Source organism: Pinus tabuliformis, chromosome 4_1 (assembly GCF_031772625.1).
Source record: "Pinus tabuliformis cultivar Carrire ecotype Pingquan chromosome 4_1, CPIR1, whole genome shotgun sequence".
NCBI lineage: Eukaryota > Viridiplantae > Streptophyta > Pinopsida > Pinales > Pinaceae > Pinus > Pinus tabuliformis.
The window spans coordinates 519,797,565-519,869,653 of NC_142303.1; the positions used below are offsets into that span (position 1 = coordinate 519,797,565).

At 36.1% G+C, this 72,089-nt stretch overlaps 2 protein-coding genes and 1 non-coding gene across 3 annotated transcripts; all 3 read left to right on the plus strand.

The window, feature by feature from the left end:
* Positions 1 to 16,865: 16,865 nt before the first annotated feature.
* On the plus strand, positions 16,866 to 17,762 carry LOC149176863 (uncharacterized). Its single transcript, XM_089421590.1, has one exon. The coding sequence runs from the start codon at positions 16,866 to 16,868 to the stop codon at positions 17,760 to 17,762; it is 897 nt and encodes a 298-aa protein (XP_089277716.1).
* A 704-nt stretch (positions 17,763 to 18,466) lies between these two features.
* On the plus strand, positions 18,467 to 37,967 carry LOC149176864 (uncharacterized). The gene is made up of 2 exons (XM_089421591.1): positions 18,467 to 19,295; positions 37,408 to 37,967. Exons 1-2 carry the CDS (start codon positions 18,467 to 18,469, stop codon positions 37,965 to 37,967), a joined length of 1,389 nt encoding a protein of 462 aa, XP_089277717.1.
* A 9,335-nt stretch (positions 37,968 to 47,302) lies between these two features.
* On the plus strand, positions 47,303 to 47,443 carry LOC149176865 (U4 spliceosomal RNA). Its single transcript, XR_016258956.1, has one exon. It is a non-coding gene; the product is annotated as a U4 spliceosomal RNA (small nuclear RNA).
* The last annotated feature ends 24,646 nt before the right edge of the window (positions 47,444 to 72,089 follow it).

Consider the following 72,089-nt stretch of genomic DNA (forward strand, 5'->3'; position numbering starts at 1 on the left):
TTGTTTTTCCAACAAAGAATATGGAGATGCAAATGTTATGTTTGAAAGGTCAAAAATATCACCCCTTGATTTTGCATTCCTTATAAAATTAATAGCTTCTTCTGCAACATCATCAGAAATAGTTATACTTTCTGAGTCAAAGGATATATCAAAGTCCCTTCGACCAAGGGTGTGAAGATCAGAAACATTCACATCATTTGGTGGAACCAAGCGAGAGAAAATCTGCCATTCTTGAAAATCATCTTCAAGATTCATTTCCTGGTTAGAAAAATCACCATCTTCTTCATCTTCAATATTGTCTATAATTGATGGATTTCGATCAACATGCCATGCTCGATATTGAAAATTCCTCCAATTTTCAATAATAATTTCAACTGAAAGGCCAATTTCTGTAGGAATGTCACGAAATGGCTTGTACAAGAGCAATTATGTCTAGCAAAAGGTTTCAAATTCCTCTGAAGCCTCACCAGGAATAGAATAAAATTGTGGCCAAACCCGAAAAATAGCATGAACATCTATAGGCTTCCATGGATCTTGTTTACGCTTGCTATCAAATGTCCAAGATCTTGTTGTTTCTATCAAAGATAGATGTTCAAGGAAAAAAGGTCTCTTCTGATAATGTTGAACAAAAGTATTCTCAAATGAACATTGCAAGCCATCCCTTGAGATTTTCCTAAAAATCTTTCTTCCAACATTTAAGGAAACAAATTTCTAACTACAAACAACAAGAGGTAGCTTAAGCAACATATGGCATGTTTCTTGTGCTCCAATGTCATGGTCAACAATCGTTTCTGCAAGAAACTTTCTATATGAACATAAAGCATGATCCTCGGAGCCAATAGAATTTGAAATTCTAGTTAACATATGATGATAACTTTCAAACCTTTGTTCCTCGGATGCGGGTGGCGGGACGGAAGAGATGGGCACGCCACATGCCACGCATGGGCTGCCCCGTGTAAACAATACGGCCACCAGGGGAAGGCCATCAACCTTAACATGAACCCCCCAGCTGCGTTAATGCAGTTAATGGCAAGGGTGGTAGGTTTATGGATCTGCAGAGAGCACTTAATGCGCGCCTGGATCGAGGGCATAAGGCAGAGTTTATCAGGCGCGATGGAGTGCGCAAGGAATTATTGTCTGAAGAATTTTGGAAGAGGGGAAATTACAGAGAGCCGAGGCGGTGGCAGCTTCGTTCACCTCGACGCCTGGTTTCTCGTGGTCACTGTCACTGCCATTGCCACTTTGGTTGCTGGTCATGTAGACGGCGGCAATTGGCTCAATTGCAGGGTAAGAACTGGAATTGGTCCACCTTGCTACCAAGGGACGGGTCTCAGAAAGGAAATTGGGCACCAGAGAGAGATCTGGGAAACAATTGGCTCTGTCTTCGACTCCAAGCTCACTTGCAAACACACAAGAAAAGATTCAGAATCACCATGGTTAAACTCCGACAACGACAGCCATGTAGGAGAGGTCCAGCAAGAGGTTCCTCCTCGCGAGCCCCAGCAGTGGATGAGCATCACCACTGCTGCTGCTGCTATTGCCATAGGAGAGCCAGAGCTACCCCACTCCCCATCAGTCAGTTCTTGGAGGTTGGGAGCGCTAATGAAGAAAAATCCGAGCTTCCCTCCTTTGGCTCAGTGGTTTTCACATTGCAAAGTTCTGAGAGCAACCCAGGGCTCAATGCCCACATCTCAGTCATGTTCACAAAACTTCGGGAAGGAAATGGGGAGAACACCCCTCAGAACTTGCAGGAGAAGCAAGCGGAAGGCAAAGGCAAAGAAATTGACAAAGGAGAACATGAAGCAGGGAAACAGAGCTCAGCTATGGAGCCACCAGCGTCTGAGGCTGGACCGCACGATACCTCTCCTCCGGTGGGGCCAGCTCCTTCAGATATTGATGAAGAGACATGGAGAAAGATGTGGGAGGGACGACCAGAGGGGGATGGCTGGGCGTATGTTGTGGAGGACAAAAGCCTCGTTGAAGAAGCTGATGCCTATTTCGCGACCCTTCCTTCATCTTCAACTCATCACAAGGATTAACGCAGACGCAGACGCGGGTACTTCTCTCTTGCATTTTCGTTTTGCTTGCTGGCAGCTGATGCTTGCATCGTCGCCATATGTAATTAAGCCTTGTCTCTGGTCTGATCTTAATTTCAATTGGTCCACGTCGAGCGATTCTGTCTTGCTCACTTCTATCTGGTTGTTGAGTCAGTCCCTTTTGGCAGTTAGCCCCTGCATGGGCAGTAATGTGTTGGGTCCTCTTTCTGTGGCTCCACTGGGAGTCCGTTGATTTCTAGAACTGTTTTTGCAAATTTGATCCGGTGCTGCCCCTGCGTGGGAGCTTTTAGTGTCGAGTATGGTCTGAATGGTTTTGATAAGGCTTTCCCTGCGTGGGAGCCTTCAGAATTTTGGTCAAGGTTCCCAGGGTGCTACCAGAGGCCCTGGAAAACTCGTCTTACAGTCTGTAATTTTTACTTGTACAGTTAATATATGACTTAGCTAGTTTTTACGGAGAAAAAAAAAAAAAAACTTTCAAACCTTTGTTCTGCTTTTGATGTATACTTAGCAATATATTTCAAGATAGCATAGCGAGAAAGCATTGGCTGACAATCAACCTTTGCATGCCACATTGTTAGAAGGTCAATGTTATGTGTAGGAATTTACAGGGTAAGTTCCTCAGACAGAACACCAAAGGACACCGCTCACAACCAGATCGCAGATCAATACACCAATATTTTTGACGTGGTTAAAACCCTCAAAGAGGGAAACAGTCCACGGCCTGAGCCAACATGGCCACTTCAGGCAATTTATTAATAAAAGAATGAAAATTTACATATGTTTCTCTCATGCACGGATTACCCTACAAATGACCCTCCATGCGCTTTAAATAGAAATCATGGACCAATCGGGTGTCAAGCCACGGATCAAGTGTCGGTAATACCGAGGAGAGAATGAACCGTCGGATCACTACATATCGTGACCGTCGGATTGTAAGTTACAAAATGTACAACGGTAAAGAAACAAACTTTACCTAACTCTATACCTAACTCTATACTAGACCAAGTTGTACTTAACTATTTCCTATGTGTCGGAATATCCTAACATCCCCCCTTAAGAACAACTTGGGATAGGATTGAAGGATTTACAAATATGACACAATAGGAGAAGGAAGGAGGCACTAGAGCCTATCCCCCCTTAGTGAAAACTTCCTGAAATCCAACCATAAATCGAAGTTTAGTGAACTTCGCCTCTGTGAGAGCCTTTGTAAAGATGTCTGCAACTTGATCATCTGTTGAACAATATTTCACTTCAAGAACATGGTCATGAATGAGCTTTCTGATGAAGTGCATGTGTAGTTCAATGTGTTTTCTGCGCTGATGTTGGACTGGATCTTTGCATAGCTGAATGGCACTTTGATTATCACACCAAAGTGTAGTCGGATGCTGCTGTTGAAAGCAAAACTCTGACAGGATCTGACGAAGCCACAAGGCTTCCTTACTAGCTTCTACGGCACCACGATACTCTGCTTCTGCTGATGAAAGAGAAATGGCAGCTTGTTTCTTACAAGCCCATGTAATAGGTCCTGAACCAAGAGTGAACACATAACCGGCAGTAGACTTCTGATCATCAGGGTCACCAACCCAATCAGAATCAATGAAACCAACCAATAGAGGAGCTGCTTCGGCACTGTAATGAATCCCAAACTGAACTGTACCTCGAACATAACGCAATATTCTTTTAGCTGCTTTCCAATGACTTTCACGTGGGTTTTGCATAAACCGAGCAACAAGGCCAACAACAAAGGAAAGGTCAGGACGAGTATGGGTTAGATACAAAAGTTTTCCTACAAGTTGACGGTATAAGGTAGCATCAACTTCAGGAGAAGTACAAGTGACTAAAAGTTTTACTCCAGACTGAAAGGGAGAAGGGGCTGGCTTACAGTCTTCCATGTGAAAGTGGCGGAGAATATCACAGGCATACTTGGACTGAGAAAGGGAAATACCTTCCTTGGATTGCAAGACTTGAAGACCGAGAAAATAATGTAAGTGTCCTAAGTCTGTCATTTCAAACTTCCTTTTAAGGCTAGACTTCACATGGTTTATAAGGTTGGGATCACTACTGGTAAGGATAAGATCATCAACATAAAGAACAAGAATGATAAGAGACTTGCCCACTTGCTTGGTGTAGACAGTATTGTCAGAATGACACCTAGAAAAGCCAGATTCTAAAAGAAAGCTATCCATTTTGGCATACCAAGCTCGAGGAGCTTGCTTGAGACCATAAAGGGATTTCTTAAGCTGACATACAAGGCTGGAGTCTGTTTTTATGAAGCCAATGGGTTGTTCCATGTAGATTTCTTCATGCAAGTCCCCATGCAAGAAGGCAGATTTAACATCCATCCGATGAACTTCCCATTTGAACGAGGCAGCAAGGGAAAGAACAAGACGGATAGAGTTCATTTTGGCAACAGGGGAGAAGGTTTTAGTGTAGTCAATGCCTTCAACCTATGAAAAACCTTTAGCAACAAGACGAGCTTTATGTTTATCAACTTTCCCATCTGATCCATACTTGGTTCTGTAAACCCATTTGCATCTAACAAGTTTTCGTCCCTTTGGTAGAGGAACAAGATCCCATGTATCATTTGCCAATAATGAATGATATTCTTCATTCATAGCTGCTTCCCAATCTGGATGGCCTGAAGCTTCTGCAAAGGTGTCAGGATCATAATTTACTGGAGCTTGAGCCAGTAAAGAAGAGGCTCTCTCGAACTGAGAACGTGTACGTCGCTGATCTGTAGGATCACCGGCAAGATCACCTGCTGCATCTCGAGTAGCACGAACCCATTTTGGAAGCTGAGGAGCTGAAGGAGGATCCTGAGATGGTGGTGGAGGATTGTCATCCTCACTTTCATCATCTGAAGAAGAAATGTTTTCAAAAGTAGAAGAGATAGGAAGAGGTGGCACATCCGCCGGACTAGGCTCGCAGGCCGATATATTTTCATCAAATTTTACATCTCTTCTAATGATAACATTTTTGGACTTAAATGGAATAAGTCTATAGCCTTTGACATCTTCAGAATATCCAACAAAAGTACATTTTTCACTCTTAGGTTCTAAAGCTTTATGCTTTTCATCTGGAATATGGGCCCACGCTTCACTTCCAAAAACACGAAAGTGACTTACATCTGGTTTGATTGAGCTCCATGCTTCTTCTGGAGTGATATTCTTTAAAGCCTTAGTAGGAGTGCGATTTATTATGTAATTTGCACAGTTAATTGCTTCTGCCCAAAAACTAAGACCAAGTCCTTTAGATTGTAGCATACAATTAGCCATTTTCTTTAAGGTGCGATTCTTCCTTTCAGCTACACCATTTTGTTGTGGAGTATATGGAACAGTATGTTGCATTTGAATTCCATTCTCAGTGCAATAGTTGATGAATGTGTTTTTAACATATTCTCCGCCATTATCAGATCTTAGCTTAAGAATTTGATGTCCAGATTGTTTTTCAACAAAGGCCTTGAAGGCCAAAAATGTGTTAAATACTTCACCCTTGAGTTTTAAGAAGTATACCCAAGTGTGTCTGGAGAAATCATCAATGAAAGTTAAGAAATACTTGCAGCCAGAGAATGACAGAACTAGAAGTGGACCACATAAATCATTATGCACAAGCTGTAAAGGGTCTGAGGCATGCCAAGAGGCACGTTTTTCAAAACTGTCCTGATGATGTTTTCCGAGTACACATCCGGAACAAACACCATCTCTGCAAGATACCATAGGAAGACCTGTCACCATATTTTCTTTACATAGATGCTGAAGGGAGCGATAGTTTAAGTGACCAAATCGCTCATGCCAAAGTTTGCTCACTTCATCGTTATGAGCAACAAATACTGAGGGAAGATTTGATGACCCAAAGTTGTGAAACTTATACAACCTTGTAGAATCATTAGCAATGCCAGTAGCTAAAATCTTTTTAGGATCTCTTAGGTCCTTGATTACAACATCATGAGGTGAAAATTCAACGATTTTACCTTCACCTGAATGAGTTATCTGATATACAGATAGAAGGTTGCAGGATAAGGTTGGAACACATAATACATCATTAAACTGACCATTGTCTAGATGAACAGTTCCAGTCCCTACAACACTAAGAGATCTATCATCACCAACATATATATTTTTGGTGTTACAATCATTTAAAGAAGAAAACATGGCTTTGTTTTTGGCCATGTGATAAGAAGCTCCAGAATCAATGAGCCATTCATGAGAATGAGAAGAAGAAGATACATTTAATGCATAACCAGACCGAGATGATTGACAACCACATGCAGAAAGTGCCATTCCTGAAGATGAAGTTGAAGTTGAAGAATGCTCCACATGGATGTTATGTTTCTTCATCGATGCTTCCAAGGCTTCCATATTCTTAAAGCATTTGGATTCTAAGTGGCCATCTCGATTACAAAAGTTGCAATGTCTATCAGTCTTCTTCCATTTGTTTTTATTTGTCTTATCATTTTGTTGAAATGATTTTTCATTTTGAGGCTGAGATTGCTTAGGACCCTTGTTTGGTTTAGGACCATTCTCTTTAGGATATGACTTCTTAGGATTCTTTGAATTTGGTTGCTGCTGGGCGGCTAACGCTTTCTTGGAAGAGTTTCCAAGATTAAGAAGACCAAGGTGTAAGAGTTTTTCTTGTTCTCTTATTAAAGAATCACAAAAAGAGTCAAAGGAAGGGGACTTGTAGTCTGTTCCTTGAGAAATGAAGGCTTCTCTTGTAGAATGGAAGGTGGAAACAAACACAGAGTAGGCTGGTCCCAACTTTGTAAGAATGGAATAGATAAGGTTACTATCTTCTTTCTTAACTTTAACACCTTCCAAGAGATATCTAAGGGTCTTGAACTTGGACAAGAAATCTTCAATGCAAGAAAAATTATTAGGGTCCAAAGTAAGCAACTCATTTTCAAGTTGATGGGCTCTAAGTTCATTTTTAATACCAAAAACTTTATTGATTTGTTTCATTGCTTCATCAGGAGTATCAAGTTCTGCAATATGGAATCTAAGATCTGGAGAAATAGACATCCCTATCAATCCACGTGCTTGATCTTGCCTATTTTCCCATTTAGCAGCTTTATCTTCATCCTTCGGTTTCTTTTCTTGGCCTGAGGTTATTCTGTAGAGACCTTTACTTCTAAGTAAATCCTCAATGTAGGACAACCATTGGAAGTAGTTGGTGCTGTCAAGGGTAACTTGGTATTGACTTTCCATTTCAACAGAAACTGAAGCTAAAGATGCTGAAAATAAGTGTTCCAATGGATAGATCTCGAAAAATTAGGCTGGTTTAAAAAAAACGGCTCTGAAAACGGCTTCCGGATGAAGAAGTTATGGCTTTTTGAAAAAAAGTTGATGAAGTTGCCGACGAAGTGCGAGAATGTGCGGAAATGAAAAAGTCTGCCCCCACAAAATGGAGACTTGAACCCAAGACCTCTACTCTCTTAAAATAGCTTTGAACCAATTGAGCTATACAAAAAATTTGAGAGAGAGAGAGAGAGAGAGAGGGGGGGGGGGGGTGCTTTGGGTTGCGTGCTTGCTTTGAGAAAGCTCTTTTTCCCTACAAAACAAAAAACAAAAAACTCAACACGGACATGCAAAGAAAACGAACCTTACGGCTCGAAGTTAGCTTTAGCCGAAAAACTAAATATTTTCAAAAATGAACCTTGCGGCTCAAAGTTAGCTTTAGCCGGAAACTAAATATTTTTCTCAATGTTTCTGATTTTCCGAGATCACACTAAGGCGCAGGGAAAAGAGCATACGCATGAGAAAAATCCTTCCTTTCTGTTTCTGATTTGCCCAGATCGCACAGAGTCGCAGGGCAAAGAGCATACGTAGAAATGAAAGGTATAGATCCGGTAATAAAAAAGGCTAAATAAACCAAAACTGAAATAAACAGAGAGAAAATAACTGTAAACTGCAAATAAACACTGTATACCTCCAGATCTTAAAAATGACGCAGCTAGGGCTACCGAAAACCTTTTCACGTGAAACGAAAGGGGTTCCTCACTGGAACAAATGCTCCCAACACAACAGAGCAGTCCTCTCGGCCCGAAAGCAGTCAGAAACAGTAGATCTAGGAAACGGCAGTCGGATGCAGTTCTACCGGCTTCATATTTGGATCACCAACGGACGCGGCCCTCAAATAGCTCTGATACCATGTAGGAATTTATAGGGTAAGTTCCTCAGACAGAACACCAAAGGACACCACTCACAACCAGATCGCAGATCAATACACTAGTATTTTTGACGTGGTTAAAACCCTCAAAGAGGGAAACAGTCCACGGCCTGAGCCAACGCGGCCACTTCAGGTTATTTATTAATAAAAGAATGAAAATTTACATATGTTTCTCTCATGCACGGATTACCCTATAAATGACCCTCCATGCGCTTTAAATAGAAATCATGGACCAATCGGGTGTCAAGCCACGGATCAAGTGTCGGTAATACCAAGGAGAGAATGAACCGTCGGATCACTACATATCGTGACCGTTGGATTGTAAGTTACAAAATGTACAACGGTAAAGAAACACACTTTACCTAACTCTATACCTAACTCTATACTAGACCAAGTTGTACTTAACTATTTCCTATGTGTCGGAATATCCTAAAATTATGTACATTAAGCCTGTCATCATTTCTTGTTGGCTCATATTTTTTTCTTCCTTGATCATCTATGAACAATCTTGACTCATCACAAAGATCCCATGGAGCATTGTAGCGACATGTTAGAATAGTGCCCTTTTTGTGCAAACAAGAATCTACAGTACACTTTGTGTGCCTTTGGACACGGTTTAACCATTATTCATAATCATTAAGAGGAATAGAAGAGAAAATCTTACTAGTATTCAACAGGCAAGGGTCATCATTGAGGCTTCGTGGAACCATTATGTTGAGACGATGTATGTCACACGGATTCCATGCAGTTACATATTTGTCGAAGAATATCTTTGCAAGTTATAGATCAGAACTATTTGACCAATCAAGTATTTCCATGTCAGGAGCACCTTCTAACCATAGGAAACCAAGGATATGTGCTGAACCTCTATGTTGCCAACCATATCTGAAAAAAATGAAGATATAGTTACTACAAACAATATAAATAGAATCATAATAAAGTTGAAAAAGTATAGAAAAAAATTCAACAACACAAACCTGTACAAAAATTCTTTAGCTTTAAGATATTTTTGGATAACTTCCTCTCGAAAAATATTGAATCTATGGTGCATAAATGTCGCAACAATATGAGGGTACTGGATAACATTCTCAATTTTCATACGATGCTCATTTAAAGAACGAGAATGTGAATGTATGGGCATGAGGTTATGCAACTTTGGCCACTTTGTGTCAGCTGCACTCAAAGTAAAAAATAAATATGGACATCCTAACTGAGTAATCATGTTAATCAATTCAGCTCGACACTTAGTCCAGTATGCCCTTGTACCTCTCAGAGAAGAACCAAACTGCATAAGATGCTCAGCCAACTTATTATCTGGTAAATCAGATAGTTGGTGACACAACTCTTCAATTGTTGTAGGTGAGTTATCATGTAAATGTTTCTTTGCAAAAACTGCAATAGTTGCTTGGCTCTGATGCTGCATTATCATGTTCAATAGGTAATATCGAAAGCGAGGATGGCTTCCAAATCTTTGATCATAGTACCTAAGAAGATGCAATGCATACTCATGAAGTTCAACACTACAAATACGTGGTTGCAACCAATCAGCATCACCAATGGGGAACAATGTTGGGAATTCCATATCTAATAACCCCTCTGTATTATATTCATTCACTGGAGAGGTTCCAATACTGGGCCAATCCATGTCTTGAACATGTGAAGAATCAACATTATCAAGAAATGCTCTAATTTCTTCCACTTCTCTTCGTTCGTTTGGTAGGCGAGCAACAAAAGAAGAAGGATGAGAGGGAAAATGCTTAGCAGGAAACCCTTCATTATTAGTTTCATTGATCTTAGATTCTTCAATATCACAATCAACAAATTTAAGCCTGGAGGAGACATTGTTGATCTTTCGGGCAGAGAATTCACTGAATCATAATCAATTACAACATCTCGATAATATTGATCATGTTGGATTTTGAAAAGAAATGCAGCCATCACTCGAGATCTTTTGACATAACATTCATAATATTTAGACTGAGCGGCATGTCTCCTCACAATTAGAAAGTCAATATCTTCAACATGTTGGGGAAGACTTTGTACAATTGTAGAAATATCTTGAGGAAAGCTAATTGTATGACCACTATACTTATATTGCCCACCTCGAGCATGTGTCACTTGCAAAATAGGATTCACACGTGCTATTAGAATTTCTTCAACTTGAGTAAGAACTCTTAAAATATGAGGTTTCTCACCAAGATCCATGTTATTATATCGACAAAAACGATGGGCTCCTCTTTCACTCTTACATCATCTACAAACAGGTCCTTCAGAATGTCTCACAACATGGATTTTGGGATATGATTCTTGGCAAATGTGGCACATTTGGACAACTGACAAGCTATCTATCTTTGCTCAAAATATTTTATGCACTGCAATCATGTTTTCATCAAAATGAATATGATCTCTATTCGCCGAACCATGTTGAAAACCATTTGGAAGAGTAAAATTTCTTCTAACATGTACTTCATCTTCAAGAACATGAGATTCCCTTCGCAAATTTGAAGCATGTGGAATGGATCTATGAGAATGTCTTTCCAAATTTATGGTGTGCATTTCGTGAACCTGAGAGGATGTAAAGGTCTCTTTGTCATAAAATACTTTAAAATTTAATTTCCAACTAATTATAAATGAAAAAAATGAAAAAGAATCAAATGCATTTAAAATTTACGTTTGTGTCTTGATATGTATGACGGTTATGAGATGGTTGCTCTTGGCTTCTAACAACAGTGGATGGAACATTTTTGGATGTAGTTTCTATGCTGCTATTCAAATGAGTTGTTTCCTATTTCAAAAAAATAAAATATGTTATAAAACTAAATGTCCAACAAAGAAAGATTCAAAAATAGAAAAGAAATCAAATACAGTGAACATCTACATTAGTTTTACAATTTGATGTTTTGGATTCCAATTCTCCAACCTAATGAGATGAGATCATGGTTTCTCCATAAAAGGTTACAAAATACAATTTCCAAGTAGTTGTAAATGAAAAAATGAGAAAAATATCAAATTCACTCAACATTTACATTTGTTTGGCGATGTGGATGAACACTATGAGATGGTTCCTCTTCACTTCTAACACTAGTGGATGGAACATATACGAATTTAATTTGTATGCCTCTATTGAAATGACTTGTGTCATGTTCAAAGAAAATAAAATATGCCATAAAATTCAATGTCCAAGCAACTAGAAATTTAAAAAATGAAAAGCAAATAAAAAACATTGAAAATTTACATTAGTTTGGAAATTTGATCATCAAGGAGAATGCACAGGAAGGTTATGACATGCTTCATCTTCACTTCTCAGATTAGTAGATGTAAAACTTTGGGAAGTAAATTCTAGACCTCTATTAAAACAAGTTGTATCCTATTCCAAGAGAATAAAATAACATAAGTTTAGTAAACAAAACTTTGTAAATATAGGAACGTAATAAAACAACCACTATTGCAGCGAAAATCAAAATATCATTGTGTTACCTCCATTGTTCCACGCAAAATGCTATCAGGGATGACTGATTCTCTTGGTGGGACCATATTACTTTGAGAAGCGGGATTTGAAGATCCGACGTTTCGAGCAACTAGCTCCAAATTATCAAACAAATAACCAAGTAAACTATTATCTAAATCATCACACAAAATGTCATCATTACCTCCACCATGGATGTTTAGCAACCTTTGGCCATCAAAACATGCAATTGGACACACAGAAGGGTTAGGGTCGACATTTGCATGCACATTATCGATATGGCGTTCTTCCTGATTTCAAGATGTTTCCCCAATGTTATGAACATTTTCAGGAGAGCATCAAACAACAAGATTATGCTGACGAGGAGCATATCTTGATAATGAACTATCAACAGGAAATGTTCTTTCCATTATATCATCCATAGTACGATACTTAAGAGGAATTATAAAATCATTTTCAAGAGTGGCTTCACTTGTTTTTCTATTATATGTAGCTCTCCTATGCTCATTTATGGCATCCTTATTTTGTTGATACCGTAAACGACAACTTTCATTAGACCTCTCACGTGATTCTGGTGACAAATTTCATTTTCTTGTACGCTTGCTTGTGCATTTAGATGACATGTCTACAATGAATAATAAAATATTCATTATGGAATCATAAACATGGAACATAACAAATATCTAATATAAACAAACAAAAAAGAATGAAAAAGGCACAATTTCTTTTGGAAATCGTAAAAAAACATAAAAAGTGTATATGTTATTTTTTTCCAACCATATAAACTTATCAAAATGTATAAGGCTTTTTCCAAATGGCTAAAAACAAAAACAAAATTTTCAAAATGGCAAAAAACAGAAATGAATTCTTCCAAATGGCTTAAACAAAAAAGTCTAAATTTCCATGTATCATATTAGAATCAAAACAAAACCCATACTATTGGGACACAATACTCTAAGAATTATATGAATTGGAAGTATATCTAAAAATTTGGAACTATATACTATCAAAATATAAATGCAAATATTAAAATGTACATAAACATATAACATTGTTTGAGAATCAATGACAAAAACCAATACAAATAACATGTATAACATAACTCATAGAAATTATAATTATACAAACAAACAAAAATGCATAACATCGAGACACATTTACATGTAAATAAAAAAAAATTAGGGGAAACAATATGAAATATTTTACATCATAAAGATCGATACAAACATAATTTTAAAGTATTACCATAAAGACCCATAGTATGTATAGAGACAAAAATGGAAATATTTTCCACAACCATAGAGAGTATATAAAATGGAAATATTTATAAGAACTCCTAAGAATACTAATATCCTAAGAATCCATATCCATATCCAATGGTGGAATCTCATCAACAGAATCCATACGGGGAACAATTGCAAAAACATTTCTATACTCAATCAAATCATTACAATCCTCCAATATTGGGTACCAAAACACAAACATCTGCTCATTAGTTCAATTATCAATATCTATTAGAAAACAAATGCAGGTCATCATGTCATATAATAGGAAAGGAACTTCACTACAGTTGCACATAAGAACCAGACCATGGATTGTTTGAAATGGAAGATAACCAGGATATTTTCTATTTATATCTATAGAAATTTCTTCCAACAACTTCCATATGAAACCCCAATCATCTTCAAAGTAGTCAATTCTTCGTTCAACACACAATTGACCAAATTGGAAATGATCTAATTCTTCAATTGACCATACAAAAATGGAGCCATCATTAATAACGAATATCAATTGATTCATGTACATTGCTAATGACATACATCGTATGTCACTGATTGGAACAATTGAAAAACCCCATTCGTTTTTTATTACATCAAACTAGTAGATTGTATACCCGTATTGAGGATAATCTTCATACTCCTTGTCCAGATACAGCCAAAACAATTTACCTTTATAAAACACTACATTCTTAGGGGGTGAAGTGCCACCAAATGGAACAGAAGCCCTTTGCCATACCCTATCAAGACTACTACAAACATAAAATTTGGACTGCATTCTATCATACATATGTTTTAGAACAACCTAGTCATATTTTCTGCTGCTTACATTTTCTAATAATGAAAAGAATCCCCAGTCTCCAATTCGTATTGGCCCTATGTTTTTAAATTCCTTTGTAAATGGATTCATTACAAAATAGTTGTGTGTATGGGAGCATTCTGTTGGTAAGGATAAAACCACCATTGGTCCAACAATACACTCTACTTTGTATCTTGAATCTATGAATCGCAAATGAAACTGAGATATGTGCCCATTCTGATTAAGGTATTGAGCAACAAAACAATTGTCTTCACTATTGAAGAAAGGAACGAGAAATCCAAATTCGTTCGTAGAGACATTCTTGCAACGTAACAAGAAAGAAGGGTTTTGCAAAACATTCTTCCATTTCTTACAAACGGTGCTAAACTTTATCACAACCGATAAAGGGAGCCACAGGAAGACAATTTCAAGAACTTCGAATGGAAGACAACTCCAAATAGTTGGATCCATGATCAAACAATGAAATCACCTAACAGTAAAAAAAAAACACATTTGATATCAACAAAACAATTTAATGTTGAATAAAATTAAAAGTAACATACATACATAATTTACCATTTACACATACAAAAAAACTTCACATATACACATTGTATAAAATCAAATGAGCGATGATAACATTATTACGACACCGAACACAATTCCACAATTTTTTAAACCTAATCTCTATAATCCAAGATTATTAATGTTAGTAAACCTATAATTATGTTTATATTAAGGTCTATGTTTAATATTGATGCTATAATGTTTCTACAAATATATTTATAATATCAAATAAGAACAACTCATTAGGTAGGTTGCCATGAAGGAAAACACCTAATTCATAATGCCAACAAAAAATTGCCTAGAAAACACCATGTTATCTTTTTGTTGGACTACACAATTTTCCATTGTGTTAAGGATAAAAAATGTTAATGGTTGTGTAAGAGTGAAATTTTAACTAATAAAAAATAGTTGGGGAACAACTTGTTTTTTTTTCTAGATTCAAGATCACATGGCTACTTGTTTTGTATAGTAGTGAATTTATTTTAGTTATATGTTTTAATTATGTATGTAATGTGAATCATAATTAACTATTGTCAATTGTGATTAGGTGTAATAACCACCTAAATAAGGAGTAGTCTTTAAGGTGTAATAACCACCTAAATAATGTTTGGTTGGAATTTGAAAATTTTTTGTTGACTCAATCATAATGAATCTATACATATCAAATTAAATTATATTACTAAATTTCTAAAACAACACATTCTTATATATTATTTTTTTTCATATTTAGAAATAATCTAAAATCATTTTACTTATTTATTAATAAAACAATAGATTGTTAATATCATAAGATAATCTTTGTAATGGACTCCATTAATATCACAACTTAATCATTCTAATGGACTACATTAATATCTACATGATTATGATTATGTGGTATATGAAAGTTAAATTAATAAATATTAGGAAATTTAAATAATAAAAAATGTAGTATGTTTTAAGTTGGTCAACATAATTTTATATATTTATAATTTTTTTTAATTATTTGAATTTCTTAATATTTATTAAGATAGTATTTCTTATTTAATAATGTAATTTTTAATCATACAGTAATCATAATAATTATAATTTAAATGTTCTTAACCATTAAGAAAATGTGTTTCCAAAACAATTAATTCTATATGTCTCCTTTGTTTTAAAAAAATAATGATATATAAGTTGATCTTAATCTTAAAACTGAATTATTATTTTTCTTTTATGTATTTATAAATATTTTTAATGGGTTGTCTAAAACCTAGATGTTTAGGAATTTTTGGTTGGAATTTGACAATTTTTGTTGACTCAATCTTAATTTTTATTGTTTACCCAACTTTAAGTGTAATTCCAAACAATCTTTGCCAAATTTACTTGTAATTCCAAGCAATCTTTACCCAAATTTACTTGTAATTCCAAACAATCTTTGTCAAATTATAAACAATAGAAAATCTAACAACACATGAATTTAATCCTATATTAAGGTATTTAAAGTTAAAAGAAAAAATGAAAAGATTCTTTTTATTTAATTAACCTATTCTTATACATATTTTTATTATACAATGTTTTTTTTGTAATTATAATTTAGGAAACAATTAAAAAAAAGGTTACACTAAGAGATTTAATATAACTTTTTATAATATAATTCTATAAAATCCATATCTTATTTTGCTAACATATTATAATATGTATGTAATATAATGAGAAGAGTTTTTCAATTATTATCTTATATAATTATATAATTATATTTCTTTGAAAAAAGTTAAAAAAAATGTTTAAACAATTCTCAATAACATATTAAATACATTTAATTATTTAAATTAATACATTCTAGCTAAACACATATACATTATCCAAATTCCTATAATATTAATAACAACCAATTACATTTAAAACCCATATGCTAAAGGTTGTCTAAGAGTGAAATTTTAACTAATAAAAAATAGTTGGGGAACAACTTGGTTTTTTCTCTAGATTCAAGATCACATGGCTACTTGTTTTGTATAGTAGTGAATTTATTTTAGTTATATGTTTTAATTATGCATGTAATGTGAATCATAATTAACTATTGCCAATTTTGATTAGGTGTAATAACCATCTAAATAAGGAGTAGTCTTTAAGGTGTAATAACCACCTAAATAAAGTTTGGTTGGAATTTGACAAATTTTTGTTGACTCAATCATAATGAATCTAGAAATATAAAATTAAAATTATATTACTAAATTTCTAAAACAACACATTCTTATATATTAATTGTTTTCATATTTAGAATTAATCTAGAATCATTTTACTTATTTATTAATAAAACAATAGATTGTTAATATCATAAGATAATCCTTGTAATGGTCTCCATTAATATCACAACTTAATCATTCTAATGGACTACATTAATATCTACATGATTAAATTAGTTCTGGTAGAGAATGGTAGAGAGGAGCACCAGCTCTATGCTCTAGGGTTTTAACATTTTCTGCAATGGCAGGCCACTACAGACAATCGAAGCCCTGCAAATTCTGACAGAATCTAGAATTTTGGCCTCCTGCCAGAGGGTTCAGCACTCCATGGACCCCCCTCAGGGGGAGGGCACTGCGCCTCCCCCACAAGACGAAGTTGTGCGGCAAAGGAATCAAGAAAGCGATAAACTAGCACATCAGAGTGAAGACAGTGGGGATTTGGACCCACAACAGGCAAAACAAGACGACAAAACACAACCCAAGGTCAGCTCGGCAACATGCAAACCCGTAGCCTCTGTGCGTCCGAGGGTAGAACTCCCAGGACACAGGATCAATGCACAGATTCAATACATGAGAGACCGTGCCTTAATAAGTAAGTTCATTGGGCTTTGGCCGACTGAGAAGGCGCTGAGGGGCTGGATTGCCGCGAAATGGAACCCAAAGGGACATATAACCCTGCAGCTAGGACCAAAAGGTTTCTTCACTGCCATTTTCAACTGCCTGGAGGACAGGAACAGAGTGCTGGATGGAGGGCCTTACTTCTTTAACACCGCCGGTCTGTATCTTAGAGGATGGGTAGAGCGTTTCAACCCTGATAAGGAGGATCTCAATTGGGCTCCAGTCTGGATCCGACTATACTCACTTCCCGTGGAGTATTGGGAGGAAGAATCCCTACAAGCGATTGGAAATGTTCTGGGCGAATTTATCAAGGTTGCAAAGGAAACAAAAATCTGTAAATACACCTCCTTCGCTCGAATATGCATCTACGTGAACCTCAACCAGGCACTCCCAGATGCGGTAAGTGTTTCTCATGATGATATTAAATGGGTTCAGTTGATTGATTACGAACACGTACCATTTAGATGTCGAAGATGCCATGCCTTGGGACATTTGTTCAGGGATTGTCCTTTAGTTCAAAAACCTTCCCCTACATCCAGATCGGATTCATCAGGAGCAGACGGATTTACCAAGGTAACCAATCGCAGGAAAAACCACAAGAAATAGGCCTCAAATGCTAAAACGCTTCCAGCCAGTTCCTCCAAGCCTTCAACAAGGAACAGTTTTGAAGCTTTAGCTCGCCAAAATGATCCACGCTCGAAAACTCCTACCCCCACAGCGACGGAGATGATGAAGGACAAAGCTTCGAAGCAGGCAGATCCCAAAATGCCTCAAGCCGAACCTATGTTCAAAGGGGCTTCTACCTCAGAGAAGCAAAAAGCCCCAATATGGAATACACAAGGAATGGACGTGGACAACTTAAACTCAAATTCCAGGTTAACAGAAGAGCCATATGAGGAATTCAATGATGCTCAGATTATGGAAGAGGAAACAGAGGCTATAAATATTGGGGAACTAGACATCCCAGGCCTAGAACAGGCTTGCAATACAAACAATTTTGAAAATATTCCTGATAGACAACTTGAGAATTTGGAGGAGGTCCTATATCGAGCGCAGCGGCAAAAATCTTTAGGCATTCAGACTGGCAGCCCCTGGGATGGAAAATTCATTACTAAAGACATCAAAAAGCGTGGAAGGAAAACAGACCTCCAGCGAACAATCAGGATAGGTGAAATGCTAGTGGAGTCAGGCAGGTACTCCAAGCTAACTAAGTACTACAACTCTGATCACAATCCTTCCCAATGAAGTTAATATCTTGGAACATAAGAGGGCTTAATGGCCCAGGGAAAAGAAGAAGTCTTAAAAACATGATGGGGCAAGAAAAACCTCAAATCCTTTTCTTGCAAGAAACTAAATGCAATTCATCTGCTGTGGAAAGAATTGCAGCAAAAATCTGGCCAGGGAGTCTCAACGTGGCAGTGGATGCTGAGGGGGCTTCTGGAGGCCTGGCAATCCTTTGGGACTCTCAAGCTATCAGACTAGACAATATCCATGCAAACAAGAACTTCATCCAAGCAATATTTCACATCATTGGGACAAATATACACGGGCTCTTAACCAATGTATATTTTCCCCAAGAGGCACTACGTAAAGCAGAAATCCTCAACACACTCTCTACAATCAACCATGACAGGGCGCACCCTTTATGGATTTCTGGAGGAGACTTCAACATGATTACTAGACTGGAAGAGAAGAGGGGTGGAAGGTGCAGAGGGAGTCAGGAAGGGAAACCTCTAAAAGACTTCATTCAGAATAACTGGCTCATGGACCTACCTTTCAATAATGGTTTATACACTTGGAGCAATAGGAGAATAGGGTCACAGCAGGTCGCTTCTCATCTGGACAGATTCTTGCTTTCAGACAATGCTATTCATATCGGCGGAGACTTTGCAGCTTCCATCCTGCCTCTGTCGGGATCTGATCACTGGCCCATCTCCCTTCAATGGTCGCGTCCTGGCAACCTGACCCGGAGACCGTTCCGCTTTGAGGAGTTCTGGATGTCTCATCCGGATTTCCATGATCTAATCATTTCAGAATGGAACAATTTCTCACCCCCAACAGGATCAAAGATGTTTCAATTTCAGCAGAAGCTAAAGCATCTTAAAAGCAAGATCAAACGATGGAATCACAATTCTTTTGGTAATATTTTTCAAGCTCGGAGCGCCCTTGAGCTAGAAATGAAGCAATTGCAATAGAGGATTATAGATGAAGGCCGATCAGATGATATGTTAGAACGGGAAAAAGTTCTTGAGACGCAAATCACAGAAAGGGCTAAGCAGGAAGAAACGTTATGGAGACAAAAATCTAGAATCAGATGGCTCAAAGACGGAGAGAAAAACACAAAAAAATTTCATAGTACCACAATCCAATGCAGAATGAATAATAACATAACTCACCCATAACTCACCTTCAGAATGAGCAGGGAGTCAAGGTGGAAGCGCATGAGGAGATTGAAAGAGAACTCCTCAACTATTTCAAGCAAATGCATAGCGAGCCAAATGTAGACAGATCGAGAGCCTGTTGTGCTCTACAACAACCCCCCCATTTCATATCATCTTTACGTATAAATATTAACGTATGAAATGGGTCCCTTTAGAATTTAATTTGGTATCAATGCTATTATAATCCAAAAAAGTCCAATAAATGAATAAATGCACTTTATAAAACTTTTTGGACAAACCCTTAAAAAGAAATTGCATATCGCAATGACACATGAATTATAATTAAGCACCCCAAAGCTTTCCGCCGATGCGCATTCGGCGATCGGCGATATTCCATGTACATGTTATAATGCCCCATGCCAATAGTCCCGACGCGATACGCATTCGGCGAATTCGGCGATCGGCGACACGCTACAACAGTTGTGATGTTCCCAAAGACTTGTCCCGATGCGATGCGCAATCGGGAATCGGGTATCGGCGACAATCTCACCCAAGTCTTATTGCGCTCAAAGCTTTTCGCCGATGCGATATCGCATTCGGCGATCGGTGATATCCAATACACACCATTAAAGCGCACTAATCATACCCCCGATTGCGATCCGATAAAGCGCAGTTTTCAACGAAGAGCCGTTAAGTGATGGGATGGCACAATTCATTTGTAATAAAAGCTTGATCGCTCACGCAATCCTTCATCTATGCTCAACCGCCAAAATGTCCATTGCATGCTTAAGTGAATCGTTCACCCAAATAACGATATAATGGGCATTTAAGGAATGACAGATTGAAAACGGCTAATTAATAAGATCATGTCCTAAAATCTTTTTACGGATTGTATCCGCGCCCATTTTAAAAGCTAAATCCTTCAGTTACGCATCTATTCATATGTGCTGTATCACTTAAGAGTTTTTCATCGCTATCTCTGTGTATTACGCCCAATTGCCTCTTTGTGCAGAATTCATTCATAGAAGCTAGGCCTGAGAAGATGGGAAAGAAGTCCAAGAAGACTGCAAGTGCTTCCGCAACACCAATTGCAGGACAAGCGGCCGCAAACAAGAAGAAGGGCCTAATATCCGATACTACATGCACGGGGCTCACCAGAGTTACTTGGCAAGGCACTTATAACCTAATTGAAGCTGAGCAACCAGAAAAAACAGTGACAGAAGCTAGTGTGGACTTACTCAAGAAGTCTGATGCAACTCTCAAAGATTTGGCCGACTCTTTCCTTCACAGGATAGCGGCCAGAGAACAGATTCTTCCCTATACAGACGTTGTGCGATGGGCGATTGAAGAAATCCCCATCTTGGACAGAACTTTTAATACCAGAGATGGGAGGATTTTCGGATCATTCAAGCCAGATGACCTAAGGCAAATGTATCATTTGCCCGAGCCAGAGAAAATATATAACAAGGCCTTCCTGGAGAAGTTTGCAAGCGAGAATGAGATCGAATCTGAACCTATCAAGGATTGGAGGCAAAATCCCAACAAGCACAAGCACGAATCCTCCGGTAAGTACTCGGTCGATTCTTTGGCTTCTCCTTATTGTTATGTGGGGATTATGATGTGTAGGCTGTGGGGATTGCATGATTCTGCCAATTTTACCATTGAAATGGTTCCTTTAATGGAGGCAGCAGTAAATAGTTGGATTATGGATTGGGATACTATTCTTTCGGATAAATTAGCAGTAGCTGTTCGTGATTTTAGATCTCAGACTGTTCTTTCAGAAAGGAAAATGCCCCCGTTCTACTATAGTGCATATATCTTAGACACCCTTTGTTTCAATTCCGAATTTCCGATTCTCGGTTGGAGGTGGACTGCACAAGACCCTTCACCCATTCATATATATCATCAAAAATTGTGGAAGTCTTCTTATAAACACCACCTGTATCAAATCTGTAATGGTTTTATGGTGCCCATTTACTATTCCATTTTTGATAAACCCATTTCAAAAATTTCCTATCAAGCTTCCTTTGATTTACCAGCAGTAGCAAGTTGGTTTGGAGAAGAAAATATCACCTATATCAGAGTTTTCGGCAGTGAAGCCGACCCACATGTTCTTCCTCTATATGTTCCAGATAAGCTACTAGCAAGGGAAATTGCATATCAAATCATGGCTGAGAGTACTACACAGACTCTCAAAAGAGAAAAGAAGAAGGGATGGCCATCTTTTCCCTTCAGATGTGGTGTTTATACTCTGCATGATCTTAAACATGCAGAAAAGGAAGCCACGAAGCTTCAGTCTTTAACTCTGGCCACGATCCCAAACAGACCATACGACCCAAAAAAGACTGCTTACACTGCATTAGAACAGGCCAAATTAACAAGGTTTGAGCATCAGGAAGATATGTTTGATGACCTGTTCGTTGCCTCCGAATCAATAGGTCATGCTAAAGAACTCGCTAGGATGCGATATAATGATGAGGGATTAACTGAGTTCAATAAACTCAGAGAACAGAGGTTGCAAACTCTGCCTCTGGATTTACTGGCAACAACCCCAGCGACATCATCAAGCGGACCTGTTCAGGAACAGTTCAAGGAACAGGAGGAGAGGCAGAAGAAGCAACAGGCAGAAAGACAGAGAAAAGAACAGGCGGAGAGGCTAAAGAAAGAACAAGCCGAGAAACAGCAGAGAACACAAATGGAACAAGAAGAGAGAAAGAAGAAAGAACTGGCAGATAGGCAGAAAAAGGAACAAGAAGAAAAACAGAGGAGAGAAAAAGAGGAGCAGCAGAGGAAAGAGCAGGAAAAAGAACGGAGCGAGTCCCATGCCGAAAAACAAAAGCAAACCACCGATGTCAATATAGACACTACCATAGACCCCAAATTATTTCAAGAATGGCAACAATTTCATTCCATCATCAGTGGATTGGAATGTTCAAAAGATGGGGACACTTCTAAGACAAATGATACGCAGGATGTTACCTCTCCTCAGGTTCTAAGTGGAACTAGTGGCCCACCAAGTTCTAAGGAAGTTGAAGTTATTCCAAAAGACCCCTCTGACCAGATTATTCTACAGATAGAAGATATTCCGCCATTGGATGTTTTCTACAGCCCAAGACACAGGGCAGTTGTAAAGCGATCAAGGAAGAGACGAAGGATTGATCAACCTTCTATCTTCCCAGAACAAACGGTCACGGGTAATGTAGTATGGAAGGAGGAATTGGATCCCTCCGATGACTTAACAAAGCTATCACAGTATGCGGGCGCTTATTCGGCGGCAACAATTGACAAAGCATCGGAGGTGAGCCTTCTATTGAAGAATAAGGACCAAGAAATCTTTGCGTTACAGGCAGAATTGGTTGAAACAAAGCAAAGGGCAGCACAAGCAGAAGAACAGTTGCTGGCGCAACAGCAAGAGAACAATCAGTTGACTCAGCAATTGCAAGCGGAAAGGCAGAGGATTGATCAGGGTGCGATCCAGAAACAAAAAGAATTGTCGGAGGCGTTGGAAAATTTGAGAGCGGCGAATGAGCAAATGATAAAGACCAAAGATGAGCAAATTGCTCAAATATCATCGCAGTTGGAAAAGATGAAGGGCGCGTCGCAGGTAAAAGAGTTTAAATCAGAGGCATTATTGATAAACAATGCGTTGATAGCTCAGGTCAGACTCTTATGTCAACAGATCGCTCAAGCTGAGCCACTATGTGAGCTAACTACAGCAATAAATCAACAGGTAGAAAAGGCCAGGACTGAACTAGATCAAGCGGACGAGGCCATTACTGCATATCTTGACTGGCAAGATACTGATTTGGGAAAAGCAGCAAATTTGCCCAGGATCATAGAAACACATAAAGATATACTTTTCACAGAATGGCACACTCAAGTGATGAAAGCAGAAAGGGCGGCTTCAAGATGTAAATCAACCGCCAGCAATCTAGTGGATCTAGTCAATAACACTCTTTACTTGGCCAATATGATTTCTCAATGTACACCGGGAAAGATGACAACTACAGATACATTAGAGCAAACATAATACCCTGAATGAGAGGAAAAAGGAAGATTAATCGCTGGAGTTAAAAGCTTAACCTCAGATGCATATTGGCTCTTTTTAATCAAGCCACATACACAGAGATCTGCCCTAAAGTGCCTTACAGACGCAATCGGGTGTATAATTCCCGATATCCAAGATGCCACCTACGCTGCACAGCTCAGTTCGTGCCTCAAAAAACCTCCGAAAGTTGAGCCAATGCTTGCAATAAATCAGCTCAGATTCAAAGGAAAGCAGCCGACTTAATGAGTCACCCTCCCGCTTGCCAGATCGCCAACCAAAACAGGATCAAGAGTTATTGATACCAGCTTAGTAGGATTTCTATTTAGTAGATATTTAAATTAGATTAGTATTTATAGACCCTTTCATTGTTTTGGAAAGGTCGTAAAATTTTGTAATAGACTTAATAGGCTGAAGTTTGCACTACTGTGCTTCAGTCGCTATTCTTTTATGAAATTGGACCAGTTGTTCTGAATTTGACATCAAATTTTTTAATGCAATTGTGCACTATTGCCTTTTTTGAGGACGATTTCTGTGTTGGAGGAAGAACTGCTAATAGCGATTGATATTTGGGAATGTTCCGCAGCTCATATGGTACTTTTATCTACGTCTGAAGTCATTCCTTTTATATGAATTGTTATGTTATATATTCTTGCTATTGTTGAATACATGTATGCGCTGTAACAACAAATCTCTATCTCAGTCCACTATTGGATGTTTTGCGATTTGCCTTTTCCTTTAATCATGCATGTAACAATGATATAAATGATAAAGTGTAGTAATTTCGCTGTTATCGCTTTGCGTAACTATTTATGCACAGCAATCTTGAATAATTTAATATCTATGTTTAGAGACAGAGTCATCTATATGCCTGTCTAAAAGCTCAGATCATCAAACGCTACACTTTAGAGATCGATAAAACCCCGGGGTAGATTATAGTTATTATATTCCTGCCGATAGTTTTAGTTATTTGCTTATCACTAGCATAATCTATAAGTCACTCATCCATCCCATTTTATCTGTTTCTGGGAAACTGGTCCCATTATCCCCAGTCGGAGCCACTATTCCAAACGGAAAAGGAGCTGTATCAAGGTCCGGACCGGGTGGTTTCCCCTATGTCGTTGCAGCGATTTTCGAGGCATCAACATAATTGGCGCTAGAAGGAGGGCCATCAACTGTGAATGGCACATAAGTCCAAACCTATAAGCCATTCTAAGAGTAATTCTCCCTCCGAATCCCCTCAACCTTCCCATTTGCACACTGGTTCGCCGGTATCCAAACAAGGAGAAGGGGAATCAACTACCACTGCTCAAACCCATCATACCCCAGAACAATTAAGTCTTGAATCACCTGAAGTCCAGTCCCTAATCCATAAACTTCAGAGCTTCTCGATTTCACCACAGAAATCTGAGGTATCACAAAGCAGTGCGACTTCGCAGTTCAATCTGACTCATCCTCTCACCAGACTTCAGAGCGAAAAACTCGGTATTGAACCCACTGAGTTCCCTTTACCCAAAAGGAAAAAGGCGAAGAAAATTACTGAAGGATCTGATAGTGAAGAGCTTTCATCCACGTCCTCCATTGCATCTTCCCCTCTGCGAGGTCAACCATCCACTCCCCCATTACAAATTGTCGTTCACCAGGGATTAGAAGCCTCAATATCCCAACCTGTTCACTCCTCATCATTAATCCCTTCCCATACATCTGGAATCCCAACAGTAGTGTCAACCACTGTCGCTATTATAATGGCAGACCCATGGACTAGGCCAGGTGCAGTCAACATGCCTGCACCATTGCATGATCTACCAGATGCTCCTGAAAAATGGCTGCCTAAATTTAACCCAGATGACGAGAACAGGCTGAAGAACACATTAATAATTTTATGTTAGCAGTTAACTTAAAAGGAGTGACAGAGCAAGATGTTGTTGTAAGACTCTTCCCCTACACCTTACAAGGATCAGCAGGATCCTGGTATTTTTCCTTACCCTCTAGTTCAATTACCAGTTGGAACACATGCCAAGAGCAGTTTCTTACCAAATATGGAGATGATAGGTCCTTAGCTACTTTAATAAACGACCTCTCCAATCTGAGAATAGAGCATAGGGAACCAATAAAGGAGTTTAATGCCAGATTTAATAAACTCCTGAATAAAATCCCTACAGCTTCTAAACCAAGTGAACAAATTCGAAGCGAATGGTATATTACCGCCCTACCTACCAACATAACTATTTTTGTGGACAGGGCTGGGAAACCTACCTTAGTTGAAAACATGAGAGAAGCACTTGCTGTTGAAAAGCACATCAATGCTCTAGAGAAGAAAGCTGCTTTGGAAGATAGAAAAGCTAAAAAAATCTCATTTAAAGAGGATTCCAAGAAGAAAACCCCAAAGGACCCGTATGACATGGAGGGCTTACAAAAAGTCCTTAAAACGTTGTCTAACGAAATGGTTGAAATAAAGAAGCAGGTGGCCGAAACCTCAAACAAAAGACCATTTAGGACTTTTAAGAAAACTGAAACAAAGCCACCCAATGTTATATCTAACGCAGATTTAGAGCAAGAAGAAGAGGAAGAGGAAACAACCTCACAAACCGATGATGAAGAAGAAGTAGCTGAATGCCACGGAATGTGGGATTTTATACTCCCAAACTCTGATACCGAGAATGAAGAAGAAGCCTTTCCGGTTACTACAAGAAGTAAAAGTACTTCTGAACCTGCCCAGGCAACTTCAAAGAAAAGGAGCGCAGGTGCTACCACAACAAAGGAAAAAGTTCCCCCAAAGAAGTCGCCTGTAGTAGTTCCCCAAAACCAGCCTTCAACTTCTAATTCTCCTTCAACATCCAAGACATTAGTGGTATCCGATTCAATGGAATATAACATTGTTGATGACATGAAGAAAACTAAGGAAAACATAACTATGTTTGAGCTTAGTAAATTAAAGCATCAGCAAAAATTACTTCTTAAAGAATTGAATGCTGTTCCCTCTACTCCCCTTCCCAGTGCAAGAGCTGCCAACGATTCAGGCCAACCTCCTTCAGGTATGGTTGAAGCTACCGATTCAGTTCTAATTGGAGATAGATCGAATTCTCATACTCCACCCTTCCTGCTGACCTATGAGATTTATAACAGAAACCTGCACAACTGTTTAATTGATTCAGGGGCATCATCTAATATAATGCCAGCTTCAGTTTGCTCTAAACTGAACATTGAACCCCAGAAGTCTGCTATTCATATTGTACAGTTGGACAGGACCAAAGTGCAGGTTGTGGGAGAAATTAATTCCGTAACCATCAGGTTTTCTGCCGATCCCAGGGTTGTACAGAGGATTGATATCTTAATTGCTGACATACCTGAATTCTACGGTTTAATTTTGAGCAGAGATTGGTCCGAAAAACTGCATGGGTATATTTCCACAGATTGGTCACATATGTGGCTTCCCTACAAGGGAAAGCCAAATCAAATAAGGATCGATCGAGAGAAGCATATGACCCACACAGTTACTGAATTTGAGCAAGAAAACCAACCTGTAGCGTTCAACAATAACATTTTGGGGAACTATTCATCAGAGTCATTCTTTGGCAACTTTGTTGCCCAACCATCTCCTTTTTCAGTCAATCATTTTACATCTCAGATTGAAAACTTTTCACAAACTGATAAGTCCAGATGTTTTAATGATGCTGAGGAAAATGTAAATATTTTTGTTAATACTCCTTTATTTTGGTCTTTATATTTTGATGGCTCTAAGTCCAGCGAGGGCTCAGGAGCAGGTTGCATTTTGGTTAGTCCACAAGGAGAAAAGACAATGTTGTCTTGTAGGTTAGAATTTGACTGCACTAACAACACAGCCGAATATGAAGCTTTAGTCCAGGGATTATATAAAGCAATCGACCTCGAAGTGCAATATCTAAAAGTATTCGGCGACTCGGAAATCATTGTCAAGCAGGTGAGGAATGCAATTCATTGTCTTTCAAGTCACCTCAAGCATTATCAATCGCTAGTACAGGATCTTACCTCACACTTTTCAGCATTTAACATTTCTTCCATTCCTAGGTCACAAAACTCGGCAGCCGACCTACTAGCCAATGTAGCTTCTAAGCTTTTACCTTCTGAAGACTATAGCCTTGATAGATTTTCCGTAGAATTACTTTTTAGGCCTTCAATTCCCGACAATGTCACTAATTGGAGAGTATTTAACCACGATGAAGATATCTTGCAATTTCTAACTTCCGAAAAGTCCTATGACAATCAAATTATTGAGGAAAATGACCATGATCTATAGATGAAAGAAACACCTCAAGAAAATTCAATTCCTAAACCAGTGGTAAAGCTCGAAGATCTTTATGATATCAAAGACAAATTTAAACCTGTAATTAATGCAAAGCTTCAAAGTTCTACCCTTAGGTTTGAATTGATAAATCTAGGTACTGATCATGCTCCTCAAAACATCAATTTAGGATTAGGACTTTCATTGGAAGAAAAGGAAGCATTAATTAAACTGTTAAGAAAAAACAAACAGGTCTTTGCTTGGAAGTATGATGATTTGAAGACATATGATACATCTATTATCCAGCATACCATTCCTATGCTTCCTGATCAGAAACCGATTCAGCAAAAGTTAAGAAAAATACATCCAAATTTGGAGAGCCAGATAAAATCGGAACTTAACAAGCTCTTGAAAGCCAAGATTATTTTTCCGGTCCGACACTCAAACTGGGTCTCTAATATGGTGCCAGTCAGAAAGAAAAATGGCGACATTCGAATTTGTATTGATTTCAGGAACCTGAACAAAGCAAGCTTGAAAGATAACTTCCCATTACCTACTATGGAGCAAATCCTCCAATCAGTAGCAGGCTCTGAATTGATGTCCTTTCTTGATGGATTCTCAGGATATAACCAAGTTCTGGTTCATCCTGATGACCAACTTAAAACCACATTCAGAACGAAATGGGGAACATATGCATATCAAAAAATGCCTTTTGGACTCATAAATGCAGGAGCGACATTCCAGAGAGCTATGGATATAGCCTTTAGAGGGTTGATTAATCGAACAGTAGTCGTCTATTTAGATGATATTACTGTATATTCTAAAAAGAGATATAATCATTTGCATGACTTAAATCAAATCTTTCAGCGATGCAAAAGATATGGTATTTCTCTGAACCCAAAGAAGTCTTTCTTTGCTCTTGATCAAGGAAAACTCTTAGGTTTTATTGTATCCAAAGATGGCATTTATATTGATCCTGATCGGATCAAGGAAATTTCTGAAATCCCTTTCCCACACAATAAAAAATCGATGCAGTCATTTTTAGGCCAGATTAATTTTGTTAAACGATTTGTTCCAGATTTTTCTCAAATTGTATTACCACTTCAGACAATGATTAAGAAGAATTCAATCTTCAAGTGGGGATCAGAAGAAAAGCAAGCTTTTGATGTTATCAAGCAATCAATAATCAATGCCCCAGCCTTGAATACTCCAAATTTTTCTAATCATTTTACATTGTATACCATTGCGTCCGATGTGTCTTATGCTGCAGTTCTCACGCAGCCAAATGCTCACAATTTAGAAGCACCCATATCATTCTTCAGTTCAAATCTTCAGGGTGCCGAATTAAATTACTCCGATGTAGAAAAACAAGCCTTTGCTGTATTTAAAGCGGTCAAACATTATAGACCCTTTCTTCTAAAAACCCATACAAAAATAACAGTTCCTTTCCCGGCAGTTAGGCAACTATTAATCCAAAAAGAGCTGGGTGAAAAAAGGGCAAATTGGGTCACAGCGCTTCAAGAGTATGACCTAGAAATTAAGCCAGCAAAGATTGTTAGGGGCCAAGGTTTTTGCAGGATATTGGCAGGAGCATCCAACATTCCAGAATCAAGCGATACAGATCAAACTCAAGAAATTAATCAGATAAGTGTTACTGATTCTGGATCTCAATATGCAGATTTAATCTTTTATCTAAAGAATGGTCATGCACCTCCGAATTTGTCTTACAAAAACAAAAGGGCTATTAGATTAAAAGCGAAGAATTTTACAATCATTGATGACGTGCTTTTTAGACAGAATTATGATTCTATCTTGTTAAGATGCCTTGAAAAACCTGAAGCTCAAAAGGTTTTGCAGGAGCTACATGACGGACCAGAAGGAGGACATTTCGGAGCTGACACAACAGCTCACAAAATTATTCATGCTGGTTACTATTGGCCTACTTTGTTTAAAGATGCTCACGAGTACGTAAGGAAATGTCTAAATTGTCAAACTGCTAGCGGAAGACAACGTAAATCATCTTTCCCCCTGCAACCAATCAACATTGAACAACCATTTGAGCAATGGGGATTGGATATCATTGGGGAGATTAATCCAGCATCTTCCAAACAGCATAAGTATATCCTTACTGCTACCGATTACTTTACAAAGTGGGTTGAGGCAATCCCTTTAAAGACAGCAAATTCTGAAGCAATCATTGAATTCATAGACCAATTCATTATTACCAGGTTTGGTGTCCCAAATGCTCTTGTTTTTGATAATGCATCTTACTTTTCAAGCAATGCTATGTTTTATTTCACTATTAAAAGAGGATTTAAGTTAAAATATTCTGCTAATTATTATCCCCAAGGAAATGGTTTAGCAAAATCTACTAATAAGAATCTGATTAAAATCATTAAGCGAACTATCGAACAAAATCAGAAGAATTGGCACAAATCCTTAGTGTTCGCATTATGGGCTGATAGGATAACACAGAAAGCTTCTATTGGAACTTCTCCATTTAATCTTGTCTATGGAAAAGAAGCAATCTTACCCACAAATCTTATTCTTCCTTCTTTAGCCCTAGTGCAATTTATTGAGGAAACTCCTTCCTCTTCTATTCAGTTTAGACATGACCAGATCCTAAAATTAGAAGAGGAAAGAGAAAAAGCCAAGATTATCCATGCCAAACATCAGCAAGTCATCAAAGCAGCTTTTGATTCAGTCTCATCCGGTTCAAAACAATTCCAAGTCGGTGATTTAGTTCTGAAATGGGACAAATCCCATGAAGACAAGGGTAAACACTCCAAGTTCCAGAAGTTGTGGCTTGGACCATTTCAGATCTGTGAGAAGATAGGCCATTCAACCTTTATATTGCAAGATTTATCAGGTTTGAGAGATTCTCTCCCTGTTAATGGCCTTGTCTTGAAGAAATTCTTTCACTAAGGAGGTAGCCCCTTCTCCTTTCATTTCAGTAGGATTTTAGGAAATAAGGTTGTGAGATGTCTCACATTGACCTTTTGCTGTGTTTGAAAATTTGTCCCCATAGAACGAGAATGAACATTTGCTTTTAAAATGATAGAACTTTTAACCAAAAAGGATAATTTCTAGGAAATTAGATATCTTTGTATTCTGAAATCACAATTCAAATTTTGTCAACTCCTCTCAAAGCATAGAAATATTGTAAACCATTTTCTGTTTTTTAAATTGGTCTCTAAAGGTTATCCATATTAAGATAGGAATCAATCCAATCTCAGCATCTTCAACTCTTACTCTGTCATCCATTACTCTTAAGAAGAAGATTGTTCACCCCATTCACTAAAGTTTATGATTATTCAGAGTGTAATTCTAAAATATAAGATATTTAAGATAAGAGGTCTTATTACAAGCCTACTTACCACGTTCATAGAGAAATAGTTTATCTGACATTACCAATACTGCAAACCAAAACAGGGTAATGGCTTGAAATTACAAGACAAGGGGTCTCATCACGAGCCAGCTTGTTCAGTTAAACTACTATCAGTGAGTGGCATTGTCAATAGCTGGCCACCAAACCAGGACAATGGCTTTTTATCTTATCAATGACAAAGAAGAAAAAAGGAAATGAAATACAAAATATGAAAAAATATTTTGAATTCATTCTGTTAATCACACTCTTAATTGGATGGGACAATGGAAAATCACATGGTTAAAAGGTATCCTTGTCGAAACTATAGATGTTTGCTGGCAGCAGAGGCTCTACCTATGACAGATGAGTTTACTATAAAAGGCTGATTTGGAAAGGTATTCTATTTTATCATTACAAACCAATAAAGACCTATTTCAAAGCTTAGAATGTTTTTTTTTATTTTCTTAGAAAAGAGGAAGTCAACAAAATAGTTTCATTTTTCTCAGAATATATTGAAATCTAGTTATATTAGAAATTTCCCCATTGATTGAAACTCTATTTTCTGAAAAAGCTTAAATGTTTCTATTTTTTGAAAGAGGTAACTGGTTCTTCCAGCGAATCACCAATTGTTGTGCTCTACAACAACCCCCCCATTTCATATCATCTTTACGTATAAATATTAACGTATGAAATGGGTCCCTTTAGAATTTAATTTGGTATCAATGCTATTATAATCCAAAAAAGTCCAATAAATGCACTTTATAAAACTTTTTGGACAAACCCTTAAAAAGAAATCATGTAATGATTTGTCATTGCGATAAAGCGATCGCAAGATCGCATATCGCAATGACACATGAATTATAATTAAGCACCCCAAAGCTTTCCGCCGATGCGCATTCGGCGCATTCGGCGATCGGTGATATTCCATGTACATGTTATAATGCCCCATGCCAATAGTCCCGACGCGATACGCATTCGGCGATCGGCGACACGCTACAACAGTTGTGATGTTCCCAAAGACTTGTCCCGATGCGATGCGCAATCGGGAATCGGGTATCGGCGACAATCTCACCCAAGTCTTATTGCGCTCAAAGCTTTTCGCCGATGCGATATCGCATTCGGCGATCGGTGATATCCAATACACACCATTAAAGCGCACTAATCATACCCCCGATTGCGATCCGATAAAGCGCGGTTTTCAACGAAGAGCCGTTAAGTGATGGGATGGCACAATTCATTTGTAATAAAAGCTTGATCGCTCACGCAATCCTTCATCTATGCTCAACCGCCAAAACGTCCATTGCATGCTTAAGTGAATCGTTCACCCAAATAACGATATAATGGGCATTTAAGGAATGATAGATTGAAAACGGCTAATTAATAAGATCATGTCCTAAAATCTTTTTACGGATTGTATCCGCGCCCATTTTAAAAGCTAAATCCTTCAGTTACGCATCTATTCATATGTGCTGTATCACTTAAGAGTTTTTCATCGCTATCTCTGTGTATTACGCCCAATTTCCTCTTTGTACAGAATTCATTCATAGAAGCTAGGCCTGAGAAGATGGGAACGAAGTCCAAGAAGACTGCAAGTGCTTCCGCAACACCAATTGCAGGACAAGCGGCCGCAAACGAGAAGAAGGGCCTAATATCCGATACTACATGCACGGGGCTCACCAGAGTTACTTGGCAAGGCACTTATAACCTAATTGAAGTTGAGCAACCAGAAAAAACAGTGATAGAAGCTAGTGTGGACTTACTCAAGAAGTCTGATGCAACTCTCAAAGATTTGGCCGACTCTTTCCTTCACAAGATAGCGGCCAGAGAACAGATTCTTCCCTATACAGACATTGTGCGATGGGCGATTGAAGAAATCCCCATCTTGGACAGAACTTTTAATACCAGAGATGGGAGGATTTTCGGATCATTCAAGCCAGATGACCTAAGGCAAATGTATCATTTGCCCGAGCCAGAGAAAATATATAACAAGGCCTTCCTAGAGAAGTTTGCAAGCGAGAATGAGATCGAATCTGAACCTATCAAGGATTGGAGGCAAAATCCCAACAAGCACAAGCAGGAATCCTCCGGTAAGTACTCGGTCGATTCTTTGGCTTCTCCTTATTGTTATGTGGGGATTATGATGTGTAGGCTGTGGGGATTGCATGATTCTGCCAATTTTACCATTGAAATGGTTCCTTTAATGGAGGCAGCAGTAAATAGTTGGATTATGGATTGGGCTACTATTCTTTCGGATAAATTAGCAGTAGCTGTTCGTGATTTTAGATCTCAGACTGTTGTTTCAGAAAGGAAAATGCCCCCGTTCTACTATAGTGCATATATCTTAGACACCCTTTGTTTCAATTCCGAATTTCCGATTCTCGGTTGGAGGTGGACTGCACAGGACCCTTCACCCATTCATATATATCATCAAAAATTGTGGAAGTCTTCTTATAAACACGACCTGTATCAAATTTGTAATGGTTTTATGGTGCCCATTTACTATTCCATTTTTGATAAACCCATTTCAAAAATTTCCTATCAAGCTTCCTTTGATTTACCAGCAGTAGCAAGTTGGTTTGGAGAAGAAAATTTCACCTATATCAGAGTTTTCGGCAGTGAAGCCGACCCACATGTTCTTCCTCTATATGTTCCAGATAAGCTACTAGCAAGGGAAATTGCATATCAAATCATGGCTGAGAGTACTACACAGACTCTCAAAAGAGAAAAGAAGAAGGGATGGCCATCTTTTCCCTTCAGATGTGGTGTTTATACTCTGCATGATCTTAAACATGCAGAAAAGGAAGCCACAAAGCTTCAGTCTTTAACTCTGGCCACGATCCCAAACAGACCATACGACCCAAAAAAGACTGCTTACACTGCATTAGAACAGGCCAAATTAACAAGGTTTGAGCATCATGAGGGTATGTTTGATGACCTGTTCGTTGCCTCCGAATCAATAGGTCATGCTAAAGAACTCGCTAGGATGTGATATAATGATGAGGGATTAACTGAGTTCAATAAACTCAGAGAACAGAGGTTGCAAACTCTGCCTCTGGATTTACTGGCAACAACCCCAGCGACATCATCAAGCGGACCTGTTCAGGAACAGTTCAAGGAACAGGAGGAGAGGCAGAAGAAGCAACAGGCAGAAAGACAGAGAAAAGAACAGGCGGAGAGGCTAAAGAAAGAACAAGCCGAGAAACAACAGAGAACACAAATGGAACAAGAAGAGAGAAAGAAGAAAGAACTGGCAGATAGGCAGAAAAAGGAACAAGAAGAAAAACAGAGGAGAGAAAAAGAGGAGCAGCAGAGGAAAGAGCAGGAAAAAGAACGGAGCGAGTCCCATGCCGAAAAACAAAAGCAAACCACCGATGTCAATATAGACACTACCATAGACCCCAAATTATTTCAAGAATGGCAGCAATTTCATTCCATCATCAGTGGATTGGAATGTTCAAAAGATGGGGACACTTCTAAGACAAATGATACGCAGGATGTTACCTCTCCTCAGGTTCTAAGTGGAACCAGCGGCCCACCAAGTTCTAAGGAAGTTGAAGTTATTCCAAAAGACCCCTCTGACCAGATTATTCTACAGATAGAAGATATTCCACCATTGGATGTTTTCTACAGCCCAAGACACAGGGCAGTTGTAAAGCGATCAAGGAAGAGACGAAGGATTGATCAACCTTCTATCTTCCCAGAACAAACGGTCACGGGTAATGTAGTATGGAAGGAGGAATTGGATCCCTCTGATGACTTAACAAAGCTATCACAGTATGCGGGCGCTTATTCGGCGGCAACAATTGACAAAGCATCGGAGGTGAGCCTTCTATTGAAGAATAAGGACCAAGAAATCTTTGCGTTACAGGCAGAATTGGTTGAAACAAAGCAAAGGGCAGCACAAGCAGAAGAACAGACAAATGATACGCAGGATGTTACCTCTCCTCAGGTTCTAAGTGGAACTAGTGGCCCACCAAGTTCTAAGGAAGTTGAAGTTATTCCAAAAGACCCCTCTGACCAGATTATTCTACAGATAGAAGATATTCCGCCATTGGATGTTTTCTACAGCCCAAGACACAGGGCAGTTGTAAAGCGATCAAGGAAGAGACGAAGGATTGATCAACCTTCTATCTTCCCAGAACAAACGGTCACGGGTAATGTAGTATGGAAGGAGGAATTGGATCCCTCCGATGACTTAACAAAGCTATCACAGTATGCGGGCGCTTATTCGGCGGCAACAATTGACAAAGCATCGGAGGTGAGCCTTCTATTGAAGAATAAGGACCAAGAAATCTTTGCGTTACAGGCAGAATTGGTTGAAACAAAGCAAAGGGCAGCACAAGCAGAAGAACAGTTGCTGGCGCAACAGCAAGAGAACAATCAGTTGACTCAGCAATTGCAAGCGGAAAGGCAGAGGATTGATCAAGGTGCGATCCAGAAACAAAAAGAATTGTCGGAGGCGTTGGAAAATTTGAGAGCGGCGAATGAGCAAATGATAAAGACCAAAGATGAGCAAATTGCTCAAATATCATCGCAGCTGGAAAAGATGAAGGGCGCGTCGCAGGTAAAAGAGTTTAAATCAGAGGCATTATTGATAAACAATGCGTTGATAGCTCAGGTCAGACTCTTATGTCAACAGATCGCTCAAGCTGAGCCACTGTGTGAGCTAACTACAGCAATAAATCAACAGGTAGAAAAGGCCAAGACTGAACTAGATCAAGCGGACGAGGCCATTACTGCATATCTTGACTGGAAAGATACTGATTTGGGAAAAGCAACAAATTTGCCCAGGATCATAGAAACACATAAAGATATACTTTTCACAGAATGGCACACTCAAGTGATGAAAGCAGAAAGGGCGGCTTCAAGATGTAAATCAACCGCCAGCAATCTAGTGGATCTAGTCAATAACACTCTTTACCTGGCCAATATGATTTCTCAATGTACACCGGGAAAGATGACAACTACAAATACATTAGAGCAAACATGCTACCCTGAATTAGAGGAAAAAGGAAGATTAATCACTGGATTTAAAAGCTTAACCTCAGATGCATATTGGCTCTTTTTAATCAAGCCACATACACAGAGATCTGCCCTAAAGTGCCTTACAGACGCAATCGGGTGTATAATTCCTGATATCCAAGATGCCACCTACGCTGCACAGCTCAGTTCGTGCCTCAACAAGCCTCTGGAAGTTGAGCCAATGCTTGCAATAAATCAGCTCAGATTCAAAGGAAAGCAGCCGACTTAATGAGTCACCCTCCCGCTTGCCAGATCGCTAACCAAAACAGGATCAAGAGTTATTGATACCAGCTTAGTAGGATTTATGTTTAGTAGATATTTAAATTAGATTAGTATTTATAGACCCTTTCATTGTTTTGGAAAGGTCGTAAAATTTTGTAACAGACTTAATAGGCTGAAGTTTGCACTACTGTGCTTCAGTCGCTATTATTTTATGAAATTGGACCAGTTGTTCTGAATTTGACATCAAATTTTTTAATGCAATTGTGCACTATTGCCTTTTTTGAGGACGATTTCTGTGTTGGAGGAAGAACTGCTAATAGCGATTGATATTTGGGAATGTTCCGCAGCTCATATGGTACTTTTATCTACGTCTGAAGTCATTCCTTTTATATGAATTGTTATGTTATATATTCTTGCTATTGTTGAATACATGTATGCGTTGTAACAGCAAATCTCTATCTCAGTCCACTATTGGATGTTTTGCGATTTGCCTTTTCCTTTAATCATGCATGTAACAATGATATAAATGATAAAGTGTAGTAATTTTGCTGTTATCGCTTTGTGTAACTATTTATGCACAACAATCTTGAATAATTTAATATCTATGTTTAGAGACAGAGTCATCTATATGCCTGTCTAAAAGCTCAGATCATCAAACGCTACACTTTAGAGATCGATAAAACCCCGGGGTAGATTATAGTTATTATATTCCTGCCGATAGTTTTAGTTATTTGCTTATCACTAGCATAATCTATAAGTCGCTCATCCATCCCATTTTATCTGTTTCTGGGAAACTGGTCCCATTATCCCCAGTCGGAGCCACTATTCCAAACGGAAAAGGAGCTGTATCAAGGTCCGGACCAGGTGGTTTCCCCTATGTTGTTGCAGCGATTTTCGAGGCATCAACAGAGCCATAGACAAAATTACTCGAAACATTCCTAAAAATATTTCAGAGGAGCATAACCAACTTCTTCTCAAGCCTGTTGACTTACAGGAGGTGGAATTAGCAGTTCGTCAGCTGAAAGCAGGAAAATCCCCAGGCCCGGATGGATTCACTTCCAACTTTTTTCACAACTTCTGGGATTTGATCAAGTTGGAAGTTTGGCAGGTGGTGGAGGAATCGCGATCCTTAAGATGGATGTTTCTGGGGGTGAATGCCACATTCATCGCTCTTGTTCCCAAGGTAGATCTGCCTAGCAAGCCCGACAAATATAGACCTATTGCTCTGTGCAATATAATCTACAAGATAGTCTCCAAGGTCATCGCTTCCAGGCTCAAATTGCTGCTTCCTCTCATCATCTCGCCTGAGCAGTCTAGATACGTTGAAGGTAGGCAGATTACTGATGGTATAATCCTAACTCATGAAATAATTCATTCCCTGAAGCAATCCAAGAATCCAGGTATGCTCCTCAAACTAGATCTGTCGAAGGCTTTTGACAGTCTAAGCTGGCTGTACATTAAAAAAGTTTTAATCGCTTTTGGTTTTACTCCCCCTGGGTCAGATGGGTTATGAGCCTCATCTCCTCCTCATTTTTTTCTATCTTGGTCAATGGCATTCCCTCCTCCCCTTTTCATCCTTCCCGGGGAATTAGACAAGGATACCCTCTCTCCTCTTTCCTGTTCATCATTATGGTTGAAGGATTAGGCAGGAGTATTAAGCTAGCTCAGCAATCCCAACGCCTCAGAGGCTTGTCTTTTCACAACTCTTCAGCTTGCACTCACCAGCAGTTTGTTGATGACAACATGCTTTTTGGGCATCCCTCTGTCCAGGAAGCTCGCCAGCTCAATTCTCTTCTATCGGACTTCTCGGAAGCCTCAGGAACTTCTATCAATAAATCCAAATCTCAGATTTTCTTTTTCCATACCCCGGCTACCACTCAAGCTGCCATAGCCCGAATACTGGGCTTCTCCATTGCTAACCTTCCATCCAAATATTTAGGTGCTCCTCTGATTGCCTCGGCCCTTAAGCACTCCTCATGGAAGGTCCTCTTGGAAAAACTGGAGACTCGTCTTTCCTCTTGGACTCACAGATCTCTAAATATGGTGAGTCGGCTAGTACTCATAAAAGCAGTTCTTCAGGCCATGCCACTTTACCTCTTCTCCATCCTGGCAGCGCCCAAATGGGTGCTCAAAGAAATCAAGTTGCTCCAAATATCCCTCCTATGGGGCAACAACGGTCTTAGGTGTAAGTGGGCTCTTGTCAAATGGGAAACAGCTTGTCTCCCAAAGAAAGGGGGTGGTATTGGATTAAGGGATCCTTCTCACAGTAACGAAGTCATGGGCGCTCGAATCTGGTGGAACTGGCTGACTGCACCTCTCACCCCTTGGGCTTCTTTATGGATAGCCAAGTGTACAAGCCATTGTCCAATGGAGGAACGAATAAGAATTTCAGAAGTCAGCATGGGCTCCCTTATATGGAACTCGGCCAAGCAACATAGAAGTCTCATTCAGTAGCACAACTTTTGGGAAGTGAAGAATGGAGACACTGCTCGGTTTTAGGAAGATTCATGGCAGCAGATGCCCAAATTAAAGGATCAATTTTCTCATTTGCAACCACCGGAGCAAGATATGCAAGCACAAGATAGAGTTAAAAATTTCTGGAAGCTCTCATCAACCCAAGAGTACAGGGAATGGCTCAAGGCAGATCAGTTCTTAAGACAAGGAACACCACAAGTTCAACAAATGATAGACACAGAATTAAAGAAAAGGAGAATACAACCCTCCGAGGAAAAGGATATCCTTAGATGGGGATATGAAGAAAAAGGAACCTTCAATACAAGAGAGGCTTATAATCTCATTATCAAAGAACATTTAGTGATAGATCCTATCTGGAGCAAAGTTTGGGACCCCTCTTTATGGCCGAAAATCTCCACCTTTCTTTGGCTCCTATGTCATAACAAGATTCTCACTTGGGACAATCTAAGGAAGAGGAACTTTCATGGGCCCTCAATATGCCCCAATTGCAAACAAGAGGAGGAAACCATAAAGCATCTCATGCTTTCCTGCCAAACAGCGCAAAAGCTATGGGAAAAGGTTAGTTTCCGATGCCAAAGGGAAGGAAGAATTCATGGAGACATCATTACCACAGTGCGCAACTGGGAGCGAACTCCTTATCAAAGCAAGATTTTAAATTTCCTATGGAAGCTCATTCCGGGCTTTCTTCTGTGGGCCATATGGAAGGAGAGAAATAGTAGAATTTTCAAGGATCACTCTGCGCCTCTGGAGAATATATGGAAAATAATTTGCCAAAACATTGAAGAAACCATTTCTCTCAAAACCTGGTACCAGGAGGACCTTCCAAATAACCCCCAAGAACAATCCATATGGGCCAATTGGAACCTTCATTTGAAGCAAGAACAGATTATCAAAGGAACACAGCCTCTGAGAAATCATTCACCTGACAAATGGTTGCCTCCCCCAATGCATATGTACCAGCTCAACTTCGATGGTGCCTCGAAAGGCAATCTGGGCAATTCAGGCTTCGGAGGGATCTTCAGAGATCATAAGGGTACACCTCTCTTAAACTTTTTAGGTTCAAAGGGATGGGATACCAATAACTCGGCAGAATTGGAAGGTCTCTGGCAAGGCCTTATTCTTGCGCAAAGTAAAGGATTCTTTCCGCTTATAATAGAGGGTGATTCTCAGATCATTATAAACATGATCTCCAAAATCCTGCAAGGAACTCCCTCTTGCAAAGTGAGCAATAGCTGGAGGATGGCCAAAAGGCTTGAACTCATTGAATGTTGGCTCTCCTCTCACAGGGCGGTCACTCTGAAGCACATTCGCAGGGAAGGAAATAAAGTCGCGGACTTACTTGCCAACATTGGAGTTGAATGTGGGTTGAACCTTCATGCTGGATCATTTTCCAGGATAGCCTCTGAGTCACAACTCTTGGACTATAAAAACCTTGTGAAGAATGAAATGTATCAGGAAGGAGGAGCACACCCGGATGCGGGTGAAATAAATGAGACTTAATGATTTATCGGATAGACAGATGAGCATGGTACTGCCAGATGCAGACCAGCGCGACAATCCAGAAGTTCATTTGGTTCATGAGCGTGACAATCCAGAAGTTCATTTAGTTCTTGATGGATATTCTGCAGCACAAAAGATTTGGCATGCTCTATGTATTTACTGCTCGCCCCGTCCAAGGTAAGGCACTGGCTATTATAACCATGGCATTCTGGACTATCCTTCCCACTGCTAGCATTTCGCCTTCTTGTCTCTAGCCGAAGCTGGATGCGGGTCTGTGGGGCAGGTTGGTCTCTGAAAACAAAGGTAAATTCTCTATGTGCATTCCGTTCTCTGTTTATCTCAGGCTTGGGATAGTTGTGTGTTTCGATAGCAGATTTGTCTCTGGAATCATTGGTCAGCTCTCAAATGCCCCTGCCATTCGACCTGTGCCGCTCTCCCCGCACTTACTGGCCTGCTGTCTTTGTCTAAAGTCGTTTCCTGTGCTGTATAACTACTCTCTTGTATCTGCCTCTGATTTCCTATGTTGTATAACTACTCTCTTGTATCTGCCTCTCCTTAATCTCCTCATCATGGTACGCCACAGTATGAGGAGCCGTTTCAGGGGGAGTCGTGGAGGGTGTGGCAGACCGCAGGCGGCCCGCTCTGTGAATCCTGCTCGCAGACCATCTCCGTATCATGGGTTTTAGACCAATCATTTTACTTTTCAAAGCAATCTTAATAGGTCTGTAGTCACTGCCAATATCACTATTCTCTTCTCTGAACAAGAATCTTTGCCTCCAATTAGGGTGCGTATGATGTCTGAGCCTCCTCAGGGGGCTTTCAGAGAGGCCGGCAGTCAGAGAAACATGCAGGTAATGGCAGGGGAAAGCCTGGAGAAAGGTAAGGGGGAGAGGCTTGAAAGGAGCGACACTCCCAGCGCCTCTCTGCCTCCAGAAGCCGCTGGCCAAAGGAACGGGGAAGATAATGATAGTGATTCGCGTCCCCTGTTGAGGCACCCAGGCGATGAAAATGTTGGATATGATGACGAATGGGAGAATAATGCTTGCCCGGTGGTGGAGGAGTGTCAGAATGAGGATGCAACAATTTGAGGCCATCTGGGCCCATTCCATTTCGGTTTTGCGGATGACTAATATGATCAAGTTCAGGCGGTTATGGATGCAGTTCTGGTTCGGCCTCTTCAGATAGGTGGTCTTATTTCTCTCCATGATATGCGGCAATGTAAAGATCTTCTGGAATTTTGAGCAATGTCTTGATCTAGCTCTCTGGTCATGCACTCTAGACAGACGGTTATATCACCTCTTCTTCATGTTATCTTGGTTAATTCCTGGTGTCTATATCTGCACTCTTGCTTATGGTATCTGGTTTTCCTTCACCTAGGACAGTTTCTGATGTTCTGAGTGCTCTCGGATGATGATTCCCGAGGCCTCGACCCCTTGTATTTTTACTTTGTTTTACAGTTAATAGAATTAGCATTTGCCGAGAAAAAAAAAATATCTACATGATTATGATTATGTGGTATGTGAATGTTAAATTAATACATATTAGGAAATTTAAATATTAAAAAATGTAGTATGTTTTAAGTTTGTGATATTTTTCAACATAATTTTATATATTTATATTTTTTTTAATTATTTAAATTTCTTAATATTTATTAAGATAGTATTTCTTATTTAATAATGTAATTTTAATCATACATTAATCATAATAATTATAATTTAAATGTTCTTAACCATTAAGAAAATGTGTTTTTAAAACAATTAATTCTATATGTCTCCTTTGTTTTAAAAAAATAATGGTATATAAGTTGATCTTAATCTTAAAAATGAATTATTATTTTTATTTTGTGTATCTATAAATATTTTTAATGGGTTGTCTAAAACCTATATGTTTAAGAATTTTTGGTTGGAATTTGACAATTTTTGGTTGATTCAATCTTAATTTTTATTGTTTACTCAAATTTACTTGTAATTCCAAACAATCTTTGCCAAATTTACTTGTAATTCCAAACAATCTTTACTCAAATTTACTTGTAATTTTTTATTTTTTTGTTGACTCAAATTTACTTGTAATTCCAAACAATCTTTGTCAAATTATAAACAATAGAAAATCTAACAACACATGAATTTAAACATATATTAAGTAAGGTATTTAAAGTTTATTTAAAAAAAAAAAATTGAAAATATTTTTTTTATTTAATTAATCTATTTTTATACATATTTTTATTATACAATGTTTTTTATTTTTATTTTAATTATAATTTAGGAAACAATTAGAAAAAAGGTTACACTAAGAGATTTAATATAACTTTTTATAATATAATTTTATAAAATCCATATCTTATTTTGCTAACATATTATAATATGTATGTAATATAATGAGAAGAGTTTTTTTCATTATTATCTTATATAATTATATAATTCTATTTCTTTGAAAAAAGTTAAAAGAAATGTTTAAACAATTCTCAATAACATATTAAATACATTTAATTATTTAAATTAATACATTCCAGCTAAACACATATACATTATCCAAATTCCTATAATATTAATAACAACCAATTACATTTAAAACCCATATGTTAATGGTTGTGTAAGAGTGAAATTTTAACTAATAAAAAATAGTTGGGGAACAACTTGGTTTTTTTTCTAGATTCAAGATCACATGGCTACTTGTTTTGTATAGTAGTGAATTTATTTTAGTTATATGTTTTAATTATGTATGTAATGTGAATCATAATTAACTATTGTCAATTGTGATTAGGTGTAATAACCACCTAAATAAGGAGTAGTCTTTAAGGTGTAATAACCACCTAAATAATGTTTGGTTGGAATTTGACAAATTTTTGTTGACTCAATCATAATGAATCAAGAAATATCAAATTAAAATTATATTACTAAATTTCTAAAACAACACATTCTTATATATTAATTTTTTTCATATTTAGAATTAATCTAAAATCATTTTACTTATTTATTAATAAAACAATAGATTGTTAATATCATAAGATAATCCTTGTAATGGACTCCATTAATATCACAACTTAATCATTCTAATGGACTACATTAATATCTACATGATTATGATTATGTGGTATATGGAGGTTAAATTAATAAATATTAGGAAATTTAAATAATAAAAAATGTAGTATGTTTTAAGTTTGTGAGATTTTTCAACATAATTTTATATATTTATAATTTTTTTAATTATTTGAATTTCTTAATATTTATTAAGATAGTATTTCTTATTTAATAATGTAATTTTTAATCATACAATAATCATAATAATTATAATTTAAATGTTCTTAACCATTAAGAAAATGTGTTTCTAAAACAATTAATTCTATATGTCTCCATTGTTTTAAAAAAATAATGATATATAAGTTGATCTTAATCTTAAAACTGAATTATTATTTTTATTTTATGTATTTATAAATATTTTTAATGGGTTGTCTAAAACCTAGATGTTCAAGAATTTCTCGTTGGAATTTGACAATTTTTTGTTGACTCAATCTTAATTTTTATTGTTTACTCAAATTTACTTGTAATTCCAAACAATCTTTGTCAAATTATAAACAATAGAAAATCTAACAACACATGAATTTAAACATATATTAAGTAAGGTATTTAAAGTTTATTTAAAAAAAATTGAAAAGAATTTTTTTATTTAATTAATCTATTCTTATACATATTTTTATTATACAATGTTTTTTTTGTAATTATAATTTATGCAACAATTAAAAAAAAATTGTTACACTAAGAGATTTAATATAACTTTTTATAATATAATTTTATAAAATCCATATCTTATTTTGCTAACATATTATAATATGTATGTAATATAATGAGAAGAGTTTTTTCATTATTATCTTATATAATTATATAATTCTATTTCTTTGAAAAAAGTTAAAAGAAATGTTTAAGCAATTCTCAATAACATATTAAATATATTTAATTATTTAAATTAATACATTCCAGCTAAACACATATACATTATCCAAATTCCTATAATGTTAATAACAACCAATTACATTTAAAACCTATATGCTAATGGTTGTGTAAGAGTGAAATTTTAACTAATAAAAAATAGTTGCGAAACAACTTGGTTTTTTTCTAGATTCAAGATCACATGGCTACTTGTTTTGTATAGTAGTGAATTTATTTTAGTTATATGTTTTAATTATGTATGTAATGTGAATCATAATTAACTATTGTCAATTGTGATTACGTGTAATAACCACCTAAATAGGGAGTAATCTTTAAGGTGTAATAACCACCTAAATAAAGTTCGGTTGGAATTTGACAAATTTTTGTTGACTCAATCATAATGAATCAAGAAATATAAAATTAAAATTATATTAATAAATTTCTAAAACAACACATTCTTATATATTAATTTTTTTCATATTTAGAATTAATCTAAAATCATTTTACTTATTTATTAATAAAACAATAGATTGTTAATATCATAAGATAATCCTTGTAATGGTTTCCATTAATATCACAACTTAATCATTCTAATGGACTACATTAATATCTACATGGTTATGATTATGTGGTATATGGAGGTTAAATTAATAAATATTGGGAAATTTAAATAATAAAAAATGTAGTATGTTTTAAGTTTGTGAGATTTTTCAACATAATTTTATATATTTATAAATTTTTTTAATTATTTGAATTTCTTAATATTTATTAAGATAGTATTTCTTATTTAATAATGTAATTTTTAATCATACAATAATCATAATAATTATAATTTAAATGTTCTTAACCATTAAGAAAATGTGTTTCTAAAACAATTAATTCTATATGTCTCCATTGTTTAAAAAAAATAATGATATATAAGTTGATCTTAATCTTAAAACTGAATTATTATTTTTATTTTATGTATTTATAAATATTTTTAATGGGTTGTCTAAAACCTAGATGTTTAGGAATTTTTAGTTGGAATTTGACAATTTTTTGTTGACTCAATCTTAATTTTTATTGTTTACTCAAATTTACTTGTAATTCCAAACAATCTTTGACAAATTTACTTGTAATTCCAAACAATCTTTGCCAAATTATAAACAATAGAAAATCTAACAACACATGAATTTAAACATATATTAAGTAAGGTATTTAAAGTTTATTTAAAAAAAATTTAAAAGTTTTTTTAATTTAATTAATCTATTCTTACACATATTTTTATTATACAATGTTTTTTTTTAATTATAATTTAAGAAACAATTAAAAAAAGGTTACACTACTAGATTTAATATAATTTTTTATAATATAATTTTATAAAATCCATATCCTGTTTTGCTAACATATTATAATATGTATGTAATATAATGAGAAGAGTTTTTTCATTATTATCTTATATAATTATATAATTCTATTTCTTTGAAAAAAGTTAAAAAAAATGTTTAAACAATTCTCAATAACATATTAAATACATTTAATTATTTAAATTAATACATTCCAGCTAAACACATATACATTATCCAAATTCCTATAATATTAATAACAACCAATTACATTTAAACCTGTATTTGTTTATTAGTGAATGAAATTTTTATTAAGCAATACACATCTAAATATTCATAATTATACAGCACACCCTTTTATTGAATCCAACAAAATTTCCTCACTCAAGCAACCACACACACATAAGATTTGACATTATCAATTAGCAGGAAACTTGGATTTAGTTATCCACGTGATTATGATTATGGGGTATATGGAGGTTAAATTAATAAATATTGAGAAATTTGAATAATAAAAAATGTAGTCTCTTTTAAGTTTGTGAGATTTTTCAACATAATTTTATATATTTATAATTTTTTTAATTATTTGAATTTCTTAATATTTATTAAGATAGTGAATTATATTTAATAATATAATTTTTAGTCATACAATAGTCATAATAATTATAATTATAAATTAATATTTGGAGTGTTTTAAGAGTGTATCTAATTATTGTTTATCTAAAGCTTTCTCGACTATTTGTATATAGTATAAAGCTATTATATTTATTGGAAAATAATATAAGAGAATATTTAATTAAATGGTGAATTTAGTAATAAGGTATTCTAGACTATTTGTATATAGTATAAAGTGATTATATTTATTGGAAAATAATATAATAGAATATTGGACTCTATCTTCGGCAAAAGATTTGAGGGTATTATATTAAATTTAAATAGAGGAGAATGATCTAACAATCACATGGGTATTAAATGAATTTTAGTTGGAGAGGTATTTAATGTCAATTCAGACCTAAGGTATCAAAGTTTTGTCATTGAATGTTTACAAGTAACATGAATTTATTAAAAGATTGTTGAGAAATTAGTTTGTCTTTTAATATCTCCCAACTCAAATGACCATTAGTGATAGTGTAGTGAAAGTGAGAAACATCTTCTCTAAAGCAAACATCTTCTCTAAAGCTTGTGCACTTTAACCTAATTATTCCAATTCACCCAATATTTTTTACCTCTTTAATTAAATTGTAAGAATTAACCACTAAAAAGTTTCAACACATAAAAGTCATCCTCATTTTCTTCATATTTCAATATCCATATATAATTAACTCAACAAAATCTTATTTTTAACACTAAACTCATAACTTTAATTTTTAAAATACTACATAATTACCATTTACTTACACATAAATATAAACAAATAAAGTTTTCATATATATTATTAATTAATTATTCACATATCATTTAAAGAAAAAAAGAACATCGATCTGCTCTTTAAACATTATAATCATTCAAATTATTGAACATTCAATTTATCAACCACAAAATATATTGTATTTTCCCACATCTCACAACTCAGAAAAAAAAAAATAAAGAAGAGTATAAAGTAGAGGAACAAATGATACGTAGCCATCTTTGCGCTTGCGGTAATGACGCATCTAGTGAGGTAAAACCGACGAGCGTCAATTGCTGGTTGAAAATTACTTCCAGCCCCCTCGTTGGCTTGGGCTACGCCTTGGCCTTCGAGAATTTTTGGAGGGCTCGGCTTTGGCTCCAGATAATTCAAATTTCCAAACTGGTACCAAACTATAAATACGGGAGACGAAATTTGCATCGGTGGGATTGCTGGTTAAGTTATAATATTGTCTTATATGGAATTTGTTGGCCTATGTTAAATTCGGGAAGATATTTTTTCGTGGATGTTCAGGATATTTCTTAATGGATGTGGATGAATTATTGTTGTTACCAGAATACCAATACTATAAGAGAACTTGCATCGCGAGATTATTACCAGTTGGTTGGTTTGCTTTCAAAGCCATTCAGTTTATAATTCTAGTATATGTTATCTATTCATTCTTTATGCAGAAAACATTTTAATTGCATACGTAAGGTATGCACGTCAATATCAATTCTATTTACAGAGGTTCAACCAGAAAAGCAATTCTAAGTATTTGATAATTTAAAAACAATTCTAAGTATTTGATAATTTAAATATGATTATTTATTAGGGTTTGAGATTATTCATTAATTTTTTCTCTATATGAAGATGTAACATGCAACATGTAACATGCAACATGGGAAAGGTTCAACTGTACAGCCACTGGGTTATACGGAGTTTGAACCACAGTTAGAATGCAAGAGGCGCTAGGGTTTATGGAGGGAGTGGATAAAAAAATAGTGGGTTAATATATTAGCCCAGCCATAAACTCAAAAAATAACAAGTTTTCCCTTCTTTTTTTTTCAATTCTTTTGTATGAATAATAAATATGGGTTAACATGGACCAAATCTCTACTACACAATCCCTGGAGTGAAACAGGAATATAAAAACCAATTCATGATTTGCAAATCATGAAATGTTATATTCCTTTGTGCACCGACACATGGAGTCGGCAGCCCGTCGCCGTCAATGGAATTACAAGGTTGGAATCCTCCACTTCCAGTGTTCAGTGTGAGTTTCACTATGCATGAGAAGCTGAACGAATTTTTAAAGTGACCTAGTATGCGCAGCTCTCTCCCTTAATATTCATGGTCTAATTTCCGACTCTAGGGCTTGGAACCCATCTTAGAACACTTTTCTCAATAAAACTACTCTAAAGGAAAACTACGGTTCTTCCCCACATCCCCTATCACCATCTATTTGTACCATTTACTCGTGCAGCTCATGATAAAGGAATTTTAATTCTTGCGGCTACTATTACCATTTTTAATCAAAAGGTTTCCTCTAATGCATCTTGAAGGAAACCCTGAAAAACACTAGGTAGAGAAAAGGAGGGCTATAAAAGATTTCTCACCTTTCTTAGTAGATAGAAGCAGAGAGAAGCCCCTTCAAATCTTTCAAGTAATCCTTCAACAATTCCAACAACCCAAGCACTAAGAAATAAATGCAAGCATCCACGGAGCCTCTCATTATAATAGATGGAATGTTAATGAATAATAAGTACAATAAATATTTAATAAACGCTCAAGGTGGAGTGGTTGTGTTTATTCTGTTGTTCCTCAAAGTTACAATAAGAGATGGAGTGGGAGAGTTATTTTATTATTCCTCCACTTTACAATCAAAGATGGAGTGGGAGAGTTATTATTGAGAGAATAAATGTTGAAATTGATGGACACCTATTTTTTGGAGTTATAGAGACACCTGCTTTTCGGAGTTATTATTAAGAGCACGAAAGGGTGAAATTGATGTATAATTTAATGAAACTACCAACAATTTTAATTTCGAATTGGACAGGTCACCAATGGTTTGAAACCAATAATAATCTTATTCAGAGATACTTAAATCCAAAAAAAACTTATACTATACTTTCATATCTAAATTTTAAAATGGTGGAAAAATCTTTCATCACTATCACTATCACTATCATTATCACTATCCCTCTTATCACTCAAAATTTTTAAATAATTAATAATATACACATTATCCCTCTTATCACTGAATTTTTTTAAATAATTAAAAATATACACACTATTAACTTTAAAGTTTGTTTTCTTTTAGTCTTACCCTAAATAAAATCCGTTATCATTATTTATTAATATATTAGTTCATCCATAAACTCAAAAATTAATTTGTCCTTTCTTTAAATTAAATTTTCTAACAACTTAAAAACTTCATAATCATTAAATTATTATATATTGACATCTCATTATATATCAATATCTACATATACATATTCAACACATTTCTTCATTATTTTATTCCAATATCTACATATTCACAATATTTCATCATTAGTTTATCTCAATATCTAATTATATTTTATATTATATTTGAAATAATTTTATAATTACATAATTTATATGCTCCAAATCTATTATTTTCACAAGAAGGAAATTTAATTAAATGGGGAATTTAATAATGAGGGATTCTGGACTATTTGTATATAGTATAAAGTGATTATATTTATTGGAAAATAATAGAATAGAATATTTAATTAAATGGTGAATTTAATAATTAGGGATAAGCTTTTCAAATTTCTTTAAATGTTAAATTTTTCCTTACTAAACATTATATATAAAGTAAATTATGGAAAAATAGTGAAATTTACCTATGTGTAAATATATGCAATTTTATGAAATCTTTTGATATGGATAAAGAAATAATTCTTTCAAGATAGGTACAAAAATATACAATAAGATAGCTTGTAATAGTTGGTACAATGAAAAATATAAGTCAAGAGAAAAGAAATTATTAAATGTCAATTGAAATGAGGAGATTCATAAAATGAGTGAATGCCAAAAAACTTATGCATACTGGAAATAATCCTTCTTAAAAAAATACAAATTAATTGGCATTGTAAATTTTCATCCTAAATGAGTGTGAATATAGTTACATTCACAAAGTTTATTGCTAGGGAAAAAAATTAAAGATTAAATAGTAACATATGTTTTCTATTTTAATAAGAAAGAAATTAAGGAAAACTTCTCCTTTCTAACTAAATGTATAATAGGTTATTTTACAAGGAAATTTAAAGAAGTGTTAAACATGTTGTTAAGAGAAAACTCCTTTTATCTTCCTAAGTTAGTTTTTAACTTAACGACACCTGTTATTTAGAATTGGACACACGTTACCAATGGTTTGAAACTAATGATCGTCTTATTCAAATAAACATTTCCACTACTATGCCAAGTGTATGTGTAAGGTGTGTGTTACATTTTGTAGTCTTGCCATTATGGTTAATCCTCATAACAAATGGCATGGTAAATTTTTAATGGAGTTTTGTAAAAAAATAATTTAAACAAGGTTTAATCATGCATTTAGATATGCAGGGAAGTTAGCGGTGTGAATTCAATCCATTGATATTGTGGCAACGACGACGAGAATATACTTGCATCTTTAAATTCAAACCAATCAATTTTTTTTATTAGTAAAATCATTAAAGTGCCCAACTCCAAAAGGAGGGACGCCTATCCGCTTATATATAAAAAAGTTCAATAAAATAATTGCGATGAAAGTTAAAAAGAAAAAAAAAAAAAAAAATAATATATATATATATATATATATATATATATATATATAAAAACACATTATTGAATTGAGGCCTCTGTGATCCATATCAATTTTATGAGAGGTTTTTCAGCGTAAATCACATGAAATTTCATTTGTCGACGCATTTCGAACCAACAAGTGTGGTTCATCGTCAGAACAAGTTGAAGAATCAAATCTAGCTTTGCATATTAAATAGTGAGAGCAAAACATCCAATGGCTATATTTCTTGACAAATGAAATTTCAAACGCATCAAATGAAATTTCATGTGATTTACGCCAAAAAATCTCTCATAAAAACACATTAATCAATAATAAAAATAAGTGAAAAAAAAAATAAAAAAATTAACTCATATTTTCAAAAATAAATTAATCAATCATAAAATGGAGAAAATTTATTTTAATTAATATTTTTAAAAATAAATTAATCAGTAGTAAAATAGAGGGAAAAAAATATTTTAACTAGTATTTTTAAATGAGTAATTATACAAGAAAATGACAAAATCAAAATAATAAATAATAAAATGTTATCTAAACTAATAAATAATGAAAATTTAAAAATCTCATGGGTTTAGAACAGTGGGTGATAGGATGTTTTGTTAAGGCACTATATGGTGTAAAAGTCACTAGTTCAAAATTCTATAGGAAAAAATCCAATCATGCTAAGGGCCACACTAAAGGTCTGGTGTGGCCTAGGCCAAGTGTGATCCTTAGGTGATTTTGACAGCTTAGATACCGCTAGGTCTCAGCTACTCTAGTCATTTCTAAGGTATTTTAGTCATCTCAGGACTCACATAACCTAGCAAACAAGAAAAATGAGAAGTTAAAAAGATAATAAAAATATTGTAAAAATCTTCCCCTAATCAGGGTGTGAGCCAGGACAGATCTTATCGTGGAATTCTCGTTGTCATGGTTCCAAGATCAAGGGCAATAAAGGATGGGGGGTGGTGTGGCCACCCGATAACATGCACCCACATGTGTAAAGACTTAGAGTGATACGTGAGATTAATGGAGGTGATATCTCCCGCGAGGAAAAATATGAAAAGGCAGAAAACATTGGTAGTCGAGTATCATTTCTGGTGGAGTTTGTAAATAGTTTTAAACCTTGCTAAAAGGAGAGACGTAGGGAGAACGCAGGTACCTAAGGAGGACGAGAATCCATCTTGTTCCAGGATGACCAGGGTCGAGCATCAGGGAATGAATGCTTGTGGGTATGTTATGTTTCCTTTTCCCCTCCCTTCGATTCACATGTGTCACCTAGATGATGGTGAGTTTCGTGAATGGCTAATTTCTTGGTTTGAGCACTAGCAAGCATTTTGCGGTGTGCTTGGAATTAGGTTCATAGATATTGTTATTTATGTCTTGAGACTCTTTACCACCTTCAGTCCGTGTTTAATTGTCAGGCTTGGAGAAAGGACTGCAATTGGAGTTGGGGTTCCATCCTATGCTTGACAGGTCATCTCTGATAACCCACAATCAGGAGGATGGGTTTTGTCGCCTCTTTTATATGGCCTTGAGAATCATTTAGCCATGGTTGGATTTTGAGCTGGAGGGTTGGCTTATGGAACCTAGCTAGAGGCCAGGAATCACTTGGGCAGAGAACCCCACCTCACCTTCCTGACAATGAATTGTAGAGATGCTATTAAGACACCTACCCTCAGCTATTCTATTAATTATCTTATTTCTCGCATGCTTTCCCTTTCCCAAAAATCTATTGTATGTGGACCAACTTGGAGAAAATGTTTGGTTAACGAGATCCCACAACTCAAAAGGTTTAATGTTAGATTTGTTGATTGTCGTCCTGCTAACATGATGTTTACATGGTTAGAACTTGGTGAAGATAATTCCAAGAGTCTCGGTGGTTTGTATTCAAGATAGAACTCTGAGGACACAAGGAATTGTTGGATAAAGAAGAATATGGCTCACGTGGGTCTGAGGCGTCTTAATACCACCACACCCAGCTGAGGTCAAGCTTGAGGAAGGGATTCGAACAGTGGAGGTCGAGGTGGTGATCAACGTTGAGCTGGCAGAAGGAGGGGTTTTGGAGGTGGGTCTCAACTAGAGGTGGAGGTAGCTGCATTAGATAGCCTCGTCCTTGACCCTAGTTGGCTCCAGACTAGAAGGATAGGGGGAAATGTTCAATTATGGACCGTAACTAAGCACAAAAGAGTTAGTGCAGGACTGGGGAAACATTGTAGTATACCCGAGACAAACCAAAGGGAGAAGGAATCTATACACTCATAGACTACTTCTTTACTAGAGAATGAAGACCCTGATGGTCAAAGTTATGGAAATGACACCAGAAGACCCCTTGTAGACACAGGGAGAGTTGGCCTTACTCCATCAGGACATACAACAGATGAAGTTTGGCATGAATCAGGTGATAGGGCATCTGGAAGAAATCAATAATCATATTCCATCCATGCCCCCATCGACCCAGCAGGGATCCACTGCAAAGGTTCCAACCCCAATATAATCCTCTGATGATTAGTTCTTTTTATTTATAGTTAGCATCCTACGGGAATTATCAAATTAGTGTCATAGGAAAACATGATATTTCAATGTTTTTAGCATTATTAGACTTGATTAGGACTTTAAATTTTGGGTACAATACGAATCCACCATATGGTCAACACACTTGGTTTCCGTTTGGGTAGGTTGAGACCATCTAGTTAATTTTTTGAACTTGCATGTACAATCTACCGTTTAAAAAATAAATAGAAGGACCCAAAGCTAACTTACAAAAAAAAATAGTATAAAAAGCTTATAAGGAAAATTGTGGTTTGGATAAATAACCAAATACAAACTAAGGTGGGGTTGGGGACTTAGATAAGTCGAAATTTTTTATAGAACTATAAAATATAGAATTTATATGATAAGTTTTATGGTGGTTGAGTTTCAAAATATTTCCATAATTAAAACTATTGGGGTATTTTTCAATTTCTAACTTTTTCTAAACTATATAGACAAATCATGGGTTTAGACAAGAATATTTGTTTTGTTAAAACATATTAAGTAATTAGATTTATGGAAATGCTATCAATATCGTATTTAACTATGTGGTTATGGGTTCTGTTACTAATATACTCTTTGAAAAAAGATGTGAAAAATCTAGCATTTAACTTATGTAGTTGAAAGATTTAGCATTTAACTTATGTCAGATTAAATAGAAATTGTATAAGCATACACTTTCATTTATCAAATAAGGATACATGTAGATACATGAATGCTATCTCAAGATAGAACACTATCTTTATAGCACAATTAACTAATTGAGGAAATCCCTCAACAACACACCAATCTAGCAAGCTAGTTAATTGGAGAATATCTCTCAACCAAACTAGACCTAGCCAACTCCTAAAAACTATGAACAAATTCCTTCTTGAAAGAGTGATCACACCTAAGACAAATAAGAATTGCATATTCCAATACTCTCCCTCAATGAGTACTTATCTTAATCTCAATCACACTACATATCTTATGCTTTACCTTTACATTTGGAGTTTTCTTTGTCCTTCATCAATCATGATTAGTGTTCATGATCATTCCTAAATCTACCTTTGATATCCCTTATTAGAATAATTAATTCTAATAATAAAACTATATTGAATTAATTAAACTCAATATCTACATATTTACAATTAACCATAATTTAAATTAAGAAAATATTTAATCCCAACAAAATACACTCTCTACCATCCTTATAATATAGTTATTATAACATCAATTTGCATCCAAAACAATACAATACAATCATTGTTAATTCATTTACTTCTCTAATAAAAAAATTTTCCCAACTTCAAATTTATTAATTCTCATGCATTTTCAAAATTTTCATCATATTTTCAAAGTTGTTAATTATTGATATTGCAACACCTCTAATTTTATATCTTCACCTTATTAAGACACCAATGACGAAAGAATTGATCCCATGATCCAAAACTAAACCGCCTTTTATGCACTACTTCAAAGAAATACATTTCCACATAAATCAAAACACAAGACCAAAATACTCGTCACTCATGGAAAAGGATGGAAGATTACAACATAGAATAATTTTGATTTAATTAATGTGTCCTCCACTTTATAAATATAAAGAGTTGTCATTGTCTTTTTTTCGATTAATTTGAGAGTAATTTTGATGGATAGTTTAATTGGTTGAAGTTTTTTTGTTAAATTAGTTGAACTTTGTTAAATTAGTTGAACTTGAGATTTTTTTAAGAGTTAATTAATAAAATTTAATTAATTTAAAAATATTTATTAATTTAATAAAATAATTTTAAAATATTTATTAATTTAATAAGATAATTTAGAAATATTTATTAATTTAATAATATTTAATAAACTTTTATAAATAAATAATTATATTTTTAATAAATTAAAATTACGTATATTTCAATAAACAAAAATTCTTATATCAATTTGGTGTCTATTTAATCCTAATCTTAAAATTAGATAATAATAATAATAATTAATCAATCTACTTTCTAAATTTAAAATCTCAACTTTAATTTTAATCATTTTAAATAATTAATTAAAATTTTAATAAAATTAAAAAATATATAAAAAATAAATTTTTTAATATATATATATATATATATAAATAAATATAAATATAAAATAATGTTACACTGTTTTACTAAATAGAGCGTTGATTTTTTCAAAATTGTGAATTATCCACTTTGAAACTTAGGGATCAATAGAATCAAATGTATTTTGTATTTTTCTTTCGCATGTCATTTTCAACTATTTTTTCAAATAGGTGAATAGGTTTATTTAATTTATTTATTTTTTCAAATAGGTGAATAGGTTTATTTAATTTATTTTTTAAGAAGTAAGTTAATTATTTTAATTTTTTTTAATAATTTTTTATTAGATTCTTTTTTAAATATATTTTTGATTTCATAAATAGATTTTCTGTTTTTAAAAATGATGTGGTATAAAAATTTTGTAGATGGTATAATTCAAATAAATTTTTATCAGATTATAGATGAAATTGATTAAAAAAATATACACTAAAATTAAATTAAAAAAAAAATGAGACTACAACATTTTCAAAAATAAATTAATTTATTAAATAATTTATATAATTAATTTAATTTGATATTAAATTATTATAATACTTAGGTATGAATTTAAAGTAATGTATCTGAGGAAATTGATTAAAAAAATATACACTAAAATTAAATAAAAAAAAAGACTACAACATTTTCAAAAATAAATTAATTTATTAAATAATTTATATACTTAATTTAATTTGATATTAAATTATTATAATACTTAGGTATGAATTTAAAGTAATGTATTTGATAAATATTAAATTTTTATATTTTTTATACTAAAAATTAATTAAAACTTTTTAGTATTAAATTTCCATTATACTTTAAAATTTAATTTAGAATTAAAAAAAGGGGGTAGGACGTTCCCGGTTATATCTTGTGTGCCATAGGATACAACTATTCCATACCTAATTTTGACATAATTTCGTGGAAAATAACGTTTCTTCAATTTGGCACGTTAGAATAATCACTTTATAAATAGAATATGCTACCACATCAACTTGTATGGTTTATGCTATGGTTGGATCTCTTTGCAGGTATCGAGTTGCATGTATGGTTTCCTTGCTAGTTTTGGCATGCATGGCACATGTATGTGGTTTCTTGGCTATGTTCTGTCATTGGCATGGATGATTGTCCGGATTGACAGTGGTTTTTCCTAACCTTGCCATTTCCTAGATAGTCATCGTGTTGTGGGTTTTTTTCCTTTGTTTATGGTTGGTTCTCATGTTCCTTTGGTTGTGGGTTGAGTTATTAGTTCCTGGAACCTTGGTTGGACAAACGCTCTGGAAGCCCTGTAACAGTTTGGGTTGAGTTACTAGTCCTGGAAGCCTTGGTTGGACAAACACTTTGGAATCCCTTGTGTTGGAAATAATACTGAGAGGCGGGGGTGAATCAGTATTATCACATCAATAAAACTTTTTCATTTCCATATTCAGATTCATATATGCTACTTCCACAACTTCTTATGATTCAGTTAGTTGATCCTTAATGAGTGCATTAGAACATTATCAACCATATTAACAGTAAACAGGTGCAGTAAAATAGAACAAATCATCACACATAAGCCACACACATGAACACCATGATATAAGGTGGAAACCCAATGTGGGAGAAAACCACCTGCTGCAAGTCATCTCAATCTTCTTCTTAATAAGAAAATCCTTTTACAATATTTCTGTACTGGTGCAGTCTTATACCAGTACGCAAGCTTCTACCTGCAGAGAGCTGCAACCCCCATAGTTCTTGTACTAGCCGATCCATTTACTAGTACGCAGGCTGCTACCTGCTACAATGCTCCAAAGTTTTCAACTGCTACTGGAAGGGAGCTACCACCCCCGTAGCTCTTGTACTAGCTAAGATACTAGTATGTAGGCGCCGACCTACAATCTTCTCTCCTCCGGGTACCACGTTTCATGCATTTTTAGACTGGATACTCCTGAAGCACAACACATAATCTGAAAGGCCACGTTTCATCCAATTTTCATACTAGACCCATTAATATCATTGAAGCACATAATCAATCAATCTTCTGAATCACCCAAACACTAGATCAATACATATACAAGGATAATATATGTGTTAGCACTCAGATCTAGTCCATCAGATCACATAAATATGAGCCATTATGATCTTGATCCAATATTAGTTCTCATCCATCAATACTGAAGCTAAACACAATCAACCAAACAGGATATGCAAAATACTGACACCTTTAAACTGTCATCAGAACCCATCAACAACCAGAACCACCTGTGACTTCAAATATCATAGCTCAAATTGTATATGCTACTACAATGAACCAAACCTGCATACATACGCGCTTACACCAAAGCCAACCCGCGTACAGATCTATAAATATTCAAACATGACTTGCAGCAATTTCAAACTCAAGTTATACCCAGTTCAGATCATTACAAGCGTCAGTATACAGATCTATAATAATCATAATCAAATATATAGAGATAGTTCATTTCAAACCATTTGATCCCGATCTATCCTTAGATCTTGTTTTCCATCAACGGGTGAGATCCCTCTTTAGCTCAGATCCAGATCTGCACCATAACCCAATCATAGTATTCCAGATCTAGCACTTTATCAGATATTCAATAATTCATATGATGCTTTGCCAAATGATCTCCTTCCTCTTTTATAGCCTTAGTCCTTTCTCAATACCACGGTCCAAAACCATAGGATCAAAAAACTGTTGGACTAATACCATGAACCAACCATGAAAGTGCGTGAGATCAACACTTTTGGATGCAATACCACGGACCAAAACCATAGGATCAAAAATTTGTCGGACTAATACCATGAACCAACCATGAAAGTGCGTGAGATCAACACTTTTGGATGCAATACCATGGGCCAAAACCGTAGGATCAAAAACTGTCGAACTAATACCATGAACCAACCATGAAAGTGCGTGAACTTTTCTCTTCCATGAAGGGAACTTTTCTCTGCATGAAAGTGCGTAAACTTTTCTCTACATTAAATAAACTTTTCTCTGCATAAAAGTGCGTGAACATTTCTCTACATGAAATAAACTCTTCTCTGCATAAAAGTGTGTGAACTTTTCTCTACATGAAATAAACTTTTCTCTGCATAAAAGTGCGTGAACTTTTCTCTACATGGAATAAACTTTTCTCTGCATAAAGGTGCGTGAACTTTTCTCTACATGGAATAAAATTTTCTCTGCATAAAAGTGCGTGAATTTTTCTCTACATGGAATAAACTTTTCTCTGCATAAAAGTGTGTGAACTTTTCTCTACATGAAGGAAACTTTGTTGCACTATAATTTATCAAATAAATTTGCTGCACTATAATTTATCATTTGTGTGATTTGCCATCAAGGACAACACTTGTCTCATAATGCCAACAATCTCCCCCTTTGGACTTGTCATACTGAGAATTGTCATCTGATATCTCTTTCGTAGATTCATCTAGATATAAATAAGAGAGATGTTCTTTTATGAGTGGGTTGCCATCAAGTACAACACATGCATCATAATGCCAACAATCTCCCCCTTTGGACTTGATGGCAACAACACCAAATCACTCTCCCCCTTTGACATCAAGGGCAAAGGGCGGACCAAGATATTCTCTTCCTTTGCTGAACATTCTGCTGTCCATACTCCCCTGAGTGCCTGTTGAAATTTCTAAATGAGCTCCCCCTTTGTATATGCCAAGGTGTACCTATCTGTCCATGCTCCCCCTGAGTACATGCTGAGTCTTTGCTCTGCTGAAGTGTGCTGTTCATGCTCCCCCTGTCTATAAGCAAGGTCTGCAAAAAGATGTTTTACAAGAAGAACATGACTCTATCATAAATGACCTTCCTATCACCAAGGACTCATACATACATCCATTTCCCAACCAAGTGGGGATATACTAGAATTGACTCATCCACCCAACCAAGTGGGGATACATCAAAAGATAAAACAAGAACATTACATCTTCATCCCAGGCATAGTGGGGAAACCAATATAGGCCGTTACATGACCTTGACACCATAAAAGAGATACATGACATAGAGACAAAATATCTAGAGCAAGACTTATGAAAGTCACCAATAACTGATAGGAGCAGCATCTGTCAAACACTTTTCAGATCAGCAACCATGATCTCGTTCTGTTCTCCTTCTGCACCTGTTTTAACCAAAACAGCTTGTGTACACGAACCAAGAGCTTCTAAGGTAATGCCAACAATGCATTATTAGAAGTTAATCTGCTCCCCCTGAACCTGTGCCAGATGGTCTCTCTCAGACCCATATCAGACTCTTCTCACCCAGAGTCTGGCCTACTGATTTTATTCAAACCAACATATACGTGACTGTATCCACAGAAACTTGCGTATATACGTGGATACTCCTTATGAAACTCGTGTACAGCCAATTCCAGATCACCAACCTGTAAATGTCCTGTAAGTCATCAACCTATAACAAGGTATGTCTGCATCAATTCATCCCTTTGAACAGAATTCTATCATCATATAGGTAAGAACTCATGCAACTTTGAATAATCATCCATGTATCCAGCCAACAATCCTCATCCATATATGTGCCAAGAACAATAGGAATCCTGCATCATAACTGTAATATATGATCTTTATGCATATGACGGCAACGGCATATGAGTGACTCATCATCAAGTAAAGAAGATGTGAATTCAAGCTTTGTACTTCTGAAGATCACCATGTAAGCATCATATATGCACCATCTAAGAATCAATTCACAAATACAATCTGAACATCAACTATGTAACCCCAAGAATCATATGAGATTTTATCATGGACAACTCATAACCACATCATAGCAAGATATATCATTTAGCCATATAAACATCATCATCAAGGACTATTAACCATAATGCCAACAATGCATTATTAAAGGCATATGCTCCCCCTCAACCTGTGCCATCTGTTCACTGTTAGATCTGAACATGCATATATCAGCATCAAGACATCATCATCATCAAGTTAGGATCCTTCTAAACATCTTTACAAGTATCAAGACATTTCCACACATCCTCAGCAGACTGTAAACATTATCAAACAGAGAAAATAATGGACTGAATCATAACAAATCCTTTTCCTGAACCTGTCCCTACTGCATTTCTTCAGATAATCATATACGCTACTGTGCAGTATCCAACTCGCGTATATACGCGACTTCCCTTTATGGGACCTACGTATAAGATTCAGGACACTGAAGTTTTATGCTTTCAGCTCCCTCTGAGTCTGTTATGTCTATGTTGTGCTGTGTCTGAGTACATTGTGTTGTGCCACATCTTTCTGACTGTACTTCCTTCTTCTTCCATATCTTCAAGTGTGATGTTGTTTTCTCCTTTTGGTGTGATGTCCGTGCTTTGTTTCTGCATTCCTTTGCTATATGTCCAAGCTTGTTACATGCATAACATCTTACATGTTTCATATTTCTCCTGTAGCAATCAGCAGCTTTGTGACCAAACATATTGCAAGCAAAGAAATATCCATTAAAGTACCTTGAATGTGATGATGTTTCTGCATGATGGTCTTGAACCCTTCTTCTTCCACATCTAGCTGCAACATGTCCAAGATTATGACATACATAACATTCAACATTATTCATAGGAGGAGTAAAATATTTTCTTTGAGGAGTCTCTTTCCTTGATTGTTGATGGGGTTGACCTTTCATCTCCTTGTTGATCATTTTAGATTTCTCTTTAGAGTTCCTTGCCTCACCTTGTGAACTAGATTCACCTTCAACAGATTCATGAAAACCAAGACCAGTCTTGATAGCAGGAGACCTTTGACTACTAAGAATATCATCCAAGGCTTTAATACTATATTGAAATTTCAACAGTTTATCATTTTCTTCTAATTTACCTTTCAAGATATTTACCTCAACTTGAAGTTGTTCCTCCTTTTCTAGACATTGCTTCTTCATGTCTTCTTCAGCTTTCCTTCCTTCTTCCAACTGATTCCTTAGTTTGAGAATCTCCTTTTCTTGTTCTTCATTCAGATCCTGCTGCATTTGACGAATTCTGAAGGCACATTCCAGTTGAGATTTTAAGCTGATAACTTCGTTTACCTGTTTTTCAATAGCTTGGAGTAGATCTTTATTCTGCTTCTTTGATTCTTCAAGATCTTCCTTTAGCGAGCGGATCGTGGCTTCAAGACTTTCATAGTAACTGGATCTATCTCTGAGTTTCTTGATGGTTGTGTTCTTTTCATTGACTTCATTTCTTAGAGATGTTGCTTCAACCTGCAACTTTTGATATTTCTCCTTGAATAACTCTCGTTGAGCCTTTTGTCTAGTAACAACTTCTTTGAGGGCAACACTCTTTATGTTCAGAAGTCTTTCTTGTTCACTAATTTTGTTTGTCAGCCTGTTAAATTCTGCTTCTATTTGATATCCTTCTTCCTCACCCATAAGAGCACATTCAGTTGTTTCATTATCACTTCCATCTTTTCCAAATGGATAGATAGCTGGAACATCAGAGGATAGCAAATTCATACCTGATAGTTCATCTTCATTCTGAAATGATTCCGAATCTGAATCTGAATCTGAAGAGCTTCTTATACCTAATCCCCAATCAATTCTCCCACTGTCATAGTTCTTCTGAGATGTCTTCTTCTTCTTATGAGCTTTCTTCTTAAGCTTCTTTCCCATTGTTCCACGGATCTCCTTCAAGCGATCAAGCTTCTACCAAAGGACCTGCTCTGATACCAATTGTTGGAAATAATACTGAGAGGGGGGGTGAATCAGTATTATCACATCAATAAAAAAATTTCATTTCCATATTCAGATTCATATATGCTACTTCCACAACTTCTTATGATTCAGTTAGTTGATCCTTAATGAGTGCATTAGAACATTATCAACCATATTAACAGTAAACAGGTGCAGTAAAATAGAACAAATCATCACACATAAGCCACACACATGAACACCATGATATAAGGTGGAAACCCAATGTGGGAGAAAACCACCTGCTGCAAGTCATCTCAATCTTCTTCTTAATAAGAAAATCCTTTTACAATATTTCTGTACTGGTGCAGTCTTATACCAGTACGCAGGCTTCTACCTACAGAGAGCTACAACCCCCATAGTTCTTGTACTAGCCGATCCATTTACTAGTATGCAGGCTGCTACCTGCTACAATGCTCCAAAGTTTTCAACTGCTACTGGAAGGGAGCTACCACCCCCGTAGCTCTTGTACTAGCTAAGATACTAGTACGTAGGCGCCGGCCTACAATCTTCTCTCCTCCGGGTACCACGTTTCATACATTTTCAGACTGGATACTCCTGAAGCACAACACATAATCTGAAAGGCCACGTTTCATCCAATTTTCATACTAGACCCATTAATATCATTGAAGCACATAATCAATCAATCTTCTGAATCACCCAAACACTAGATCAATACATATACAAGGATAATATATGTGTTAGCACCCAGATCTAGTCCATCAGATCAAATAAATATGAGCCATTATGATCCTGATCCAATATTAGTTCTCATCCATCAAAACTGAAGCTAAACGCAATCAACCAAACAGGATATGCAGAATACTGACACCTTTAAACTGTCATCAGAACCCATCAACAACCAGAACCACCTGTGACTTCAAATATCATAGCTCAAATTGTATACGCTACTACAATGAACCAAACCTGCATACATACGCGCTTACACCAAATCCAACCCGCGTACAGATCTATAAATATTCAAACATGACTTGCAGCAATTTCAAACTCAAGTTATAGCCAGTTCAGATCATCACAAGCGTCAGTATACAGATCTACAATAATCATAATCAAATATATAGAGATAGTTCATTTCAAACCATTTGATCCTGATCTATCCTTAGATCTTGTTTTCCATCAACTGGTGAGATCCCTCTTTAGCTCAGATCCAGATCTGCACCATAACCCAATCACAGTATTCCATATCTAGCACTTTATCAGATATTCAATAATTCAGATGATGCTTTGCCAAATGATCTCCTTCCTCTTTTATAGCCTTAGTCCTTTCTCAATACCATGGTCCAAAACCATAGGATCAAAAAACTGTTGCACTAATACCATGAACCAACCATGAAAGTGCGTGAGATCAACACTTTTGGATGCAATACCACGGACCAAAACCATAGGATCAAAAACTGTCGGACTAATACCATGAACCAACCATGAAAATGCGTGAGATCAACACTTTTGGATGCAATACCACGGGCCAAAACCATAGGATCAAAAACTGTCGAACTAATACCATGAACCAACCATGAAAGTGCGTGAACTTTTCTCTTGCATGAAGGGAACTTTTCTCTGCATGAAAGTGTGTAAACTTTTCTCTACATGAAATAAACTTTTCTCTGCATAAAAGTGCGTGAACATTTCTCTACATGAAATAAACTCTTCTCTACATAAAAGTGCGTGAAATTTTCTCTACATGAAATAAACTTTTCTCTGCATAAAAGTGCGTGAACTTTTCTCTACATGGAATAAACTTTTCTCTGCATAAAAGTGCGTGAACTTTTCTCTACATGGAATAAACGTTTCTCTGCATAAAAGTGCGTGAACATTTCTCTACATGAAGGAAACTTTGTTGCACTATAATTTATCAAATAAATTTGCTGCACTATAATTTATCATTTGTGTGATTTTCCATCAAGGACAACACTTGTCTCATAATGCCAACAATCTCCCCCTTTGGACTTGTCATACTGAGAATTGTCATCTGATATCTCTTTCGTAGATTCATCTAGATATAAATAAGAGAGATGTTCTTTTATGAGTGGGTTGCCATCAAGTACAACACATGCATCATAATGCCAGCACCTTGGTGGGTTGAGTTACTAGTTCTAGAAATCCTGGTTGGACAAATGCTCTAGAAGCTCGATGACAGTTATGGGCTGAGTTACTAGTCCTAGAAGTTGGGTTGGAACAAAAGCTCTAAAGCCCTAGACAGCTTGGGTAGAGACCAATCTGGTGATGGTTAGTGATGTCCGACCGTGAGGTGGAATCACTGGTTGAGGGTTGAGGTGGTTTGGCCTCTGGAAGCCATGGATGGTTTTGATTGATTTGTTTTATGAGATCCCACATTCATGCTTGGAATATGGAATGGGGGTGACTGGCTCAAAGAAAATTTTGGTTCAGCCTAGTCTATGATTGGGTGGTTCGTGGAAGTCCGATACCTGGTCGACCTATGCAATCATTAATAAGAGCTCTCTTTCTCCTTGGTATTTTATGGGTAAATATACTTGTTTATATGTGGTTTATATGGCTGTTATATCCTTGATATTTCTATTGGTTATATGTTGGTTATGAATGAGTTTTTGACAATGGAACTATATGGCTCTCATCATATTTTGGTTAATAACTAAATATACAATGAATATATGGCTTCATAGATTGTAATGAAATTAATGTGATAAGACATCAATTCTTCTTAGTGACTCTCAGATAAATATGAGACCCCTACGCTTAGATTTGTGGTTGAAACCTGTAGATTTCATATTTGTGATATGTTTGATGAAATGTTTGTCATGGTTGGGCTTGGTTAGGTCAATTCCTTGATCAATTTTTATGTTAGAGGCTTTTTCTTGGTGTCATTTATTTTCTTAGAATGTCTCATCAAGTTCGAGGCAGTGACTTGGAGACTGTCCCTAAAAAAGTGTCCTAAATCTCGTAGTCTCTGGCACGGAACTGGCTGAAAAAGACTGGAGTCTCTCCCTTGTAGGCATTTTGGGAGTGACTGGAGGGTCCCAGTTACATGCATTCCCATGTCATGGGAGTTACTGGGGTTTTTTTCGATGAAAAGGAAATTTTACTAAGAGATTGGGCACCTGGAGGGCCGGTTTAGCCTCTGTGGGTCTTGTAGCTCTTAAGGAAGGTCATTAAGGTTTTTTTGTGTCGATTCCACTTCCTTAAGGTGATATAGGAGGTTGAATCATATCATAGTAACTCCTTGTCACATGTTTTCCCCAGTGGATCGGTTACCTTGGGTAAATGTGGGAGCAGGGTGTTACCGAGTGGTATCAGAACGGGTTTTGTTCCTTTTGGGTAATGTCTCGTTTCCATTCTCTTTGGGCGTTATCTGATACCACAGCATTGCATCAGAGCATGGTTCAACACTTGGACTAGTTGGGAGGTGTGTTGGTCATGCATACTGATGGGCCTCTAAATTAGACATAAATTAAAGCCCATCTAACCATCCTTCAGCACAATAAACCTCTCTTTTTGGATTGGATAATGTATTTGTAACTTTAATATGTTCATTAGAAAGGTTTATGGATAATTGCGTATTTGTGCCTAATATTATTTATTTTTGTGGAATATTGTGAGAATATTGGGTATATTATGAAGATTTGGAGGAGGAGATAATCTAGTGACCTGCTCTTTACTACAGGAGGATCAATATTAAATAGTAAATCAACAAGAGATTATGAAATTATGGCACAGATTGTGGAGCTCCAATGTTTGAGAAAATCTAGGAATGTGTTCCCTGCCACTTAATGCAGATTCCTATTATTGGAAACCAGATCCACTAATCAAGGGATTTTGGTGTTGAAAGCTTCCTTCTTTCATGGGTAATGATTCCTAATAATTTTGCATAAGTACCAATTCAAATTTTCCTGTAGGGGTGGATTTTTATTAGTCTTCTTATGGAGAGAACTCATATTTTTGCAGCTCCACTATCATTTCTTGTAGGGATGTAGTTGTATTGATGAAAATAATGAAGATTGGTGCCATGTTCAACTTCTAAGTCTTGGTCTCCTCCATAGGACTATAATTTTCCTTGGGCTTGGCCATCCCAGGAGCCTCAGAGCCCTTTTGTATCATTTACTTTTCTTCTTTTCACTTCTTATTCACATACATCTCTTGTTCTTATCTTTTTTCTATTTATGCATTTAGTATTAATGATTTATTGTTGTAGGATTGGGTTAAATGGTTAAATTAAGTTATTTTTCAAGATCACAAGAATCATTTCATCATTGGAACAACTTTGGAAGGTCATAGTAATCATTGAGCTACTTGGATTAGCTTGCTTATTCCCAAATCTAGATTTCTGGAAGTCCCTTGTGGCAAATAACAATAAATTTCTGCTATTTTTTAGAGCATGCTAACGAGATTCAATCGATTTTATTCCAATTTCATTAGATCACAAAACAATTCTAATTAATAACAAAAATTACCCCATTGCATTTGCACTTGATTAGGTTAGGCATTTGATAGATTTACTAGCTCACTAGTTCTCAAATTTCTAGATTTTAGACTAATAATTTTCTGCCATTTTTTAGCATGGGTTAACAAAGGTATTTTTGAGTGGTTACACTTGGAAAGGATACCTAAGACATCCTATTCAATAAAAAAAATTGTCTCATCCAATTTGGATTTGATTTTCTTGGTCATTCAGTGAATTATAACTCCCTATAGCAAATTTGTTGTTTCTAATAGTAAACTACAGGGAACCCTGTGGTACTCTTCCAGCGTGTACATACTTGCCCATATTTGCTCAAAAATATTGGTTTTGGTCCCTTAGGGTTGAACCATGACCCCTAGGCTCTAAATAAATTATTAAGCAATACTAAAGACCACTTAGGACTTTCCTATTTACCCATGCAAAACATTTTAGCGATTTGGGCTAATGAATAGATTTATGAAATAGATAATACATTGATGATTGCCACATCCAATGAACTCTGTTAATGGATTTAAACTCTTTGAAATGTAATGGTTGAAATTTAGTTCATGACCTTTAATTTATTGAATTAGAATAGGTTTCTTTCCTTGTATTTTCTTTCTTGCAATAGTTTAAGGTTTCCATTTTGAGCATTTCATTTGCTGCAATTAGTTTAGGATTTGATTTCATTACATGCACTCTATTTCATCATGATAGCAAAGGAACGACGCATTGTATGCCACACATTTAGTGTTTATACCTCTTAAGTTTGCACGAACCCCGGATTGATAATTAAAGTTGGTAGCGTTGGGAGTTGCAACATTCTTGTTGCAATGCCAAGGCTCATCACTTTTTGGTGTCATTGCGAGGGAGGTGTAAAAGAATGCATTGTTTTTTCCCCTTGTTGATTCATTTCTTTTTACTTTTTGACAAAACAAAAAATATTTGCATTAGGAATATTTCATTTCAAAAACAAAAAATGCATTGCATTAGTGTTTTCATTCAATTAGAAAAAAATAAAAAAATAAAAATCTCCAACACCGAGCCATCCCCCGCCATTTGATCACGTGGTGCAATAAGAGCCACATCACCATCCATTTTTGAAGGTAGAAGAAGAAGAGGTAGAAAAGGAGGTAGAAGAAATGGATGGAGATGATGACAATGAGGGAGATCCTCTTGGATTTCTCATTCAACATATTGATATCAATGTGCATGTGAAGAACATCCCTCCATCTTTTCTTCCAAACTTTCATGGTCTAAGATCAGAGGATTTGGAAACCTTTTTCTTTGAATTTGAAATTGTTTGTAGATATTATGGTTACTTATTAAACACTAAAAAATTGAGATTGTTTCTGGCAACATTGAAGGATAGATCTCTTAAATGGTTCATGAGTTTAAGGACTAATTCAATAAGATCATGTAATGATATGCAAAAGATATTTCTAGAAAAATATAAAGATCATGATCTTAAAGAAGAAATATTTAGAATGAATCAAAAAGAAGATGAGAGCCTTGAGGATCTAATAGAGAGATTCATATATAATGTTAAGAGGTAAAAACTACATCATTTAGGATCTGACACACTAAAAACCCTCTTACTTATAACAATTAGGGATGAATGGATTGATCTCCTTAATCTCATGAGTAAAGGTGATGTATACCAATTATCATTTGAAGAAATTTGTGAAACATGCAAACACATATCAAGAGGAAGGGAAAGAGTAAGTAAGTCAACATCAAGATCGGTAAGTCGAGCTAAACTTGGAAACTTGCTTGATAACTTTAAAACAAAAATTCATAGCAATCTAAGTGAACAAGTAAAAATGTTAAGAATAAAAAATAAGCAAAAAATAAAATTGATATTTGTGCTTTTCATGCAGAATCACATGATGTTAAATATTGCCCCTCATTACCAAGGTTGAAGGAATCTTACCAAGAGGACAATGGAGCAAGTCAATTGCCAATGCAACTATGTTATGTAGCTCCAAGAGGACCATGGCAGCCTAGTCAACCTAGTATGATGCAAGAGCCTAATTCACAATTTCAAGGCTATGCATATCCACTTCAAAGTAATTGGAACACACCCTTTCCTTGGCAACATTGGTCATCTCAACCCCAAAACCAATCTTGGCAACAAGGTTGGCAAGAAACTTATGGGATCCATTCACAATATCCTCAATATTTTCCTCAATATCCTACAACTCAACTCCATGTTATCTCTACTATCCACCTCCATCACAACCACAACCCCAACCATATCCATCTCAAATATCCACTCCCACTCAACTACATGTACCACCATTTCCAAACCCACAAAAGAAAGTAGCTTAGCCCACTTATAATGCCGAGGCACAAAACTTCCAAACATCTCCTCTTGATCCAAACGGTATTCATCTTAGCTCAGAAAGAGTATCACAAAAAAGATATTCTCTTGATGTCATTGAAGGACAACATGCAGAAAAGGAAGATTCAAAAGAGAAGAACAAAGAATCATTAGTTGCACTTGATGAAGAGCAGACATCAAAATCAAATATTGAGAAAGATCTCTCATGGTTACCATAAAATCCTCCATGTATTCAAAAGAACAATCAACAAAAAGAGGAATATTTGAAGGTCATGATAGAAGAAGACATAAATAATGATCCAGATAAGTAAGCAAACCAAGGGCATCAAAGTTATATTGAGGTAACTTGTTTCCAGAAAATCAACAAGATGGAGCATCACTCTCTTCTTCAACTGTGCTTGATATTTTCAAAGCCAAATCATTTGGTCTCTGAAATTCAGGTACATGTAAAATCATATATTGCAATCTTGATGTGCACATGGCTCCATTGGAAGTATTCCTACACTTGAAAATGATTTTGTTTTTTCAAGTAGAGTAAGACAGGAAAAGAAATAAAAAATGAAAAATAAGAGAAAAAAATAAAATCTTAGGTGAAAACCTCTTTTGAGGTGCCTGAGATTGGCTCATTGATTGAAAATCTCTATGAGGCAGTCAATGCGTTGGAAAGAATAGGAAAAAATGAGAAAAAAGAAAAGATCCTAGGTGGAAACCTCCTTTGAGGTGCCTAGGTAGACCTACTAGTTGAAAACCTCATTGAGGTGGCTAGTAGGCCTAGAAAAAAAGAGGAAAAAATAAAATATCTTTGCTCCATGTATCTCTCTTATGAATGCAGGTGCTCTCCAACATCTACAAGCAACAAAAACAAATTGGCACCAAAAAAAAAAAAAAACAAACAAATCGGTCAAAATTCTAGTAAAAGGAAGTCAAACTTGAACTCTCTCCTCCTTTGCTTAGATGCTCCAGAAGGACCAAGGCCATGCAAATCCATCACCCTCATCTATTTCCACCATCCACTCATCATTCCCAAGATTTTACCACTCATTTTCCTTGTTTTCCTGAAATACTATAGGAATGCTCTTTTTTACTACAGAAAACAGAAATACAAAGAGCAGAAAACTATTTTTGTCATATCTTGAAAACCATGCATCCATTTTCCAATTTGTTTCAAGGGGAGATGCATATGGATGATGGTAACATTCTCAAGCGATTTCAGCAAATTCCAGTGTACAGTTTTCGAGAAATCGACCTCCATCACCTACAACCATTTTTTAATTTTCTCGATATTCATGTGTCCATTTAAAAATTTGTTTCATGGGCAGATGCATATGGAGGATGCTAACATGCCCAAGAAATATCAGAAAATTCCAGTGCATGGTTTCCAATAAATCGGCCTCCGTCAACTTCAGCTATTTTTTATTTTTCTCAATATTCGTGCATCCATTAGTCAAATTGTTTTTATGGGAGGTGCATAAGGATGATGGCAACATGTTCAAAAAGTTTCAGGTCAATCCATTCTATCGTTTGGGAGATATGGACAAAACAAGGCTGCTACAAGGTTTCATGTAGTACTATGTCCTAGTTTACTACAAGAAACAAGCTAAAAGCTACAAGAAGGTACGGAAGGTGAAATAAAGTGTGGGAAAGGTGTGTAATTGTGGAATAAGGTATAGGTAAGGTGAACCTCACCCATGGCCAATCCCAACACTCCAAGGAGGCCGGATTTGACTAAGATAGCTTGCTCATGGTAACTGGAAGACAGAGGCTTAGAATCACCAAGCTATGAAGACCTATGCAGAAGAAAACAAAGGAAATTATCACCTCCAAATGACCATGGATCGATCATCAACTTAGTAGCAACATGCATACCTCTCCAACAACCATTAAGTAGGTACAGGTCTGCAATATTCTTGACCTCATCTCTTGAGCATATTATAGTTAGAAAATTGTTGTCAATGCATGAGAGATGGAGATGAGGTCTTATAAGCTAAGGATGGGTCAGTAGTCTCAGCCACCTTCAACTAGTTAATTTCAGCTCACTCCTTCACTCATGCAATGTGGAAAATCCAAATTATGAAGGGTGATGATTTCGAGGAATGGGGACAACAGTTAAAAGAGGAAATTTTTGTGCAAAGGCCAAGTCACCACAACACTCTAAGCCCTCCATCCACTTCATATCCACTATCTATCCATCATTCATCCATCCCATTTCATAAGAAAAAAAAAATATTTTTCAAGAACAAACCCTACACTCTGTCTCACCCTGAAAATTTCTTGAAAAAACACACAGAGCACATCCTCTCCATTTTCACAAACCTACACTACTCCCTCTGAGCCCTAGCATCATCCTCCAAACCCTCTACATCATTTCTCATCACTCCCATACAATTAGAAGACCCTGAAAGAGGAGGAATGACTGCTACAGGAAGGAAGAATGCTGCTACAAGAAGGAAGAAAGGAACAAATTGTGCTAAAACCCAAAATGGCAGTGCCTAAGAGAGACATAATCAAAATAGAGAACTCCAAGGCCATTAGGAAATCATCTAGGCCACAAAAGAGAAGAAGAAGACAACAAAAGGAAAGAAGGCATTCACCATCAAAATAGAACTCAAACTGTAGTGATGAAAAGAGGTTTTCCAAGAGGTCTCTAATCTCTTTCTAGATTTTGTCCAAGGCCTAAAAGATATTATAGAAATGGGAGAAAGGCATGGAAGTCAAGTTGAGGGCCTACCCTAGGCTTAGACTATCATTTCTACTGAAAACAAGTTTAAACAGGGTTTCTTGTAATACTACAGGAACTGCTAGGACATTCTGTAGTATATTTTTGTTTCCTGTAGTTTACTACAGGAAACATAGATATACTATAGAATGTCCTAGTTCTCATCTAAAGGCATTTTAAAGGTTTCAGAGGTGTCCAAATGGTGGAAAAATGTAGCAAGAGGTTGGAAAAGGATGTGGACGACCTTGCGAAAATGAAAAATATTCAAGAACCCATCTTGAATAAGGGGAAGAAGGTAGGCTAATGGTCACAAGAAACACTGTGGTTTTTTTCTATGCACAAACAATTTTGGAAAAATGAGTGAAAATGGAATGAAGGTTTCAAGGGAGAGGATATGAATGAAATGGATCTACAAGCCAACAAGATTCACTTGAAA

Excerpts from the sequence above, each read along its gene's own strand:
- LOC149176863 (XM_089421590.1), top strand. The coding sequence starts at position 16,866 with ATGGACCCCCCTCAGGGGGAGGGCACTGCGCCTCCCCCACAAGACGAA.
- LOC149176864 (XM_089421591.1), top strand. The coding sequence starts at position 18,467 with ATGGGGCAAGAAAAACCTCAAATCCTTTTCTTGCAAGAAACTAAATGC. Across the intron at positions 19,296-37,407 it reads ATGGAATCACAATTCTTTTG|AGGAGCATAACCAACTTCTT; the intron begins GTAATATTTTTC and ends AAAATATTTCAG.